Source organism: Mus caroli, unplaced genomic scaffold, assembly GCF_978045245.1.
Source record: "Mus caroli unplaced genomic scaffold, Mus_caroli_1 scaffold_5, whole genome shotgun sequence".
Classification (NCBI taxonomy): Eukaryota; Metazoa; Chordata; class Mammalia; order Rodentia; family Muridae; genus Mus; species Mus caroli.
The window spans coordinates 59,644,214-59,716,302 of record NW_028227260.1 but is presented as its reverse complement, the minus strand read 5'-3'; the positions used below and the strand labels follow the sequence as shown (position 1 = coordinate 59,716,302).

At 37.6% G+C, this 72,089-nt stretch overlaps 1 protein-coding gene, 2 non-coding genes and 1 pseudogene across 3 annotated transcripts; 1 reads left to right on the top strand and 3 right to left on the bottom strand.

The window, feature by feature from the left end:
• The first annotated feature begins 40,116 nt into the window (after positions 1–40,116).
• Positions 40,117–41,786, top strand: LOC110287488 (macrophage-capping protein pseudogene; annotated as a pseudogene).
• Positions 41,787–44,347: 2,561 nt separating this feature from the next.
• On the bottom strand, positions 44,348–49,904 carry Hmgn5 (high mobility group nucleosome binding domain 5). Its single transcript, XM_021152741.3, has 4 exons — positions 49,821–49,904; positions 49,518–49,571; positions 47,447–47,581; positions 44,348–45,393 (listed from the first exon to the last, which is right to left on the bottom strand). Exons 2-4 carry the CDS (start codon positions 49,569–49,571, stop codon positions 44,428–44,430), a joined length of 1,155 nt encoding a protein of 384 aa, XP_021008400.2. The 5' UTR covers positions 49,821–49,904; the 3' UTR covers positions 44,348–44,427.
• On the bottom strand, positions 48,646–48,812 carry LOC115030203 (U1 spliceosomal RNA). The gene has a single exon (XR_003835818.1). It is a non-coding gene; the product is annotated as a U1 spliceosomal RNA (small nuclear RNA).
• Positions 49,905–61,770: 11,866 nt separating the features above from the next.
• On the bottom strand, positions 61,771–61,877 carry LOC115030130 (U6 spliceosomal RNA). Its single transcript, XR_003835756.1, has one exon. It is a non-coding gene; the product is annotated as a U6 spliceosomal RNA (small nuclear RNA).
• Between the last annotated feature and the right edge of the window lie 10,212 nt (positions 61,878–72,089).

Sequence of the window (72,089 nt, the reverse complement as noted above, 5' to 3'; positions counted from 1 at the left end):
CTCAGATTTTCCTAAAGAGGGGGAGGAACAGGGTTGAGAGCAAGGCAAATTGTATCCTGTCCCTTACAAAGTTACTCATTTTTGTCATGACACCTCAAACACTATGACGTAATTTACCTTTCCAAAGGCCACTCCTTAGGTTAATATCATGGTGGGAGTTTGAACACACATTTTTTCAGTTTATAATAGGAACAAAGGGGGAACAAATACAACCAGGAATCTCATGTTGTCTACATGTCATGAATGTCAAAATCTGCTTCTTGTCTTCTACCAGTATTATGAAACTAATGTCAGTCTAACATGATAAAACTGGTTAAAACTCAGACCATTCATAATTCCTTACAAAAATGTACTAGCATATACCAATTGTATACTGTGATGGGATATGGTGTGTTATTTCTAGTCATACATGAAACATGAACTTTTCAAATATAATTTCATTTTTTACTAATTATTTTATTTATTTACATTTCAAATGTTACCCCCCTTCCTGGTCTCCCCTCCACAAACAGGAACAATTCTGGTAAAAATATTTGAGATAGGTGTTTGGCCCCATTCCTCAGCCAGGGGCCATGCCTAACCTCTGTATATGGTCTCTACAGGTTCTCTCTCCCATTTGTTAGATATTTCAGCTAATGTCATCCCCTTTGGGTCCTGGAAGCCTCTTGCTTTCCCGGCATCTGCGACTTTATAATAGCTACTCCCCCTGCCCCCACTGCTACACACCTCTGTTCAATTTCTTGACCCTCTGTGCATCTACCATCTCCTCCTACACCTGATCCTGCCCCCCTTTTCCCCTCCCCCTCATCTCTCCCTCCCAAGTCCCAAGCCCCCTCTACCTCCCGTGATTATTTTGTTCCCCCTTCTAAGTAGGACTGAAGCACACACACTTTGGTCTTCCTTCTTCGTTAGCTTCATTATTGTCTGTAAGTTGTATCATGGGTATTCCAAGCTTTTTTCCTAATATCCACTTATCAGTGAGTGCATACCATGTGTGTTCTTTTGTGACTGGGTTACCTCACTCAGGATGATATTTTCTAGTTCCATTCATTTGCCTAAGAATTTCATGAAGTCTGTTTTTTTTTTTTTTTAAATAGCTGAGTAGTACTCTGTTGAGTAGATATACCACATTTTTGTATCCATTCCTTTGTTGAAGGACATCTGGGTTCTTTCCAGCTCCTGGCTATTATAAATAAGGCATCTATGAAAGTAGTAGATCCTGTGTCCTTGTAGTATGGTGGAGCATCTTTTGGGTATATGCCCAGTAGTGGTATAGCTGGGTCTTGAGGCAGAACTATTTCCAATTTTATGAGGAACCGTCAGACTGATTTCCAGAGTGGTTGTACCAGTTTGCAATCCCACCAGCAATGGAGGAGTGCTCCTCTTTCTCCACATCCTAGCCAGCATCTGCTGTCACCTGATTTTTTTGATCTTAGCCATTCTGACTTGTGTGAGGTGGAATCTCAGGGTTGTTTGATTTGTGTTTCCCTGATGACTAAGGATGTTGACCATTTCACTAGGTGCTTCTCAGCCATTTGAGATTCCTCAGTTGAGAATTCTTTGTTTAGACACGAACCCCATTTTAATAGGGTTATTTGGATCTCTGAAGTCTAACTTCTTAAGTTCTTTGTATATATTGGATAGCCCTTTATCATGTTTTTCCACTTCCTTTGTGTATCATTCTCAGTCTCTAAAAAGCACTGTCTTAATTTCAAGTTGATTTTTTAGCCTTCAGAATATTAGAGACACCACATAATACTTGCCTTGCTATGTCTGACTTATTCTTACACTTAATGTCTTCCACTGCCATCTGTGTTTTTGCAAATGGCAGGATTGCATTCTTCTCTGCCGTCAAATAATAGTGCATATTGCACGCTACTTATAAGTAGGACTCCACATTCTGTTCATTCATTTATCTACTATTGGTAGCCTACACTGATTCCATATCTTAGCTTTGATGAATGTTGCTCTAAGTGTAGGCCTACATATATTTCTTTAGATGAGTATACAGAATCATCTAATTTTTTAAAGGAGATGTAAATTTGGATAGGGCTGGATCTGGTGTGAGTTGAAGGAAGGGTTGAAAATGATAAAGTGGATTGTATGAAATTCTCAAAGAATTAATACTGTGTTATTCTTAAAATGTTAGTGTAAAAAAAAAACCTAGTCAGTGAAATAATAGCAGAAAACTTTTCTATTTGTGGAAAAGACTTGATTCCCCATGTGCATGATGCTTATAGCCATACTATAAAAGATCTTCACCATACAGTATTATAGTTAAGCTGTCAAAGCTACAATATAAAGAAATCCTCTGAAATATGCAAGAGAAATTCACAGTCCACATTTTAAAAAAGAAATCATTAAGTCCAATTTGTGTTCTCCAAATACTCATGGGTGTACAGCTAAACTCTGGAATGTGGCTAACCTACCAGGAGTCACTGCCTTAGTAAAAGCTGACTATCCTTCTCCCAACAGTTATCACTTGCCATAGGCTCTCACATAGGACTGAGAATTTGTGTTCATCTACCTCCTTGCCCAGGCATTGTGTATGCTGTCACAACCACTGTGACTTCATATATGTAAATGTCCTATTGTATCCAGAAAATATCACTTTATAAAATTCATCCATGACCTCTGTCAATTACAATCTTTCCAACTCCTCTTCTGCATGATCCCTGAACCATAGAGTGACAGGTGTGATATAGACGTTCCATTTAGGATTGTACACTCTGTCATTTTTTACTCTCTACATATTGACCAGTTGATGGTCTCTGTATTTAATCACCACAATCTGCAAGAAGACACTTCTCTGATGATGAATTAATTTATTTGTTTATAAATAAGTCACTAGTAATCAGTTTAATGCTTAATGCTATGATTCTGTGTTCCAAGCTTCATCAGTACTGGCTAGCTTTCATAGTGCTAGAAAATATTGTGCACATGACAAGAAAAGAAACATAATTATCAATCTTATCCAGCTGTGAGCCCCACCAGTGACTGGCCTGCTAAGCTATGCTCACTGGCACGATTGGACAGGGTTTCTCTCTGTAGTCCAGTCTGACCTGGAACTCACTCTGTAAACTAGGCTGACCTTGAACTCACAGAGATCCACTTGCCTTTGCCTCAGGAGTGCTGGGATTAAAGGTGTGCACCACCACCATCAGGCATTCATACTGTTTTAAAACATCCATCTTCAAGTTCAGATCTTAATTCTTGCCATTGGTCTATGTTGTTGAATCTTTCAACTCTATTTTTATTTTACTTATTAATCTCTTCATTTCTGAGATTTGGGGGGGGGTTGCTGAGTTTTTTGTTTATATTTGTGTTGACTTCCAAATTTTATGTAGTTATGAATTAGTTTTTTAATAGCAATTCTTTCCAATTCTTTGGCATGCATGACATCCACATCAATTTCTTTGGGATCTATCACTAGTGGATTATGTTCCTTCGAAGACAGCCCATTAACTTGTGTAGTTTCTTTTTTTTTCTATTTCTTAGTCATCTACATTGACGTTTCTTCATTTAGTGAATAAGTTGTCATTACTACCTAAGTCTATAGAGTTGAGTTGTTAGTAATAGGCTTCCATTTAATATGTGTCTTGGGCTTTCATTGTATCATGCAAGTCTGTGTTTGCTTTCAGCTAAGCATCATATGTAGCCTCTCTATGCTTTTTGCCTGTGAAGGTGCCTTTGTTCATAATGAATATTGTAGCAAAATTGGAGGGGCCCATTATCTCTGTGGATTATGCAAGAGAGTTCATTGTAGAATTTCAGGTAAGTAGCAGTGATGTGGGCATTTTTAGAGTGGAGGTAGAGGACCCTACCAGGTAATTAGACATTCCTCAGGAGCTGCTTATACTATGCTATCAATGAGGTCCTCTCACACTGGCAACTCTTAAAGTGATAAAGAAACTGAAGTACTTGTCCTCAGTCAGTTAGGTTGATATGCAGCATTATAAAGGATCATTGTAATAATTGAAGCAACAAGTCTGTGCGGCTCACATCCTATCATAATGATAGTTCATAGGCTAGGAGTAGATGTGGGCATTCAGCACTATGAACACCATAGATGAGGTATTGTGGTGCTCCTCACTACCAATGGTAGTGCACTGCTGATGGTATTATATGACATCAAGAAGGTACTTTTGGCCTTCTTTGGCTATGTGTATCAGAGAACAGATAGGGGATTTTTCTCCCCTTCCCCATTTCTTTATCTCTAATATGTCATGGAGACTATATGACATCCAGAGGCATGAAGTTATGCAAGACCCTTCCATGCCACTGCAGTCCTAGCAGGAGCTTAGACTCATGATGCTTCCTCACTTCCTTGTTGGTTTCATGAGCTTGAGAATGGCAGAGGCAGGAAGAGTATTTTGACTCCTGAGTCTGGTGTCACTCAACATATGGTTGGTTGATCATGCCCTTGATTTGGGGGCTGGGGGACAAATACCCTTATATCTTTACTAGGCTTTATGACTACATTCATTTCCCTCCATGTGACAACACATACACCCTCTAGTACAAGACACCCAAAAAGCTTAGTTTACAGTCAGTCTCCCAAGCTGAGATTTCAAGGCACCCACCTGCTAAGCCAACAATGTGGAATGTCTATGATATTGCAGAGATGGGAAAAATTCAGGGTTTTCTTCCTCCCATTGCAAACCCAGACAATAGATAATATCTCAAGATGACTCCAAGTTCCAGAATTTGGGGGAGTTGTCTGAAGATAATGTGATATGCTTTTCCAAAGGAAGACTGCCATGCATATAACCAAGTTGCTTATCTAAGTGTGCTGCTAACCCCTAAGGATTGTGAAACTTTACATTAATTACAATTAACAGGGTTTGTACTAATACAGTTCGCTAGAATTCTGTATTCCACCCGTGGTGCTTTCAAAATAAAGACACACACTCCCCGTAGCTGTGCAATCATGGTGTCAAATAATGGGATACTCTGTGTCATTTTATGTTATTGTCCTTTATTTCTGAATCTTAAAAGCTTTCTTGGTGATATTGAGTGCAGCCCCCTGGTTATTCACATCAATATGCAGTTACTTACATCGTTGCTTTCTTTCTTTATGGAAGAAATGAAAGGCATCTTTACTCTGTTAGTGTAAAGAACGCCTCCCTATTCTTAATTCATGAGTGATTTCTGGACCATTCTGGATGGCTAGCACTTGGCTCAGGAAAATTCAGTCCCATGGATATTCAGCCTCTGGGTTCCTCCTATTTCTCTGTCTTCCTTCATGAAACTTTGGTTGCTTTTGCCTATGATGACAGATAAACGAATCAAGGTAAGGAAGAGGAGGTTGAGAAAGTAGGTTTAAGGTAGAGACATATAATAGATAATCTTTACGCACTTAGGAGGCAGAGGCAGGCAGATTTCTGAGTTCAAGGCCAGCCTGGTCTACAAAGTGAGTTCCAAGAGAGCCAGAGCTATACAGAGAAACCCTATCCTGAAAACAAACAAACAAACAAAAAAAGCAAATAATCTTTACTTTTTTGTTTAGATGATTCACATAAGCCCGCCAAAGTAACAAAGGAAGCTACAGTGAAAACACAATAGTGTTCATTTGCCTGCCATTTCTTCTGTAAGTTATCTTTTGGAAGCCTAGATACAATGAATAGACATATTAATCTTGGAAAGTCTAGAACTTTGCATTTCATTGTTTTCTACATTTTATTGTGAATGTTTTCAAATATCCAAAAATAGAACTAATTGCAGGGAAAAGCCATATAATCATCATTTAGAGTCCAGAAATTAGCATTTTAATATCTGTGCTTTATTAAATATGTACCTATTTTTCTTTTATACATCCACTAATTCAAATTGTTTTGATGAATTTCAAAGTTTCAAATATAAGTATACTATTTTCAAACATTCCAGTATACATAACTATAGTACAAATTTTCTTTAGTGTTCTTTTTCCTTTTGTCTGGTATTAGAGTTCTGTGGTCTACAAATAATACTAGCTCAAAGGTTATAAGAAACACTTAGTACATCATACCTGTAAGTCAAAAGCTCAGCACGGCATAGCTGGATTCTCAAATTAGTAACAGGCTTAAAGCAAGGGACCAAGTAGACTTGAGAATTTACTGGTCTGTTAATGGTATAGACTAAATTTAGTTCCTTGTTTCTATTGGCATAAGGTACCAGATTTCTTAGTACCTGTAAACCAAGGGCTATTTTCAGCTCCTAAAGACTACTCATATTACTTACCATGTGTCTCCATTCATACCTGAGGCTCACAAATTAATAATGAAGAATCTCTCTTATAGTGGATCTCTTGTGCTTTGAATTGTTGGATTTCTTATCCTCTGACATTTACCCCCAGGTTTAAAGGAATCACAAGAACAGACTGGCCTATATTATCAGTCTTTCTTAGAGGCAACTTCATGTAACAATACCTATTCAAAGAGGTTTTCTACTTCATTTTCCTTGAGATTACATCAGTCACATAATCTTAACTTCAAATTTATTCTGTGATTTGAGAGATAAATATGTTGGGTGCTACATTCCATAAGTTTCAACAAACACACTTTCCCCATGAAGCTACAGAGTAATAGAAAAAGCAATATATTTAATTTTGTAAGAAAACTGTCAAGATGTTTCTAAAAAATGGTTGTGTGAATTTATACTCCCACCATGAGACAGGGTTTGGGTAGCTTCAAGTCATCACTAACATTTTATGTGGTTGCATTTAATGTTAGCCATTCTAGCAAATTATAATCATCTGTTACTGTGCCTTTGTTTCTTAGTTCTTTGATGACTTTTTGCAAATGGTTTCACATGGTCATTGGTCACTTGTGTGTATTCCTTTGTGAAGTGTCAGTTCAAATATTTTACACATTTTAATATGGGCATTTTATGATTGAGTTTAAGAACTTATTTATATATTGTGCATCCCAGTCTTGATTCAATTACATGTCTTTGCAAATATTTTTTTCTATTTTGTGTTTGATTAGCAATTTCCTTAATGATGTGTTTTGATGAGCAGCTTTAAAATTAGATGAAGTCTAATTGACTTTTAAGCACAATGTCACTGTGGGTCATGAGGGAAAAGATGTCCATCAACAAAAACACAACATGTTACCCACAGGGACAGGAAGTAACTCCAGGGATGAGGCCTCTTAGTGGCTTTTTGTGGTGTATTACTGCTTAAAATTACCAGTTAAATATTTATTCATAAGTACAAAAATAATGTTATATTGGAGGAAGAATTATTGTAGAGATGCACATCTTTTTTTTAAATTCACATTTGCCTCTAGTTTATTTTAAAATTTGTTTTAAAACATGACACAGTGGGCTGGAGAGATGGCTCACCAGTTAAGAGCACAGACTGCTCTTCCAGAGGTCCTGAGTTCAAATCCCAGCAACCACATGGTGGCTCAGAACTATTTGTAAAGAGATCAGATGCCCTTTTCTGGTGTATCTGAAGACAGCTACAGTGTACTTACATACAATAAGTAAATAAATCTTTTTTTTTAATGTGACACAGTGAATGGATGATTTCCACATTGTTTTTTTTTTTTATTAATACACACACACACACACACACATAATGAACTGGTTAAAGACTTCGCCAAAATAGTTGCCAGAATGTTAATTCAGATGAAGTTTAAATACATAAGTTATTTGAAATGAGGTTTCTGTGGCTTAGCAATGACAGTATCAAGTGTTGGTAGCAATGCCAACTAAGAGGACTCTGCATATATTTCACCATGATGTCTTAACCAAAATTCTCAAAGTTTAATACATCTAGATTCTGTTGGTCAGCTTTAAAAAAAACCCTTAAGCAAAGATGTAATGGAATCCTAAATGACAATTATTTCTGTAACAGGGTATTCAGTCCTCTGGAGAGCAGTGCAAATCCTTCTTAGATGCCATTTCAGATACTGATTATGCTGAACAGAAAAGCAACCCCTATTTCTAATTCCACAGAGCAGGAAAGCCTTGTAAAACCCACTGAAGAAGTTTCAATAGCTAATGCTCAAGCACAGCAGCACTTTTATTAACAAGAACAGAGTAATCTGATCACAGGAAATATAGGTGTGAAATAAATGATCTCTCGGGTGACAGAAATGAATACTAAGCATGGGGAGGTACCCATATGTGTCTCACAACTGCTGAGTGTGAAAGTGGCCTGCTAGCAATGAAAGACGAGAGCAACATTTACATCACAAAATGACGGCAGACCATGTTACTTTGAAAAACGTAACCAAGGTCATGTCTCATAACCAGAAAGGGGAGCCATATGATTATTAATGGGGCCAAATGTTCTGGTGAATGTCAGTACCACCTGATACTGTTTCCTCTTTAAGATAAAGAGGTCAAAGTTTATGTTCTTGATAGTGGCCATTAAGTGTTCTGATTGAGAAGCCCAAACCCATTTGCCCTCAGAACACTGGGTCTAAGAGTCAACTACTTGGAACACTGATACATTGTTTGAGGTCCTCAGTGGAACTAAATCAGCATGTTAACATAATCTGAAAATGGAAACAACATAGGTACAAAGGACTCAGATGTGCACAAATATACACACATATGATAGAGTCCCAATTCCAGTATCACAGGAAAGAATTTATGGTTAAGATTATTTTAGATGGTGGAGACCCACATCTTTTAATAGTCACAAAGATAAACTTATTAATAATGTAGCCTTTTGGTTTGTGTAAATGTATGCTCTACATATGTGTTTGTATGAGTGTGGGCATGTAGGTATGCATGCATGTGCATGTGTGTGGAGGGCAGAAGTCAATGTTAGGTATTTTCCTCTGTCAGTGTTAAACTTATTCTTGATTATTCTATTTGCATAATTATGTTTATTATTTCATTAATATTTATAGAACTTAAAATAAAATATTGCTTTAACATTTTTTATATGACAAAAGACTTCATTTTCAATTTTTTGGACAGTCACATAACATTTGGATGCAATGCTTTACAGATGCCTGCTAAGTCCATTTGATCTATGATGTCATTTAAGTATTTTTTGTCAGGATGACGTGCCTATTGATAAGCATGATATTAAAGTTACCCATTATTATTGTGTTACTCTCTGTCTCATACTACTTGTTTTATAAAGCCAGGTGCATATCACATTCATGTTTAGAACTGTAGTGTCTTTGACAGATTGTTCCGTTAATCAGTAAAATGTGATCTTCTTTCTGCCTTCTGATACGTTTTGGTTTGAAGTCTGTTTTCTTAGCTAATAGAATAGATGCCCTCTTGAGTCCTACTTCCATCTGTTCCCATAAAATAATGTCTTTTATTTAAGGTACTCTTTGATGGTGAGGTGTGCTTCTTGGAGACAGCAGATAAATGGATCTCTTTTATTTTTGTCAACTCACTTTAGTCTTTCATACATGCATGTGTGTGTGTTTGATGTATGCATGTATGGGCATATATGTGCATATGTGTATATACTCATCTGTACATGCATGTGTGGAAGCCAGAAGATGACATTGAGTATCTACCTCTACTGTTTTCCACCATGTTTTTTGACAGAGTATCCTTGTTTTTGTTAGGGTTTTTATTCTTGAGATAAAATACATGGACCATAAGCAATGTGGGGAGTAAAGGGTTTATTTCATCTTGTAGATTACAGTCTATCATGGTAAGAAGTCAGAGAAGGAACATGGAGGCAGGAGCTAATGCAGAGGTTGTGGAGGGCTACTTACTGGCTTGCTCTTCATTTTCTACTCAGTCTGCCTTCTTATACCACCTAGAACCACATGCCCAGGAGTGGTTCCATCCACAGTGAACAGGGCCCTCCCACAACAGTCATCAATCCAGAAAATTCACCTAGCCAGGTGTGATGGTGCACACCATTGATCCCAGCAATTGAGAGGCAGGCAGATCTCTGAGTTCAAAACAAGCCTGGTCTACAGAGGGAATTCCAGGAAAGAAAGCCAGGACTTCACAGAGAAACCCTGTCTCAAAAAAAAAAAAAAAAAAAATCAATCAAACAAACAAACAAAAGCACCAGCGGCTTGCCACTAGCCAATGCAGTGGGGACATTTTTTTCAATTGAGGTTACCTCTTCCCAAAGGACTCTCTAGCTTGTGTCAAGTTGACATAAACTTAGCCTGCACAATCTTTCATCCAATATGGGGCTTGTCATTTCACTTAGACTTGCTGGTCAATGAGCCCCGGGAAGATCTATTTCTGCTCCTACCAAGTTGAGGCTTTACAGATGCTTGAGGTCACTCTAAACTTTTATATGAATGCTACTGTTACCAACCCAGGCTGCAACATTTTGCCCACTGATGCATTTCCCCAGGTCTTCCTTTTTAGATACAATGTGCTACTCTGTGTCTTTTTTCTCCTTGTTGTTACAGTTTTGTATTGAGGCAGGGTCTCTCTATTTATTCCAGGCTGTCCCAGCACTTGGTCTGTAGTCCCGGTGCATACTTTATAGAGTGTGATGTCTCCATAGCCCACCTAATTATTTCATCACATGTAAAATTTTTATCTTTTATATTTCTTAATGGTACATTAAGATTATCTACTTTTGAGCCAGGCGTGGTGGCACACACCTTTAATCCCAGCACTCGGGTGGCAGAGGCAGGTGGATTTCTGAGTTCGAGGCCAGCCTGGTCTACAAAGTGAGTTCCAGGACAGCCAGGGCTATACAGAGAAACCCTGTCTCGAACCCCCCCCCCCGAAAAAAAAAGGATTATCTACTTTTGCTTAATAACTTCAGAGTTAACTAGCTAATTATACATATTGCTTTATTTTTGTTCAGATATCTGTGTATCGTACATGTTAATATAAGTCTTGCTTGTCCCATTTTTCTAGTTGCTCTTTCTGCTTGTTGAATGAAAAGTTGAATCAAAAGGTATAGCTTTACCTGGTCAGGAAATACATAATTCTTCTATTTACTATGAGTTGATGTTACAGAACAGAAGCAAACTATTTTTTTTTAATTTTTTATTAGGTATTTTCCTCGTTTACATTTCCAATGCTATCCCAAAAGTCCCCCATACCCACCCACCCACTCCCCTACCCACCCACTCCCCCTTTTTGGCCCTGGCGTTCCCCGGTACTGGGGCGTATAAAGTTTGCAAGTCCAATTGGCCTCTCTTTCCAGTGATGGCCGACTAGGCCATCTTTTGATACATATGGAGCTAGAGACAAGAGCTCCAGGGTACTGGTTAGTTCATAATGTTGTTCCACCAATAGGGTTACAGTTCCCTTTAGCTCCTTGGGTACTTTCTCTAGCTCCTCCATTGGGGGCCCTGTGATCCATCCAATAGCTGACTGTGAGCATCCACTTCTGTGTTTGCTAGGCCCCAGCATAGCCTCACAAGAGACAGCTTTTTTAAAATTCCCTTTTTTTAAAACAAAAGTTGTGTGGATACTTTTACTATTTTTTACAGTATTGAAATCCAAAAACTCTGAAAATTACTGGATTAAATTATCCTATAAGACTTGTTCAAAGCCAGGCAATGGTGGTGCATGCCTTAAATCCCAGCACTCTGGGGGCAGTGACAGGCAGATAGCCTGGTCTTGAAAACAAATTCCAGTACAGCCAGGGCTACACAGAAAAACCCTGTCTCCATAAACCAAAACCAAACAAACAAAATGACTTGTTCAACTAAAAATGTTACAAGTTTCAGACTTGAATAGAATAAAACATAGTCCATAAATTTAATATTTTCCCGGTAAAATCTTTTGCTGCACAATCTACTGATTTTTAGATAGCTTAATAATACTATACAATGGACAAGACTTGATTTCATCTGTTGGATAGTGACTATACTGATAGTCTTCTTTTTTCATTTATTTATTTGTTTGTTTGTTTACATCTCAAACACTGCACCCGTCCTTATTGTCTCATTCCTCTGAGATGGTGCCCCCGTTATGGAAAGTCTGTCATTGTTAAAACCTAGTCAGAATTAACAGATTTATTATACATTCTCCAAGAAGAGAGAATTGCAGCCAGGTGTGGTGGTACATGTCTTTAATCCCAGCACTTTGGAGGCATCTATATGAGTCCAAGGTCAGCCTGGTCTACATTGCAAGTTCCAGGACAGCCAGGACTACAGAGAAAGACTGTCTTTTAAAAAAGAGCATTGTGTAAAAATTATCTAGTGGAATTTCCTTTATTATTATATGAATATTTATATCAAATATCCATAATTTTATGATTTAACAGATTAAATATTTTTATATTTATATGATTAACAGATTAAATACTTTTTTTGTTATCTGTGATTTTATGCATATTAAGTAGACACCACTATTGTCTACTTACCTATATTCAAGATTTTTAAAATATACTGAGTGTGGTAGTTTGAATATGCTTGGCTCATAGGGAGTGGGGCTGTTAGAAGGTGTGTTGGAGGAAATGTGTCACTGTGGGGTGAACTTTGAAGCCCAGTACTGAAAAGTCAGTTTTCTCCTGAGTGCCTTAGTAACAAGATGTAGAGCTCTCAGCTCACCAACACCATATCTGCCTGCCAGGACACTGCCATGCTTCCTTCCATGATCATAATGAACTGAACCTCAGAACCCATAACCCAGCCCCAATTAAATGTTTTCCTTTATAAGAGTTGCCTTGGTCATGGTGTCTTCTCACAGCAATAAAACCCTAAGTAAGACACTGAGATGTGTCTCTGCATACACAGTGTGTAACAAGACTAAATGTATATGGATGCATATAAATTCAGAGAAATAGTACTGTTGATTTATTCCAATATGTTGGCCTTCTCAGGTTTTATCTTATCCTCCAACATTGTTCCATCATATAAAATGGTAAATTGACTGAAGTCATAAACTTAGAACACTCAGACATGATCTCCACCTAGAGGTAGCACATTAAAATACTAACTTTAGTTAATTTATAAAAAGCACAAAATAATGAAATGTCTTTGGATATTATAATCCAATAAGTACATAAGGAGATTAAGAAAATAAATGAAAGTGGTATTTTATAGAATTGATATGCTATTGTTCTATAATAGAACCACCAGAAAAACAAATTATAAAAAAACAACCAATATAACGTTTAATTCATATGTGTATGTATTTTAAAACATCCACTTTCACTCTTAACACTTCCTAAATCAGGCATTGTTAATTACACTTTGTAATCTTGTAAATCCAATAAGATAATAGCCTGTCTTATCTCTATTATTTACCATTTAGGAGTCATCACATTAGAAAATGGCTATTCAAAGATGCCTGCTGTTGTTCATCAGGCAAGCATTTGTGTAATGAGACTATGGAGAGCACGATAAGCCAACTTCCCAGTGTATATCATATTTCATCGAAAACAAAACTGAAGGTAGAGGGAATGATTTGTTGAGAGAAGACTAGCTTCACCTTGGCAAAAACCTATTTCTTCAAGTTTTGGCACACCTTTCACCTATACCAAGCTTTAAGAAAGCTATGAAGAAGAGCTGATGAAATACCTCAGTGGCTAAGAACATATGCTTCAAGTTTCTTTCCCAGCACCTATGTCCAGCAGCTCACAATTACCTATAATTTCAGCTCAACCATCGGCCTCTAACCCCTGCAGACACACATGCACATAATTAAAAAGAATAAAAGGTCTTTAAAATTAAATCTTAAGAAATAAAAATATTAACTTGCGACTAGAAGAGTAATTATTAGGGGTACTGGATGCAAGGGAAAAAAAGAGTGGATTGGTATGAAAAATGAACTGTTGTACCCATGTATAGAAATATCCCAGTGTGAATCCAATTAACTTTTATAATTAATATGTATTAATAAAAACTATTAAGAAGCAGCAAGCATAGTAGCACCAAATCATTTATTTTTAACAATCAACATAATGTAACTTACAAATCTAAACCATAGTTTCTAAAGAACTGTCAAGGAATCAGCAAAGGAATAGGACTTGAGGAAATAAGATTATCAATATTTTAATAACACCAATTTGAAACATATTCCGTAAATTATATACATCTGACAAAAATCTGACAAATTTATGAAAAACTAAGCCATAGAGAGTTATGGAGCCTATGATTAAGTTTGAAAGTCACAAATTCCAGTTGCTATCTCTTGCTGTTTCCTTTGTCAAACAGTAGACATAGAAAGAAGCTTCATCAGGAATATAACCTCCAAATTCTAGACTAGTTCATCAAAAGTAATTACAATAGTTCATACAAATTTTCATGAAATGATGCATTCATAAATTGCAAAACTTTTCATTACAAGTGCCTGCTGGGATATTGTGAATACAATTGCAATTGAGAGTCCTGTGCATAGTGTCTAATTAGTAATTCTTTCTGTTTTAGGACTATTTAAGTGTGAAAGACAAAGCTGAAACTACCAGAATCTTTACTTGTAACCTGGGACACTGAAGCAGAGATATCTCACTACTCACATCAAAGGAACTTTATTTCATATGGAATGCTAGGAGAGTAGATGATGAATTTCTGATTAAAGCAACTCCTTTAATCACCACAGTGACCAAATAATTTACAAGAAGCAACTGAACTAAGGAGGGATTCATTGTGTCTCAAGGTTTAATGCAATGCATGCCAGCAGGTGACTCCATGTTGGTGGGAGCATCATCAGGTGGTTTGTTTGAACCTCAGTAACTAACCAAAAAGACAGAGGAAGGAGCAAAGCAGAGCTCAGTTGTGAATCTCAAGGATTGTTTCCCCATCCCACCTCAATAACCCATGATTTCAATGAGGCCTCACTTCCTACAAAGCTCTAAGTCATGATAACAAATTGGAGACCAAATATTCAAACTCATGGACCTATGGGGGACACTTTTCATTAGAACAATGACATTATATTCTGACAGTCCCCAGCCATGGCCACCTCATAAGTTAAAATACATCCAGTCCAAATTCAAAGTTCCCAATAGTTTTACTGTTCTGTGTTTAAAAGTCCAAAGTCTTCATCAGCTCTTGAGTGAAGCCACTCAAGTGACTTATGGTAGACTCCTATCTGCAACTATAGCAAAATATTAATAGTGTCAGGGTGGGATCTTGATTCACACTGCAACTGATAGAAAACGAGGCAGAGACCCAGAGCCAAACATTAGATAGAGCTTAGGGAATCTTGTGGAAGAGGGGGAGGAAAGATGGAAGAAGCCAGAGAGATCAAGGAGAACACAAGTAAACCTACAGAATCAACTAACTTGGGTCCATAGAGGCTCAAAGATACAAAAACATCAGTCAGAAAGCATGCATGAGATGGGCCTAAAACCTCTACACATATGTAATAGATGTGCAGCTTGGTCTTCAAGTGGGACCTCTAACAGCAGGAGCAGAGACTATCTCTGACTCTGTTGCCTGCCTTTGGATCCCCTTTCCTTTTTTTTTAATTGGATATTTTCTTTATTTACATTTCAAACGTTATCCCCATTCCTGGATGTCTGATCTAGTCTCAGTAGGAAAAAATGAAACCACTCCTACTGAAAATAGATATGCTAAGGCATATTGAGATCCATGGGAGGTTCCTCTGAGGAGAAAGTGAGGGGAGAATCGGGGGAGGGTAGGAGAGAGGGAGGTACTGGGAGGGGGTAGGGGAAGCTCTGAGCAGAATGTAAAGTAAATAAATTAATTAATTACTAAAAATAAAAGTTATAAAACCTAAGTTTAAAAAAAGTCCAAAGTGAAGATGCTTCAGTCCCACTTGGAAAAGAGAAGAACTTAATCACAAGTGGGTAGGGAGGGAGGAACTTGGGAGGGAAAGTGAATGGGATGGGGGACAGTGCAGGGTAGAAGGGAACTTGATCTGGTATTGCATGAGGGAAAAGGACTGAAGACCTGAGGGCCAGCAGAAAGAATGTAAACAGGCAACCTCAGGAAATAGGAGATTGGGGGGAAACCCCAGAATGCATCCAAGACCTGGGAGGTGAGAGAATCTCAGGACTCAAAGGAAGGGACCTTAGATGAAATGCCCAACAGTAGGGAGAGGGAAATTATAGAGCCCACCTCCAGGAAGACAGGACGTCAAGTGAGGGATGTGGTTGCCATCCCACAGTCACATCTCTGACCCTTAATTGTTTCTGTCTGAAAGAATTACAAGAATGGAAATGGAGAGGAGCCTGAGGAAAACAAGGTCCAGCAACAGGCCCAAAGTGGATCCAGCTCAAGGGGAGGTCCCAAGGCCTGACACTATTACTGAGGCTATGGAATGCTCACAAAAAGGATCTATCATGACTGCCCTCCAAAAGAGGGCAGATGTAGATATTTGCACTCACCCAATGGACAAAAGCAGCTAACCACTGTTGTTGAATTAGGAAAGGCTAAAAGAAGCTAAGGAGAAGGGTGATCCTGTAGGAGGACCAACAGTCTCAATCTGGACCCCTGAGATCTTTCAAACACTGGACCACCAAACAAACAGCATACACCAGCTGATATGAGGCCCCTAACACACATACAGTAGAGGACTTCCAGATCTGTGTTCATTCAGAGATGAAGCACCTAACCCTCAAGAGACTGGAGGCCCCAGGGAGTGTAGAGGTCAGGTGGGGTAGGGGGTGGGCACATCCAGGTGGAGATGGTGGCATCTACGTGGAGATGGGGTGGGGTGGGGAGGAAGTTTGGGATGTAGAGCGTTAGGATGATGAATGGGGAGGGGCGGGGAATGGAATTTGGAGTGTAAAAAATGAATTACAAATAAAATTAAATTTAAAAAAAAGTCCAAAGTATTTCCTGAGACTCAATGCAGTCTCTTACCTGTGAACTCCTTTAGTGCATTTATATAATGGCCCAGGGTAAACATGTTCTTTCTAAAAGAAAATATGAAACGTAAAATGGTATCAACATATCAGAGCACTCTTGAAAACTTAGAAGACAAACAGCAAAACTTGCAGCTCCTTGCCTAGAATCTAAGTTCTGTGATGGTATCATCTAGGCTTTGGGTAGCTCTACCATTCACGTCTTGTTGCCTGTGACAACTGTGGTCTCTCTTGGGCCAGCTCTACTCAGTGATTGCAGCATTTGGGGGCGGTGTGAATGCTCTCAGTTCTGTCACCTCCAAATGTCTTGAGGTGTCCACTGAAACTTAGACCTTTCTCCTCACAAGTTCATGCACACAATGGCTCAGGAGCTACAGGAAGGAAATTAGACCCTGCTATATGACAACTGACCACAGTGGTTTTCTGGATCCTCCATGCTAACTTCTTTTTCTTCCATCACCCTTGTATCCTACAAGCCTGTAAACTCAGCACTACAGGGACGGACCCAAGCTCTGTCATCTCTATATGCAGCCTGATGTTTATGGATCTCATCTGTGTGCTTTCGCAGCTCAACCTTGTAAAACATTCTGCTATGTGACAGGGGACCCTGGAGATTCTATCTTCTCAGGAAACATTTTCAGGGGTTTTCTTTTCAAATGAATACATGATTGTGTATTCCCAGGTCCTACAATAAATGGAAGCTTGCTCTCAAGACTTAATTTCTATTGTTATGGTGTAGAGTGCATGGTCTCTTCTCCCAACCCCACCTTTCTCTTGTGACAGGGTCTCACTATGTAGGTCTGGCTGCCCTGGAACTCACAGAGATCAGTGTGTCTCTGCCTCAGTCTAAGTACTCAGTCTAAGTACTGAGATTAAAGCCTTATACATAACACCATGACCTGCAGGTTTGTCCTTTGGATGATCCCAATCTCGTTTGTAATTATAGTGACTTTGTGGTGTACCTGCCTTTCTGCCACATTCACCACTTTTACCTATTTCATGTTCCTTCCCTTGACAAACTACACAGTTCTAACTGTTCTGTTTTTCTTTAAAAAAAAATAATAATTCTCACTATAAACATCACAAAGTGAATAAGCAAATCTATGCCCTATTGTCTGAATATAGCACTGTCTGAGTACTAGACTGTCTTAAAATGTCCCCTTCCAAACACTTTAGTCATTACTTTTAAATTCAATCTCACTCAAAGCTTCAGGATGTGAGTGAAATCCATCCAGATATTTTGTGCACATATAAGATAAGTGATGTCTACCTCAATCACTGTACACCCTTCTGTCAACTTTCTTTTCTGTGTGTCTACTACAAGCCTCAGCGAAACTCTGCCTACAGCATGCTAGGATTTCTTTACCTTTCAGCTTCAAACTCTTTGACATTCCTCCCATAAATTAGTTCCAAAGGCCCGTAAAACACATGGTCAGGTTTATCATTGCAATAGCTGTGCTTTTTAGACCCAATATTCTGTATTAGTTACCTTGGTCATCACTGTAACAAAACATCTAACAAGAAGCACTTTAAGGGAGTCTGGATTCATGCTGGCTGAAGGAAAAGAGTTCCTTATGCTAGGAAGACTATGACCATTGTCAGTTCTCTGGAGGCAGAGATACAAAGTGGCTTATAGCTGGGCAGTGGTGGCACACGCCTTTAATCCCAGCACTTGGACAGCAGAGCCAGGCGCCAGGCCGATTTCTGAATTTGAGGCCAGCCTGGTCTACAGAGTGAGTTCCAGGACAGCCAGGGCTATACAGAGAAACTCTGTCTCAAAAAAATAAAATAAAATAAAATAAAATAAAATAAAATAAAATAAAATAAAATAAAATAAAATAAAACAAAAGGAGGCTTATAAGTCAGTGGCCAACCAGGAAGGCCCAAATCATTTTTGTTAGAATATCTGTGTTATCATTCTTATTCCCACAGTGCATAAATGGTGATTATAGGTACTTTTTATGTTTTATGTAATTTAGTTCTCACACTAATGCTAAAAGATTTGTTTTCTGTTTATACAGTTGTTAGAGCTATGATTTAGAGTGAGTAAATGACTTCTCCAATGCCATTCAACCAGTAAGGGGCAAAATGGAATGCAGCAATTGCGTTTTACTAAAAGGAAAAGATTGTCTTCCTGTCAGTTAGAGTTAACTTTTTTATATGTTATCATTTGTATCAACGTGCACCTGCACTTATACATTCTCTGTCACATAAAAACTAGTGTTCATTGAATTAATAAATGAATCCATGATTATTTACTACTCTCCTTTTTTTCTTTTAGGAAATATTAAAATGACTTTACTCTATGAGCATAGTAGAGAAATGATGCCTAAAAATATATTCTGACAAAAAAAAATCCTGCTTGAAATTTCAGAATAGCATTAATGTTCAATTTAGTTTGCTCACTGAAGCTGGGAATTAGGAGAGTTAGCCTACAATTTCTTTTGCAGCAATTCTGTTTGCCTAATCATAATATAATTCTGCTTGGAAACAAACATAGCAACCATAATTAAGCTTTACTTCTAACTTCTAATTGACTGTAAACCAATAACAGCATGCTTTCACTGAACAAGTCCCTGAGAGCACACATAGCATTCCATAGAATTCCACCTGTGGCTCCCTCCTTGCTCTTACTGTGAAATCAATTTTATTCTAATGTGCCTTGTTTGCAGTTTCTCTTTCAGAATGACCTTTTCCCAAATCATATTCCTAAGACACTGCATGAATTTTGTTATTTACTTTCCCACCTGGCTTACCAGCCTTGAAATTATTACATGTATTCTGTTCCTTTTTTTTTTCCTTGCCCATGCAGGTGGTCACGGATTAAAAACAAATTGCCAGGGATTTAGCCATATGGGGGCTAATTGAACTGTGTCCATACACACTTTACTCAAAGCCTATCTATAGTTGGTTGAACAAACAGTAAGAATCATTAGGAGAGCAGTGAGTGGCAGTTCAAGAATGCTATATTTAGTACTAAAAACACTGGCTTCTACAGTATACTCAGAAATGTATTATTTCTGCTGTTAGACAACTCTCCTAAGATCAGTGAGCCTCAGTTTCCTTACATAAAAATGAGTAGGTGAAGTTTTGTAGACTTCATATCCCTCTGTGGATTTTTGGCACTAGTGGCAATGGAGACATTGAGAGTGATTTTGTTCGTGTGTGTGTGTGTGTGTGTGTGTGTGTGTGTGTGTGTATGTGTGTGTGTTGCATATACTAATATAGAATTATCATAATAGTTGTTTATTTCCTCCCCTAAACACCACTTAAGCCAGCACTTGTAACAAGTAGAGTTTTAAGTAATTGACATGTTTTTTTACATAATTAAAGCGATAATGAAAAGAAGAAAAATTAGATAAAATCTAAAATAAAGGTAAGAAATATTCTTGTGTTTTCTCTAATCCCAGAGGATGCAAAACCATAGTCAAATGCTATCAATCACATATTTTCTAGCAATACTGAGAAACATATGGCAAAGATACTGAGGCACTTTAAACACTCAGTAAAATAATCCTTGGGATTTTACAAATAGTGTTTTTTTTTTTTCATCAAAGTACCTTCGTTATTTTTGAAGACTTGTAAGGATAGAAATTTTAATTTCCTTCTCCATAAAGTTATTAAAAATCAGCAAAATCACACGGTTCTCAAATAACATGTTCCTTCATATTCAAGGATCACTCTTCTCTTCTTTCAAGCATGAAAGTTCTGTTTAAATTTGTTTGGTTAATGGATTTTTTTTTCAAAGCTGAAATCATTTCCTCTTCTTCATAAAGCATTATGTCACAGTGGCTACCCAGCATGATAACTAATTAAAAATTACTAAGGAAGTCTGTGAAGTGTCTTTATGGATAAATAAATCTATAACCCAATTTCAAACTCAGTAGTCACGTATAGGGCACATGATATAATTTGTAAATAGGAGGATGTACATTATATTATTATTGAAACAGATAATAGTCAACAGTGTGAAGACCTGCATATGTGACATGAAGGTAGAGCACTAAAGCAATTGGCCATTTGGAGTAATGCTAACTACAGTTATCTAGCCATTTCTGATAAAAGTATTTGCGTCTGAATTAGTGAAAAATTGCTTCGTTTATTCATTTTACATAGAAAGGAAAAAGCTACTGTCTCTGAAGTTTTAATTTACTTAAATATTTGGAGAATGATAAGTTAACATCTAATATTTTGTTTTATGAATATATTAAATTTCAGGATGATCACTCCAGTCTATCTGTCTGGCTATTGAGTCAAATGGACTGCGTGATGCATCTAATTGTGTGGGAAATTATAGTTTAGATGGATTGTTGTAAGATTGGTTTGATAACTTGATGAATCATTTATTCATTACAATTGTGGTTAACTGTGAGAAGGTGGACTGGGACTAAGATATTCTGAGTTAAAGTGCCCAGTTTTGCCACTGAAGAGCTATAGCATCGTAAATATTCTAAATGATCTCTGAGGACCCCCAGTCTTCTCACCTGTAAATAAGTGTATTGCACTAAATGCCTCTGCTTTCCTCTCAGTGCTCAAAGCACTTCCACATTTAAAATGTAATCAAGCGAATTTATTCCAGAACTCATGAAACTTTAAATACCTTTGTGGTGTGTATTCTCATACTCATTTTATTCCTCAAAGCTGTTTAAAAATAAGATGCCATAACCAATGAGTGAAAATTCACATATAGAATAAATATGTAAACATAAAGAGTTTAGTGGCTTTGGGGTATTTTAATATATGTAGTCAGTTTTTCCCTACTGTTTGGATACTTCAAAAAATAATTGTCAATCAAAGCTATTAATTTCAAATTTAGTCCTCAGTGAAAACAAACAAATAAGCCCACCCATAATTATTGCTTGTCAAACAAGTAACTGAAAATATTTTTAAATTAGTTACTGAACATGAATAGAACATTGATTTTTCTTTATGCACATTTAAGCAAATGTGTTGTATGCATAATTACCTGCGAAGAGGTAAAGCTATTTTAGAATGTTTAATTGTTAGCTTCTAGCTTATGAGAATATGAAGTTTCTGAATATGTCTTCAATTTTGACAGCAACAACCTTTTATTTCTTTTCCATTTTTGTCTGCATAAAGATTTTTGAAACATTCAAGTAAATGATATAATAAAGCAAAATGTTATAACTGTATATGTGCTGTCTGTGATGAATATATTCCTAAGATTAAAGTATAGATGACAGTAAGTGACTTTATATGATTCTATTGAAATTCCTTTATATTTTTCTAGCAGTTCATCTACATTATCAACAAATATACTGAAACTGAAATTTAAAACAATGTTATTTACATTCACTTCACTTAATTTCTAGTAAAAACTAGATACTAATCTAATGAAGCATACTGGTTGAAAATCCTAAAAATTACACATTTCTGATAAAAGGAAATAAATGAAGGATGTTAGCAAAATGTCAGTATAGGAATTCACCTGTATGTCACTCCCATAGTACCAATTTTAAAGTCTTTCACAGACAAAGGTCTCTTTGTTAGAACATTTGAATTCAGGTAGGAAGATGTGAAATTCCAGTGATACTCAAGCCTTAAGTGTATTGTTTTGGGACTGCAGATCAACATGAAGCCAGCAGATCCATCAGTTGTCTGCAGTTTCACATACAGAACTAGTCTGTTCCCAGAATGTCTGGGATATAGCCTTGCCTTAAAACCACTTGCCAAAAGTGCAGGAGAAATTACACATTTAATACTTGCTAAACAGACTTAACTGTCTGTGGTTATAAGTCTCAGAAATTGACACAAAAGTAAGTTTATAAACTTAACCCCCACTCTTTTAGTCATATTCTCAGTTTACTCATAGCACAAGGAATTGAGTAAACCACTGAACCAGCCTTCTTGGCCTTTTTCCTATAGCAAGATCATGAAAGTATACTGTTTTCTCCAGCCTATGATGAAAACATGTGGCTTTTATTCTATATACATCAAAACAAAACAAAGCAAAACAACAAAACATCTGCTAGGAGATTTGATCATTTTAGCCTCTGTAACAATCTGGGTATGGTGGTGCACACTTTTAATTCCAACACTCAGGAATCACAATGCAGATGTAACTCTGTGAGTTTGAGGCCAGCCTGGTCTCAGAATAAATTCCAGAACAGCCAGGGTTACATAGTGAAAAAAAATCTGTATCAAAAAGCAAAACAGCAGCAAAAATATCCTACCTTTGCATCCATGAGCCTCAGTAAGAGCCACAGTACACACCAAATGGCCCTGAGTCATAACTTCAATACCACTAGGATGCAACCAGGATGTAATCCTGATGAACTTTTCAAAGATGCATCAGTCAATGCTAACTCAACAGGTTTGCTGGCCTGTGTCTGATAGTGGTTTCCAATTTCATACATTTTGTAGTCAAAGCAAAAATAATAAAAGTTACAGAAGACTGGCCCATTATATATCAGTACAAATATGTAAGTCATAAAAAAGAAACACTATAGAGAAAAACAAAAGAACTGTGATACAGCCAATAAATCTTGAACCAAGTGCCAATGGCAAATACTTATCTATTAAGTATTACACATAATTGTACTGAGTGGATTAAAAACAAGATCAAACAACATGCTCCCTAAAAGTGACTTGCTTTAACCTTAAATATACAGAGACTTAAAATGACAGAAGAGAAAAAAATTATCCCAGGAAAAAAGTAATCATGAGATAACTGTGAAACCTTGAGGGAAGGGGGGAGGTTGAGGAGGGGAAGGAATAACAATAACAATAACAATAATAAACTTAAAGTAGAAGATATTCAGAGGTGAAGAGGTGGCTCATTGGTTAAAAACACTTGATGCTCTTGTAGAGGACCTGGGTTCAGCTACCAGCACCCACATGGTGGTTTATAGTCATTACTGATTTCAACTCCAGGTGATCTAACCCCATCTTCTGAACTCCTTTGGCACTAGGCATATACTTGGTATACATATATATGTGTAGGCAAAAACACTCATAAGTAAGTCTTTATAATTTAAAAAATAAAGAAGTAGAAGATATCTGTATAGGAAAGAAGGAAGTATTTCCTGATCATATGCTTTAATACATAAAAATTATAGCAAGATATATTTCAAGTTGAGCATCTTCAGTAAAGTTGAATCATGCAAAAAACATTATGCAAAATCAATAAAGTTTCTTTATCCTAATAATGGACTTTCTAAAACATGAGTTTAAAAGTTATATTTTTACAACTGCATTTGAAAATAAAATACTTAAAAGTAAATTTATATCAATACTACAGTGATAAAAATTACAGATTAACACTTATAAGTGGGAAGACATCTTACTTTTTTTAAATTTTCAGTTTTTTTTATTGTTATTATTTAAATTGTTTTATTTATTTACATCCCAAATGTCGCTCACCTTCCTGGACCCTCTCTGAGAATTCTCATTATGTTCATTGGTATTGGGCCTGAATGTAGGTCTAAATGAGGGAGTTGGATCCACTGTAACTTGAGGTACAGACAGTTGTGAGCTGCCAAGTGGGTATTGGGAATTGAACTCAGGTTCTCTGGAAGACCAGCCAGGGCTCTTAGCCATTGAGCCACTTCTCCAGACTAAAATTTGCTTATTTTGATACAAGATATCTCTGTTTAGCTCTGGCTGTTTTGGAATTCACTGTGTAAACCAGGCTAACTTCACTGTGTAAACCAGGCTAGCTTTAAATTCAGAGATCCATCGCTTCTCGGCCTTTTGGCTAAGATCAAGTGTAAATTCAGAGATCCACCTCTCTTTAGTTTCCAATGCTGAGATTAAAGGTGTAAGCCACCCACCAGTAAACATCTCAAATTCTTTTATTAGAAAACTTAGTAGTATTAAAATGTTGTTACTATTTGCCTGCAAATTTTGCCTGCAAAATTCATGATGTCCTTGGTTTTTAATATCTAAATAGTTTTGGCTAAGATCAAGTGTAAATTCAGAGATCCACCTCTCTTTAGTTTCCAATGCTGAGATTAAAGGTGTAAGCCACCCACCAGTAAACATCTCAAATTCTTTTATTAGAAAACTTAGTAGTATTAAAATGTTGTTACTATTTGCCTGCAAATTTTGCCTGCAAAATTCATGATGTCCTTGGTTTTTAATATCTAAATAGTTTTCCACTCCAGGGAGGGGGGGATGCCAGGGAGACACCCTCTCAGAGGCAAAGTGAAGGGGGTATGGGTGGGAAGAATTCTGCAAGGGGGGGCCAGAAGGGGGGGCAACATTTGGGATGTAAATAAATAAAATAGTTAATTAATAGTAAAAAGTATTACTACTCCTTTAAAGATCTACAGATTCAGTGTAATCTTTATGAACAATCAAATACCATAATCATGGTGATAGAAAATAATTCTAAAATATGTATAGAACTACAAATCAAAAGCAAAACGATTGATACATTATATGAAATGACTAAAAAAATGGACTTAAAAGATGAAGTAATAAGCCAGATATCCTCATACATGCTTTAAATCCCAACACTCAAGAAGTAAAGTCAGGAGAGGCATGAATTCAAATATAGCCTAACTAACATGCCCATTGTGTCAAATGGGGAGTGGGCCTGGACACCAAAATATAAATGTACTGACACCAAACCAGACATATTGTCCAATGTGGTGGCATATACCTGTAATTCCAGTATGTGGTGGGTAGAGGCAGAAGGATATAAAAGGATATGTAGAACAGAGTGAGACCCTTTCTAAACAGCATCCATTTCTGATAAATGATTTTAAAGACTGAAAAGTTGCTAGAGAACAGACCAATTGGAATAAAGAATGTAGAAAGCATATATATACTGAATGCCTTCAGTTGATTGGGGAATTTGTTTCATTAATTCTTAGTGAACAAAAAGCATTTAATCCCAGCAATTGGGAGGCAGAGACAGACAGATTTCTGAGTTCGAGGCCAGCCTGGTCTACAGAGTGAGTTCCAGGACAGCCAGGGCTACACGGAGAAACCCTGTCTCAAAAAAAAGCAACTTTATTAATAAAATATTAAAATAATTAATGGAGCCCTTAGTGCACAATCTACTCAAAGTGGATTTATGACATAAATGCATGTCTCTAAAATACTACACTACAAGAATATGTTTCCTTATACACTGTTGGTAGAAATGGAAAGTGATACAGCCTGTATGGAAGAAATGTGAGGTTCCTAAAAAAATCTTAAAATAGAAATATGATATGACATGATTCAGCTATAGTATCCCTTGGTGTATACTCAAAGGATTCTAACTCAGCCTATTCCAGCAATACTTGCATATTTAAATTTACTGTTGCACTAGTCACAATAGCTAATATTTTGAATCAGCCTAAATAGCAATCAATGACAAATGAGAAAGAAAATGGAAAGATGCATGATAGAATTTCATGTAGCCATAAGCAAAACATAAAATTAGCATATTTTTGGGAAATTTTATTGACCATGTTATCAATACCCTAGTGGATGGCCCCACACCCAAGAACTTATGGGAAGTTCTAATTGAACTCATAGGGTTATTAATAACAAAGAAGTAGGACATGAATTTGGGGAGGTGACAAGATGGGGGATACAAGTTGGGAGAAATTCATGGTAGACAGGTATGACCAAATACATTGTATAAGTATGTTAAATATTTAAGAATACATTTAAAATCTTTCTTCCATATAAAGAATCTAGACTTAAATTTATGAAGACATGCGTGCATATATTATGCATGTAAGACACAAAAGTAGAAAAGGGACAACCACTCTGGAAATCAGTCTGGCAGTTCCTTGGAAAACTGGACATAGTACTAATGAAAGATCCAGCAATTCCTCTCCTGGGCATATACCCAGAAGAAGTTACAACTGATAATAAGGACTCATACTCCAATATGTTCATAGCAGCCTTATTTATAATAGCCAGAAGCTGGAAAGAATCCAGATGTCCCTCAACAGAGGAATGGATACAGAAAATGTACTACATTTACACAATGTAGTACTACTCAGCTATTAAAAACAAGGAATTTGTGAAATTCTTGGGCAAATCACAAAAGAAGTCACTTGGTATGCACCCACTGATAAGTGGATATTAGCCCAGAAACTTAGAATACCCAAGATACAATTTGCAAAACACAAGAAAATCAAAAATAAGGAAGACTAACACGTGGATACTTCATTCCTCCTTAGAAGAGAGAACAAAATACCCATGGAAGGAGTTACAGAAGAAGGAATTTTAAACAGGGGCATAACGATGTATCATAGCACATTATGTGCAGCATAAAAGTAAACATGGTACTTTGTATAATAAAACAGTAATTTTAAAATTACAAGAGAGTCAAGTGTAGTGGTGCAAGCATTTAATCCCAGCACACAGAAGGCAGATACAGGAGGATCTTTGTGGGTTTGAGGCCAACCTGGTCCATACTGAGAGTTCTAGGACATCCAAGACTACATAATGAGACCCTGTCTCAAAGAAATTATCATAAGAGATATGATCATCACATAATTATGAGTGAAATTATAAAATTATAATATTTTTAAAAACAAGATGCTTTGTTGAAGATACAGAAAAAGAGAACACTTACGTAATAGTGATAGGATTTTAAATTAATACTACCTAATACAGAAAACAAAAACTAGAATATTTTGAGAAAATTTAAAAAGACTTACCATGCAATCTAGTAAGGCTATTTCTAGGTGTACATCCAAATGTATTGAAATAAGTATCCTAAGAAGCTGTACAATGTGCATTGGAGAAGTAATCATCGTGGTAAAGATATGTAAGCAATGTATGTATCATCAGTTGAATGCCTAGAGAATGCTTATATTATATCATACTATATATTACTATCAAAATATCATTCAGCTTTAATGAGAGAAGAAATGTGTCTTTACAGCAGCATGGATGAACTTGGGGGACGTTATATTGAATGAATTAAAATAGGCACTGAATATGTAATCTAAAAAATAGTTGAACTTGAGATCGAAAATAGAAAGATGATGATCAGAGGATGGGAAATAGATTAATTGGGGAAAAATACTGCCCTCATCTTCTCTGCTGAAGTCCTTATGTCTTGAATATATTAAGAAATCTGCACATGCCTTTAATCCTCCTAATCAGGAGGCAGAGGCAGGTGAATCTCTGAGTTGATGACCAGCCTGGTCTACATAGCAAGTTCCATGATGGCCAGGGTAATACAGAGAACTCTGCCTCAAAAAATTAAATAAAAAACAAACAAATAAAAGGATTCTGTAAAATGTAAAAACCAAAATAAAGAAGAATTTCAAATATACAGTTTAATTGAAAATAGACAAAGACACAGAGACTTTCACTAAACATCATATTCATTACTAGAAGGGAAACATAAAACAACAAAATCATGTGATCATTATACACTTAACAGCTTAGTTAAGTTAAATAATAAAATAATTAAATAAAAATTAATTAGTTAAATAAAATAATAAAAGCAATTGATATGATAATAAATCGTTGAAAAGATGCACACAACCTGGGTAATTTATACTGTATTTGTATAAAGTTCCTAAGAATTTTCCCACACATTTGAATACTTATGTTCATTCTAAACTAAGTACATCATTTTTCACAAAAGCTCTATTAAGAGCAGAACATATCTGGAAGCAACCCAGAGTTTGTTCACTAGAAACATTTTTGCTATGGAGTACTAGTTAGCAATAAATAAATAAAAAAAAAGCATGAACAACTAATTCAAGCAGTAGCTTGAATTATGATGATTTATTTTATAACACCAAATCAAAATTTCTGCTTACTATATAATTTAATTTATGTAACATTCTTCAAATGACAACGTTATAGAAATGGGTAACAGATTATGGCTAGTCGAAGATTAAAGAGGATGTACAGTTGGAAGAGAAATGGGTACAACTTCAGAAGAACAGCATGAATGTCTTCTTCACTTAAACTTGTCTATTGCCTTTATTGGATCAAGAAATGCCTCAGAGATTAATAGCTCCCACCTCTGCATGTGCCTGTTCTGACATTTCTACAGATGATTATGTTATGAAGGCTCTGATGTAATGACTATACTGATTTCTGATAGACTCATGATATAGTTGGGAGATAGTGAAGAGAAGGAGGCATTTAGGTCATGAGGAGTATGTTTTGAAGGCTGTATCTCAAGTTGAGCACTACCATGTACATTTATTTTTTGATTCTTATATGCTGTAACATGAAGAGCATGTCTCTGCCATACACTTCCATGGTGCTCTATCCAAAAACATAGGTATTTCTTAGTCATTGTTTATTGCAGTGATGAGACACCATGACCAAGGAAACTCTTATGAAAGAAAAGATTTAAGTAGTAACTTGCTTTCAGTTTCAGAGGGTTAGTTCATTATCATCACGGTGGGGAATGTGGCAGGAGTATGGTGACACACATGGCAGATCAGTAGCTGAGAGCTATATCCTGGTTCATTGATGGGGGCGGTGAGGGGGGATGGAAAGAGACTGAGACAGACCGGGAGACAGAAACAGAGAGAGACAGACACTGGGCTTGGCTTGGGGTTTTGAAACATCAAATCCCACCTCCAGTGACACACTTCCTCCAACAAGGCCACATATTCTAACCATTCTAATACTATCAAAGGGTTCTACTAACTCTAACCTTTCACACATATGAGCCTGTAGGGGCCATTCTCATTTAAACCACAGTGGGGTCAAAGGGCCCTTGACTGAATCCTCTGAAACTGTGAGTCAATATAATTACTACGCTAAGTTGTCCTCTTGGTATTGTTGTTGCAGCTTCACAACAATAACTAATTTAACAAGGGGTCTACAAGTGATGGAAGTATTTTGTAGTTTAAATTTACCAATTTAAATGTACTAGTTATTACATTGTATTGTGCTTTTCCAAGATGTTGTCACAAAGAAAAACTGAATAAATTTAGTTGCTTAAAATAATAATTTATTCTTTTTATAATCACAGATTCTTTCTGGAAAAAGCATTGTCAAGGAAAATCAATTGCTTCCTTCTGAAAGTTCTGAGTGCAGAAAGTATTTCTTGCCAGTTTGTGTGTGAATATGATGCTGGGATGGATCACGGGACCTCCTAACATGCTAGACAGGTGCTCTTCCACTAAGCTACACCCATATCCCTGTTATCCATGTCCCTACTCTTTTTGGCTGTACTGGCTATCTGTATTCCTTGGTTAGTACATTATTCCTTCACCATCAAAACAAACCACTCACTCTGTTTCCATTATCTTTTAATCTTGTTTTTTCTAATCCTATTTTTCTCTACCCCCTTTGTGTAAGGATATTTTGTGTCTAGGCACATAAAGATACTCCAAGATATCATGGTCCTTTAGTGTTATATTTATGAAACTTCCTATTACCACGTAAGGTAATATTACTAGGTTCTAGGAGTTAGTACTTGGATATCTGGAGCATGTGGAGAACTTTCCTACATTGGTTATAATTAATATGGGAGTATCTATAGTTATCTGAAAATAACAATTTAATCAACTAAAATATATTAGAAATTGTTTAATCCTATAATTTCTTACATAGGTCACTTATTAAAAGCAGAAACAAAATAATTGTATACTCCCTCAGTTTTAGAATAAATTATTTATGGTTATCCACTTTAAATATTAAAATAGCAGGGACTTGAGAGATCACTCTGGTTTTGAGCACTTGCTGTTCTTGTAAAGGATTTGGGCTGGGTTTCCAGCACCCACATGAGAGCTGACAAATGTCTTTAACTATAGGTGCAAGGGGTCTGCTGCCATCTGGCCTTTATAGACACTACATGTAGTGCACAGACATACTTACAGGCAGACACTCATATACATAAAGTAAAAATAAATCTTAAAATGAATGTAACTTTCTTAAGTATATGACTCATTCAATCAAATCAAATCAAAATATGAAGTCAAAAATTTATACAATAGAATTCAAATTATAAATCTTCTTATTGTGATGTTCATTTGCTTAAAAGTAACACCATAATGATTACTTTTTTATTCACTCTATTTTAGAGTGTTGATTATACTCAATTACAAGAAAGTACTTGTAATTGTTTGGTGAAAGAAAGAAGTTTGTAGAGAATAGTGGTATATCTCCTCCAACCAGCTCAAGCCTGCAATGGGATGCTAGTTAGTTGAATTTCTTTCTTTTTTTTTTTTTTTTTAAAGATTTATTTATTTATTACATGTAAGTACACTGTAGCTGTCTTCAGACGCACCAGAAGAGGGCACCAGATCTCATTGCGGATGGTTGTGAGCCACCATGTGGTTGCTGGGATTTGAACTCTGGACCTTCGGAAGAGCAGTCGGGTGCTCTTACCCACTGAGCCAACTCACCAGCCCCGTTAGTTGAATTTCTAATCAGCTATACTCTCTTCCTCTCCCTCTCCCACCTTTTCTCCCTCTTCCTCCCCAACCCCCTCACTCTCTCCCTTCCTCCCTTTTCTCTTACTGTCATCCTATTTACAAGAATGTAGAATAAGTATATATTCTAGAAATGTGATATTTATTGATTTTGTATTTATTATTGTATTTCCTTTGAAATGTTAATGGTTGATTTTATATTGATGATATAAATGTATGAATAGTGTTTATTTTAGGATGTTAGAATATTATGCTTTATGCAAGATGCTTTTTGTGTCTTCATAATAATAATAAGAAGAATAACAACAGTTATTAGAATACATTGTCCAGAATTTAATACATGGTGCTCCTAACTGCAAAACAACTTGAGATTATTACTGTTCTGTCTTTCTAACTTCTATATTAGTGTTAAGAAAAGAATGATAGGGTTCAAATGAGTGTTGAGTTTCTCAAATGGCAGTATCTTGTTATAACTTTTATTTCTTTCTAGAATAATACTTTTCATTGAGATTTTTATGTTTATTAACTCAGTACATAGCAATTCAATTTGGTTCGCCTCTCATACACTGTGCTACTGGAAGTGCAAATTGGCAAAGCCTCTTTAGAAAATTAGTTGGCAGGATTTATACATGACCCACACCCCAGCAATTCTACTCCTAGCTGTATATACTCAACAGAAATGCGTGCATGTGGTCACCAAAAACATGCACAAAAATATTCATAGAGGCTTTATTCATATGAACTCCAAGCTATAAACTACAGAGACTATGAACAATTTAATGAATAAATTAGGTAGGTTCACACAACAGAATTTTATATGTTCTCATACTGGCCAAAGTACCACTTCACAGGAAAATATGATTGAACCTCATAAACCTGATGCAAAATGAAAAAAAATCAGATACCAAAGTGGCCATGCATTATGATAATATGCATTTAGAAATGGAAAATTAGATAAAATTAAATTGTGCTGTGAAAAGTCAGAATTGAAGTTCCCTTTGTTAGGGAGTGGATAATGACAAAGACAGATCCTAAAAGGAGCTTTTTGGATGCTTATAATAGTGTTTCTTGATTTGGATGTGTTCAGTATGGGGAAATTGAATTTCAATTACAACTCCTGTACATTTATATGTATAAATTGTAAAATCAAAGTAAACAACTGAAACCAAATCATCAAAAACTATATCAAGAAATCATGTGTTTCTGCTTTAGTAATTACTCACATGATGTAATTTGTGAAGGCTTATGGTTTGCATTTTATTTTTATATTTTGATTCTCCATGTGATCAGTGAACAATTCACTATGTTTGTGTCCAAATAGTTCCTTCTATTGTTTGTGTCTGATTAAATTTAGCCATTAAAATTTGAATTTGTTTCAGTATTAACTGTTTGTGGGGAGTGTTCTATAAAATGATTTGTCTTCCATTCTGAGTAGTATAACTAGTTCATACTGGAATTCTGAAACATTTATCAAAGAAACCCTACAACCTGAAAGTTTCCATTGATCACTTAGATTCTTCTTCCAGTTTAATCCTTAGCACACACACAAACAAGTATCGGGCGTAAAATGGCTATCTTGGAATGAGAACAGTTAACTGGATACTTCATTTTTTTCTGATAATAAAAACACAGTGTAATTTCTGTTATCATAAACATGAAGTGACTGTAAGTAGACTTCTTCTAGATCATCCATTACTTTCTGCTAATCTTTTGCTGTTTTCTCTCTCCTGTCCTATCTTTCAGTAGATTGTTGAAGTTTGCATCTTTGTCTACTACTCTGTTAAAGGTGAAGTAACTTCAGTCTCATGTAAAGACTCAAATATTTTATATTCGCAAGCCCTCTTCACTATGCTTTCTCAGGTAATCAGTGTTAATCTGACATTGCAGACAATCCAGATGCAGATGTAAAACTGTTTCCACGTCTAATTTCTTTTTTTTTTCCTTTTTTTTTTTTTGGTTTTTCGAGACAGGGTTTCTCTGTATAGCCCTGGCTGTCCTGGAACTCACTTTGTAGACCAGGCTGGCCTCGAACTCAGAAATCCACCTGCCTCTGCCTCCCGAGTGCTGGGATTAAAGGCGTGCGCCACCACGCCCAGCGTCTAATTTCATAAACACTTTATTTAGGACTATTTTTTTCTAAGTGTTGACTTCACTCTTATCTACAGACTGGATTTTTGAAAAACACTTGTATAGGGAAATTTGTTTGTTATATATTTGTAATGGCAAAATGGAATATGAAAATGTATACAGAAATATTTTCATCTGATCTTAAAGCATAGGTAAGAGAATAATATCAGAATCCATGATCACAGGCAATCCAACCTAAGACATTTTACAACTTCCAACTTAGAAACTACTCTCAAATGTTTCACTTGTCACATAACTCATTAAAACTTATCCTAAAAAGAGGCACTATACTATGATTCCAGCAGATACAAAGTAAAACTTCATAATCTTTACAAAACCCTTTTTACACTTGCATAGTGAAATAGCTTTTTCTTTGTTACCTTTCTGGCAAAGTAGATAGGAAATACAATTTTTGAGACTGCATGTGTATAAAAATGTTCTAATTGCACTTGATGAATACACAGAATTCGAGGCTTGAAGCACATGTTATCATAATTTGAAAAGTATGATCCTTTACTATGAAGCTTCTGCTTTGTTATTAGGATGTCTTTTCCTACTAAGGTTCATTTGCTGTGCATGTGTGTGCATGTGCATGTATGAGACAGAGCATGAATATGTCACTTTTCAATACCATGCTCTACAATACTAACATTTCTGCATAATATGACCTGTCATATTGTCATATTCATGTTTTCAGCTTACATTGTGCTGAGTTACTTGACATATCTTTTAAATCCAAAATTTCAGATGACCTAGACCTAAAAATGTTCTTGCATTTCTTTGCAAATTTCTATCTCATCTTCTTGTAACTTGTAACTATCTATTCCAAAATTTAATGACTTAAAATAGAGACATTATGATGTCTCAAGATTGAATAAGTATTCAGGAATATATTAAGGTGGCATCCATTGGAAAGCTCCCATGTTATTATCATGACAAGAAGTAGTGATATGGCCACCTGATCACACTACTGGCTAACTGACTCTTTAAAAATGCCATCTTCACTGACATGTCTATCACATCATGTAGACTGATTGGCATCCCTGAAGATCAGCCAGGCACTTATCTCCATGTGTGAACTTACCTATAGTGTGATTATCTCAGAGCTGTTTAACTTGCCCCATGGAAATTGGATTTCTTTTAGAGCACACATAGTCATTGTTCAAAAAAAATAGGAAGTAAAAATCACCAGTTCTGTGGTGTTTGCTGGACATACTATTAAATCGGCCTAAATTGAATAAAAACAAAATGAGAGGGAATTCAGGTTTTATATGTATGATCAAATATCTTAGGTCTCAATTTGCCACTTTTTCAATTCAAACTGCACCAATAGCTCTTCTGAATCTTGGTGCATATTTGAACTTGGTTGTCTCTATAATAGATGAGCCAATTCCTTTTATTACTTGTTTGTGTACACACATTATGTTGCAGGATAATTCATGAAAAACACTAAGTAATGCAGAAACCCTTTACCCCACAACCTTTTTTCAGAATACAGATATGTTAGACCAATTAACTGCTCATATGACTGTTGTGACGTATGATTGTATCACATAATGGCATCACAGTCATTGTAGTTTCTATAATTATACTATGTGTTATGCTCACTAAGTGCTTAAGGAAAAATATTTCTCATAAATTATCTTCTGTCATGAATAGTTGACTGTGTCCAGGCCTACATATCTAGGCAGAAGTTTAGATGATTCTTCTTTAGAGAAACTCAGTAGATAAAGAGAAAAGGTTGGCCTGGAGAGATGGCTCAGCAGTTGAGAGTACCCAGGTTGAATTTCTAGCACCCACATAGCAACTCACAACTGTCTGTATTTCCAGTTCCAAGGGATCTGATACTGCCCTTTTATGGCTTCCTTGAGGGCTGCTTTTAAGTGGTACACAGATAGACATGTAACATACACATACAAAATTGTAAAATAATTTTTAAAGATACATGCAGAGATGCATGATAGCCAGACAGACTGATGATAGATAGAGGGTCCATAGAGTATAGTATTGGTCATTTATTGTTGTTCATGAATTGTTCAATTTCCTACAAAATATCCCATGCCACTAAGCTGGAAACTCCACTCACTCTGTCTTAGTATCTGGTCTTAAGTCATAGGCTCTTGTGGCTGAGGAGATGGGTCAGTTGTTAAGAGAGTTGTTTTTGTTTTTCTAGAGGATCCAGGCTTCATTACCAGTACACATTTGGTTACAACCATCTTCAGTTCCAGTTCCAGAGGGATCTAATTTCATTTTCTGGCTTCTGCTAGCACCAAGAACATAAGTGATACACAGCTGTACATACAGGTGAAATACACATACACACTAGAGTAAGTTAAATTTATGTTTAAAACCACAGTGCATTCATGGACATGATATTACTATTAAAGCCAGAGGCCAAAGAAGCAGTAGAAACATGTTGTAAACTTTGAAGGAAAGGGGATAAGAATGTATCCATGATCAGGAGCGGAATGATGAGGAAAAGAGAAAACACAGAATAAGAAAAAGAAATATATATATATATATATATATATTAATGAGTTTGATATACCCAAAAGATGCCCCACCATGCCACAGGGTCATGTGTTCCACTATATTAATTGTGACCTTATTTGTGATAGCCAAAAGCTGGAAACAACCCAGATGTCCCACAATGGAATATTGCTCAGCTCTTAAGAATGAGGACATCCTGAGTTTTGCAAGCAAATGGCTGGAACTAGAAAATATCATTCTGAGTGAGGTAACTCAGACCAAAAAGGACATGGTATTTACTCACTAATAAGTGGATAATAGCCCAAAAAGTACATAATACCCAAGATACAATCCACATAACTCAAGAAGGTTAGAAAGCTGAAGGGCCCAAGTGAGTATGCCTCAATCCCACTTGGGAGGGAGAAGAAAGCAATCACAGGAGGCAGGGGAGGGAGGGACCTGGGTGTAAAGTGGACAGGGAGAGCAAGAGAGGAACATGATCAGGTATTGGTGGGGGCGGGGAGGGGGGAGATTGAAGCCCTGAGGGCCAGCAGAAAGAATGGAAATATAAAACCTCAGGAGGTAGGAGATGGGAGGACACTCTAGAAAGTACCAGAAATCTGGAAGGTGAGAGACTCTCAGGACTCAAAGGGAGGGACCCTAGATGAAGTGCCCTACAGTGGGAAGAAGGAACTTATAGAATCCACCTCCAGCAGAAAGACAGGGCAGCAAGTGAGTGACAGGATTTCCATCCCACAGTCACATCTCTGACCCAGTGTTGTTCCTGTCTGAAAGAACTGCAGAGACAAAAATGGAGGAAAAGGAGGTCCAGTGACAGGCCCAGATTGGAATCCAGCTTAAGGAGAGGCCCCAAGGCCTGACACTATTACTGATGCTATGGTGTGCTTACGAACAGGGGCCTATCATGACTGCCCTCTGAAAGACCCAACAAGCAGCTGAAGCAGATATTTACACCCAACCAATGGACAGAAGCTGCAGACACTTGTGGTTATGTTAGGGAAAAGCTAGAAGAAGCTGAGGAGGAGGGCAACCTCATAGGAAGACCAGCAGTCTCAAGTAACCTGGACCCCTGAGATCCCTTAGACACCAACCAGGCAGCCTACACCAGCTGATATGAAGCCCCCAGCACATATACAGCAGAGGACTACTGGGTCTGGCTCAGTCAGAGAAGAGCCACCTAACCCTCAAGAGACTGGAGGACCCAGGGAGTGGGGAGGCCTAGTGAGGTGGAGGGGGGGGGGCTACATCCTCTTAGAGATGGGGGTGGGGGGATAAAGTCTGGACTATAAAAAAATTAAAGATAAATAAAAAATAAAATAAAATAAATTATTAATAACAAGGTTGGAAGGGGCAAGTAATCCAATGGATAGCATATATCACTACAGATTAGAAGATTACAGCTTAGATACTTGGGTAGACTAAAGTGATGGTTCAATTGTCAAGATTGTTTTCTATTCCCCAAGAGGACCCAAGTTTGATTCACAGCACTCACATAGTGGCTAACAAATATTTGTAACTCAGTCTTAATGTTTCTAAATTCCTCTTCTGGTCTCCTCATGCACTATATGCAGGTAGGATACATACATACATGTAGTCAAAACATTTATGTCCATCTTTAAAAATGAAAAAAAAATGTCATTGAAAGAAGAATAACAGAGTGAACTGTGATAGCTAACACTCATCAATAACTTCTCAATGAATCATGGCTTCATATTCCTGTTTACAACTTTCTTATATTTGAATTCAGACCAAATTGAGCAAGGACAATTTGGAAAACTATTTTACTCTGTAAAATTGGGCTTTTGCCTTGTAATGGCTATTAATGGTTGTCAACTTGACTATATTTGGAATGAGTTATAGTCCAGAATTGGAGTGCTAACCTGTGATCCAGATTTTGGCACTGGAAGACACAAGTTTCTGACATGGATATTGGCATGAAGATCTTGAGAAATAGTGACCATGAAAAGCTTAGGCCCAGGCAAAGTTGTACAAACCTTAATCCCAGGAGTCTAATGCAAGGAGATCTCTGAGTTCAAGGTCAGCCTGGGACAAAACAAATCCCAGATCCAGGCTTGGTGGCACACACCTTTAATCTGGCCACACCTTCTTCTGGAGACCTACATAATGCCATTGGAAGAAGAAAGATTAGCTCTTCTTTGCCTTCTTGCATTTTTTGCCAGCACATCAGTTGGTATCTACTCCTACAGAAGACCAGCTAAAACAACTAGCCTCATGGGACTGAGAAATTACTAGATCCTTGAACTTCCAGTTCACAGGTGACCATTGTTGGGGAGTTAGACTACTGACTATAAGTCATCATTATGAATTCCCTCAATATAGAAAGACATTCCAAAATAAATAAATTAATTAATTAATTAAAAAAAGAAAGACATTCCATATGTTCTGTGACTCTAGAGAACCCTGCCCAATAAACACCTACTTACTATTTTTTTCTAAAAGAAATCAATATACTTTTGAATACTATCATTTTTATGAAATAAAGATAATTAATATCATTTTACTGTAATATTTATTAATGATTTGAGAGTATTATACAATGTGCTTCAATCAGATTGATATGCCCTCTTCTCACCCTAACTCTTCCAAGGTCCACTCTAACTTCCCTAACCCCAGTAGATGAATTATTTATTAAGGATAGGTGATAGGATTAAAACCTTTTCAAACATTCAATTTTGTTTTTTTAGTATTTATCCTTTGATAATTTCATACACGCATTTAAGGTATATTTAACACATGTATTTCTCCACTTCTCTCTCATCCTCCTTTCTATCTTGCTGAACTTCTTTCCACTAAGGTCACCTCTATCTCTTTGGTCCTCCCCCTGCTCCCACCTTTTTGTGACTCACTGAGTTTAATTACACTTGTTCAAATGAACACAAGTGGGGGATTATTTACTAAGTCAGGGGCAATTTACCAGTGGCTACAGCACTGAATAAAATGTCTGGTCCTCTTCCAGTAGCCATTAACTGCTAATGGCTCTTCAGGGAAGGGTGGGGGCCTCAAGAACCTCTCCTCTATCCTTGATGGAATATGAAAGGCCCATTTTGTGTATTTGTGTAGTTCTTATACAGGTGACCACATCCGCTTTTTATGATAAGAATTAATTGTATCCATCATGTAAATATCATAATAAGAAACCTCTATATTCTAAAAATGCAATTCAAATAAGCCATTTACTTGCCATTACAAGCCATTACAGATTTGATGTAATTTAATTTTTAACACAGGTGTGGCTAAGCCACAGCAGATTTGGTGAGCTTTTTCTCCACTTACGATGTTAAACAATATGTTTTAAAGGGACTTTTTTTTTTTAATTTTCTAAAAGTGCTTCATTAACATCTTCAAAATTTTAACTCTTTTTTTCTATTCGTTTTTTTAAATTATCTTTATAATCTATTTTTACAGACCAGCTGTTATCCCCCTCCGGGTCTGCTTGACAACAGTTCCTCATCCCATTCCTCCTCCCCTAGTCTCCAAAAGGATGTCGCCAACCCCCTTCCACCCCACTAGGCCTTCCCACTCCCTGGGGCCTTAAGTCTCTTGAGGGTTAGATGCTCCTTCTCTGATTAAGTCCAGACCCAGCAGTCCTCTGTTGTATATGTGTTGGGGGCCTCGTATCAGCTGGTGTATGCTGCCTGGTTGGTGATCCAGTGCCTGAGAGATCTCAGGGATCCAGGTTAGTTGAGACTGCTGGTCTTCCTATGGGGTTGCCCTCCTCCTCAGCTTCTTCTAGCTTTTCCCCAATACAACCACAGGGTTCCCTGACTTCAGTCCAATAGTTGAGTGTAAGTATCTGTGTCTGTTTCAGTCAGCTGCTTGTTGGGCCTCTCAAAGAACAGCCATGCTAGGCTCCTGCCTGTAAGCACACCATAGCATCAGTAATAGTGTCATGCCTTGGAGCCTCCCCTTGAGCTGTATCCCAAGTTGTGCCAGTCACCAGACCTCCTTTCCTCAGGCTCTTCTCCATTTTTGTCCCTGCAGTTTTTTAAGAGAGGAACAATTCTGGGTCAGAGTTTCTGGCTGTGGGATGGCAACCCCATCCCTCCTCTTGTGGTCCACTATGTTCATAGCATCCTTATTTGTGATAGCCAGAATCTTAAAACAACCTAGATGTCCCACAACAGAAGAATGGATACAGAAAATATGGTTTATTTACACAATGGAATACTGTTCAGCTATTAAGAGCTAGGACCTCATGAGTTTGCAGGCAAATGGATGGAACTAGAAAATATCATCCCGAGTGAGGTAACTCAGACCCAAAGGGATGTGCATGGTATGTACTCAGTAATAAGTGGCTATTAGCCAAAAAAGTACTGAATACCCAGGACAGCGTCCACAGAGCTTAAGAATGTTAATAAGCAGAAGGGCCCAAGTGAGGATGCCTCAATCCCACTTGGGAGGGAGAAGATAACAATCAAGGGGTCCAGAAAGAAAGGACCTGGGTGGGAGTGGGGATAGGGAGGGGAAAGGGGGAACATGATCAGGTATTGGGGTGCTGAAGAGTAGCACTGAGGGCCTGCAGAAAAAAATGGAAATGTAAAACCTCGGGAGGTAGGAGGTTGGGGCGACTCTCCAGAATGCACCAGAGACCTGGGAGGTGAGAGACTCTCAGGGCTCAAAGGGAGGGACCTTAGATCAAATGCCCAACAGTGGGGAGAGGGAACTTGTAGAGTCCACCTCCAGTAGAAAGACAGGGCATCAAATTTCTTCTAAGACAAAAATATTAGTGTTTGAGGATTATAAAAACCTGGTTTTTTATTTTTTTTTCAAATTTATCTTTGTTGTCCCAGAAAGTCATCAATAATATTCATTATATTATAGTTGATGATATTAGACCCCAGGTAAGACATACATTATTGGTCTCCTGTTTATGTCTTCCTAACTGGTGTTTTAAATAGGATGGATAATTTATCTATTGATGCTGAGCTCCCCACATCCATTGATCTTTAAGGCATTGTGTCTAGCATGGTTCTCTGTAATAGTATGTTTTTGATAACTGGTTACCCAATACTATGTGTTCAGTTCTGAAACCATATGTATACGAACAACAAAAAAATAAACCTCGAAAGACAACTTTGTTCAGAGCCAGGAACCCTCTCGAGCAACTTACAGATTGGACACCAGGAGGCTCCAAGGAGTTAAATAGCTGACCTGAGAAAGCACAGCTGGTCTGAGAACAGCCTGTACACACCCATCCCTAAGAGAGATTCTCCGCGGTTCCCAGCCTGAGTCCCAGACACAGGCCTTCACATATGGCGTGTGGAGAAGCTGAAGCCAGTGCCCATAGCCAGAATGAACCATGGCATCTTTTTCTCTGGGTACTCCTACCTAGTGTGTCACAAGGCCCAGAAGAGGCCTCCCATCTGCACCTGTGGATAGGCCAGCAGTCATCCTGAAAGGAGCAGGGGGCCTGTGCTGTGCTGGCTGAGAACCTCAACACCCTGCTGGGGGAGCAGCCTGTGCAGCGCCCTGTGCAGCGCCCTGTGCAGCGCCCTGAGGGTCAAGGGAATAAATCTGACCTCTTCATGAATTACTTCCCATGAGGCCTCAAGTACTGGGAAGGTGGCATGGAGTTGGCATTTCACCAGACAACCTCGAGCGCCACCCCAGCAGCCATCAGGAAGCTCTACCAGGTTAAGGGTAAGAACATCCGTGCGACCGAGAGGGCTCTGAGCTGGGACAGCTTCAACACTGGGGACTGCTTCATCCTGGACCTGGGTCTGAACATCTTTGCCTGGTGTGGTAGAAAGTCGGATATCCTGGAGCGCAACAAGGCGAGGGACCTGGCACTGGCCATCAGGGACAGCGATTGTCAGGGCAAGGCCCAGGTGGAAATCATTACTGATGGAGAGGAGCCAGCTGAGATGATTCTAGGCCCCAAGCCTGCTCCAAAGGACAGTAACCCTGAGGAAGACATTACAGCTGATCAGACCAAGGCTCAGGCGGCAGCCGTGTATAAGGTCTCTGATGCCACTGAACAGATGGATATGACCTAGGTGGCTGACCCTCATTCCCATACCCGACTGGGGTGGTCCGTGGCAAGGGTGGGTGTCCCCATCTTTGCTCTCCTGCTTCCCACCACTTGCCTGATTGTTTCCCCTCTGGCTGCTGAGTCAGCACTGAGGTGCCCTCTGGATGCTCAATAAAGGACACATTTCACCACCACCCCAAACAAAATAAACCTCAGTAGGTTGTATTTATATATTTAGAAAAACAAATATACCTTATATAAGGCACCTTATATAAGGCACACTCCTAAAATTCATATTTAATTGTTCTTTTTAAAATTTATTTCCACAAACTGAATTATAAATTACTGTTGTGGTTTTAATGAAAAATGTCCCTAGACGATTTCTGAGTTTATTTGACACTGAGATAATTGTTTTGTTCGTTGAGGCTGTAGAACCTTTAGGAGGTGGAGCCTAGTTAAGGAAGTAGGTTATGGAAGGCAGGCCCCGAGGGCTATAACCCTGGCCCATTGGATCTGACCTTTCTGCTTACTGCAAGGTATCATGTGAGCAAGCTGAGCAGCAAGCTCCCAGGGACAAAAACAACTCCATTTTAGTCTCAATGACTTCCCCACCCTGATGGACTACCTTCTTTGAATTGTGGGCCAAAGAAATCCTTTCTCCACTAACTTGTTTGTTTTAGGTATTCAGCCATAGGGAGATATGGTAAACTTAATACCTCTAGTTTCAAGGTACAGGGCAATTTTGGTAAATTTATTTTGTTTTACATACATATACAATATTTGTTATTTGAGTCATTCATGGATGCATACAATGTATTTTGATCACATGTACCCTCATGCTCCCTCCAACTCCTGCCTGGTTCCCCCAATACTTTCTTCCTCCCAACTTTATGTGTGTCCTCTTTATAAATGATCCACTGGTTCAAATTAGTACTGCCCATATGGCCATGGTGTAGGGCCATCCACTGGAGCATGGGCAGTATAATTTTAATTTGTTTATTCATCTAAGAAAAATTCATTCCTCTAAGAAAACTTTGATTATGGTATGTATTCCCTTTTTATCCTATATCATACTTACTAATAGGGAAAACTTTGAAGTCACACTGCAAAATTTTATATGACATTTCAGCACTATATAGTACCAAATCACTTAGTCTACTCTATCAGTATATTACCAAAGCCTTGTACTTCTGGTGACATAAACAAAGGTGTCTCCTATTACTAAGGTAATGTTAAGTGGATGTCATGGATAATTGTTTTCTATATCGAGCCCTATAGAGTACCTTTTTATACCCTGGCTATTTCTCCACATCTTTAGATAAGACCACTTCACTATAGACTGGTACATTTTTACATTCACCACCAAGGAGACCTTGCCTGTGAATTAGCTAGTGCTCCTTCTACTCTAACTTTTCCATTTTGATAGTATTGAGACTCAGAAAAAAATTATATGAAATAATTTTCTTGTGGTGTGGAGAATATTAGATCCATAAATGAAAGAAGACCTATGGAAGAAAGTTTACAACTCTTCTGTTGCATTCCCTGTTCTTGTTATGTAAATGTGTTACACACTTAATACGGTGAAGCTGGCTTCTCTGCATAGAGGACAGGATTTCACATAAAAAGAAAGCTTATGTATGTATAGAGAGAAAACTGGTAGTGTTACTCTGACCATTGACAACAGAAGAGATTTAAGACAACAAATTCATGTGGGATGTTTTGGCAGTGTTTTCTGTTCTTCTGTAATAATGATGTCCATTGAACTCTTTATCCTCTGCCTCTACCTCTAACTCTTACATCTTAGAAAAGCATGGCATTTTTGTAATGTGCTTTGGCATGTACATTACAAAAAAATCACATGGACTGATCATTATCAATTAAAAAAAAACTACTACATGTCAAAATACACCACTGTTCATACAGTAACACAAAAACTAGTGAGTGTTCACTGCAGATTTGTAACTGATACCGTTAGAAACAATATGAATATTCATGAAAAATAAAATGGGCTTTGACTGAATAGAATAAATATCCTTGTTATAAAAATGAATGGTTTAATGAATGTACCTAAACCAATACATTGCATATTTTTAAATTAAAATATTGAATTTTATGCTTTATAATTTTTTTCAATGAAAAAAAAAATCCTCAAATGCCTTCCTGAACACCAAATGGGAGAAAAAAAATCAAGGATATTAATATTTCTTTAAACTAGTTTTTGAAATATTACAAACCATAATCATCTTTGTGGAACTCTTTTATTATGATAAATCCAGCAAAACTTTGTGCATACACATATAATCAAAACTGCCCTCCTGAAATAAACATTCAAATTTCTTCAAAAATGAAATTAAAATTTTATATTCTTTCCAAGCTACTAATACAGTTGTATTTGGTAATGTCAATTCCAACTCTTAGCATTACCTGAAAATAGTTGACCTTCTTTATAAAAGCAACCTAGTGAACTACATCAAAGTTGTGCCAAACTCTTTCTTTTGGAATTCTCCTACTCTGCAAAATTACCACGTATAAGAATAAAATTGAAACTCAAAGATTTCATACATAACTTACACACGATGAAATTCACAAAGTTGCAAGTATACATTTTATATTTTGCACTACTATAATCACAAAATGTATAAAGGTGTCATGTTAGGCATTTTGCAACTAATAACCTGTATGATGATGATGATCTAAGATTGAATGATGCTAAAGAAAAGCACTGTTTATAAAATATCTGATAAAAATATTTATCTCTATTAACATTACAACAGGAAGGTACGTGTTACCGAATTATGATCTCACAGAGGGCAGTTTTAGACAATACTCAGAGGCTCCTCTTTCTCTCCATCTTGTTTGAAGTCTTTGTTTTCAGCTCCTTCTTCTTCTGCCTCCACCTTGTTTTCATCACTCCCTTCATCTACAGCAACCTCTTGCTCTCCTTCTTCCTTTCTATCCTCTTTTCCACCATCTTTCTCCTTTCCATCTTCCTCATGCAGATCTTCCTTTCCACCTTCCTCATGATGACCTTCCTTCCCATCTTCCTTACACTGACCTTCTTCTCCATCTTCCTCAGGCTTACTTTCCTCTCCATCTTCCTCAGGCTGACCGTCCTTTCCATCTTCCTCATGCAGATCTTCCTTTCCATCTTCCTCATGCAGATCTTCCTTTCCATCTTCCTCAGGCTGACCTTCCTTTCCATCTTCCTCATGATGACTTTCCTTCTCATCTTCCTCAGGCTGACCTTCCTTTCCATCTTTCTCATGCAGATCCTCCTTTCCACCTTCCTCATGCATATCTTCCTTTCCATCTTCCTCAGGCTGACCTTCCTTTCCAACTTCCTTGTTTTCCTCCTCTTTGCATTTCCCATCATCCTCCTCGGCTTCCTTGTTTTGTTCTTTTACTTCTTTCTCTGTTCCAGTGTCCCCCTCTTTGTCATCTTTCTCTTCTTCCTTCTTCTCATCACCTTCTTCTTTGCCATCTTCTCCTTTTTCATTGTCTCCTTTCTCTTCTTCATCTTTGGACACCTCTGCATCTTCACTTTTGGCTGTACCTGGTTTCTCGTTTAGGCCTTCTTCTTCTATTTTTCCATCTTCCACCTCCTCACCTGTATCTTTTCGCTCTTTTCCATCTTCATCTTTCTCCACATCTTGAATGTTTGCTTCTAGCTCATCATCTTTGGCTTCTGCTGCCACTGCTTCTTTCTTTTCTCCTCCATCTTCTTCAGTATCTTCACTTATCTGTTCTTTTACTTCCTCAGCTTCCATTTTAGGAATGGGTGCCTAGATATAATGAGAAGAAAAAGATTGTAAATTCAGAGCTGTTTTCTCTCTCGAATGTTTAGTTTAGATTGATTATACTTGTTTCATGAAAAGCCTACTTATATTTTGTTTGCCAGAAAGTAGTTTTGCTATATAAGGAAAATATTCCAAATATATAGTATCTTGATACAAAGCACCACAAATAGATGTCTGCAGCCATAACTTCAGTAAAGCTTGTCTCTATAAATGCTTTTAATTACAAATATGATAAAACAAAGTAAATAAACAAAGATTGTTTATTTATTCTGTGTCATAAATTCTCAGTAAGTAAACATGTGGAGATAGTCTTTGGGAAAATAATGCTGGTTTTGATCTGTTCTTTTGAAACAAGATCTTGCCCAGGTTGGCCTTAAACTCACAGTGATTATCTGGCTTCCATCTACCAAATATTGTCTGTGTTGGTTTGAGTATAAATGGCCATGGTAGACTCATATATTTGAATGTTTAATCATCATGGAGTGGGCACTACTTGAAAAGAATTAGGTGTGGCCTTGTTGAAGGAAGTATGGCCTTGTGGTGGCCACTAGGAGTGGGCTTTGAGGTTTAAGAAGCCCAAGCCAGGCCTAGTGTCAGTCTCTCTGCTCCCTGCAAATCCAGATGTAGAACTCTCAGTTCCTACTACAGCACCACATCTGCCTGCATGCTACCATGCTCCTGCCATGATAATGGACTAGACCTCTGAAACTCTAAGCCAGCCCCAATTAAATGCTTTCCTTTATATGAGGTGCTATGATCCTGGTGTCTCTTCACAGAAAATGAAACCCTAAGACATTGGGGTAGCAGGCATGTACCACTAAGCACAATTTAGATTTGTTTGTTTGTTTGTTTGTTTTGGGTGTTTCTTCGAGACATGTTTTCATTTTGTAGCTCTGGCTGTCCTGGAACCCACCAGGTTGACGAGGCCTTAACTTCACAGAGATCTACCTACCTCTGCCTTCCAACACATTTGTGCTTTCTTTTTTCCTTTTTAATTCTTTAATCCTTTTTTACAGTCCAGTCTTTATGTCCCTCCAGGTCTACCCTCTGGCTGTTCCTCCTCATCCCATACCTCCTCCCTCCTACGACAGCCTGTCTCCAAGAAGATGTCCCCACATCTACTCCCACCCCAACAGACTTCCCCACTCCCTGGGGTCTCCAGTCTCTCAAGGGTCAGGTGCATCTTCTCTCACTGAGACCAGACTTGGCAGTCTTCTGCTGTATATGTGTTCGGTGCCTTATATCTGCTGGTGTATGCTGTGTGGTTGGTGGCTCAGTGTCTGAGAGATCATGGGTGTCAAAAATTACTTGAAAATCCTTAATGATTACTTAGATATTACATACCTGCACATATTTGATTTGATAGCTCACTTTAGGTACTTTACTAGAATACCTAAAAATGTAGTATAAATTAAATATGTAGCATTCATTAAAAACATGATACATGTCTGGCCACGTCATTCAGTTGATAGACTGCTTGAGTATATGAAGCTCTAAGTTGGGTCACGAGCCTTGCATAAATTAGGTGTGTGTGGTGGTGCAGGTCTGTAATCATAGCGCTTAGTACGTGGAGGTAAGGAGGACCAGAAGAGGAAGTAGAGACAAGGAGGACCAGAAGTTCCAGGTCATTCTTGACTCTATAATGAGTTTGAGGCTGTCCTTGGCTACAGGAGACCTTGTCTGGAACAAAAAGTTCTATGACAGTTTATAGAAGAAATAAAATGTCATTTTTCTGAGAAAAGAAGTTACAAATAGTCTACGCATTGAGAAAAAGAATTAAAGTTTGGCTTAAATTTAATAAGAGAATTATATTTGTTGTAAGTCATTCTTACTGGCATTGTTAAATCAATATTAATGCTAACCAACTGCTTGTGCTACAACTACCTGCAAAGCTCATATTTTCCATTCATTTTCTATTTAGATACCATTTTACCACAGAACCACTATTCATTTTCTAGTTCTGCTTTTAAAGTAAAAGGCAAATATGATTATTTTCACTTGCATTGTTAAGTTTTCAAGAAGATATATTTCCAGGTACCTCCATAATCTTGGCTTCTCCATTTTCAGCATTTTCCATGTTGCATTCGTCTTTAACATCTTCTGGCTTGGTTTCAGGAATTGGTATGGTACTTGCATCTTTGTTTTCTTCCACGACATTTGTGGTCTTGGTTTTCTGCCCAGCAACATGAAAATAAAAAATACGGAGTTTAGCTGCTAGGTTGATTCAATAGCTAAAGATCTATTAGCAGCTGATAAAATAATTTAGGGAGAGCATTAACATACTACACATAAATCTGACAGCAATAAAAATAACATAATTCTTTCAGTGATACTTCTAAACCAATATTAAAAATGCATTGTTATACTGATATAAATTAAAGAAATATGTTTTTATGATGAGTGTAATGATAAGTACTAAGTTAGTGTTGACTAGTGCCCACCAAGGTACAATTCCCAGCTTCAGGTTAGATAAATTGAATATCTCTTACCTAAATTCAGTTTATTACTGTCTAGTCTAATCGTTAACAAGAAGGTTGTGTTAGTTATAAAGTCTCCATCGGTAGTAATTAAGAGAAATGTCATGTTAGAACATCAATTTAGACACATCTAGAAGAGATCACTATAGGATGCAGCTGTTTAAATCTTTATATGTATAAACCTTTTCTTTCTTTTTTTTTTTTTTTTTTTTTTTTTTTTGGTTTGCTATAAGAAAGTACATTGCTTAAGTGTATATGTAGTGGGAAGATTTCAGATGCCAGAAAAAAAAAATGCTTAAACCCTAGATCTTTCACTTATATAGAGAGATGTTGAGAAATGGTATAAATCTCTCAGATTGTGTTTTCATATATAAAATGATAATACCACGAACATTGTTGGGAAATTGAGAAAATGCAAAGGGAATTATGTTAGAAATTATATACTGCAATGTACATAAAAGCTATTATTCTGTTAACAAATAAGTAACAGATCTGAGAAAGATACTCTTTACAGGGCATGATTATATAACACCCCTCATGGTTTACTCCTATACTTTTCCCACCTTCCTGCTCTCAGTGCAACTTGCAGAACAGTTCAATGGCTAGTGCTCCATCAATATATAAATTGACTGATTGAGATAATTAAACAAGGGCTTTGTAAATAAAAAATATCAAAGCAGCTTACAAGAATGACAATAGTTTGCTGTGTCTTCAGTCACAAAATGATGAGATTAGATGATGTCAAAAATTATTTCTCCCACAGGGGAAAGCACTAATGCAGTCCCCCACTACCTTCAATTGTACAGTCAAGTTCCCTATAGCTTGGGAAATCACAGGGGTCAGCACATCTGGAGTGCAATGGATAATAAGCCTCTCCGTGGGAAAACCACCTCTGTGATCATGGTGTGTCCCCTGCTAGGTAAGTATTCAGAATTATTGTGGAGGTCTTTTTGGAGGGAGGAAGGAATTATTTATAGTCTACCATCTAGGGAAGTCAGGGCAGGAATCTGGAGGCAGGTATGAAGCAGAAGCCACAGAGGAACACTGCTTGCTGGCTTCCCCTCATCAAATATTTTTATAACTTTAATCTTTTCTGATTCTTGTAATTGTTAGAAAAAATGTTTATAAAGCAATTAACAGTGAACTTAGTATTAATTTTACTTCTCTTTGAGCCTGTCATTAGCTCTAACATATAAGCACTGAAGTCTATATAAAATCAGTTGATTCCATTTAAAGCAACAAACATGATAGCACTTCCTGAAGCGTTATCAAATATTAGTTACTGCTATTACTATAATACACTATTGAGTTATTGCAGTTTATGGCCTTCGTTTTCCCAGGAATATTGGTAAATCTCAAAGGCATATTCATTTAATGGTTCTACCCATCAACATTTTTATTATACATTTACAATATTGTATTGAAACTACCAAATAAAAATGCTAAGACACAGCTACCAATCAGAAAACATATACAAATATTCACCACCCAGCAGATCTATATGTCTTGTATTATACATTAGATTTCTGTCTAAGCAAGCTACAAAGAAAACAAAAGGATCAGCTGTGTGCACTTTCACAATTTATATCTAAACAAATTATTTTCCGCAGCCTTGTTAATTTGAATATTTACCCTTGAAGTTGATGCTCTTTTAGGTTTCAACTCCGGTGTAAAGGGCACAGGCATCTGCATCAGAAAATGTCATTATATAAGAAACGAGGTAGAAATCATATTTGAAGAAAGAGCACTAACAATGAAATCCATAAGTATGATTTAAACCAAGCACTAGGAAAAGAACCCTTTCCTTAATGTGTAAAGTTCCTCCCATAAACCTTCCAAATAACCCCTGTATTAAACATAATATTATGCAGGCTTTCCCAAATCTAAAAACTCGATTCCATGATACATGGGCAGCATTTTATAAACATCACTTACAGCAGACAGTCGGGCTGATCTTCTCTTTGGCTGGAAATGAAAAAAAAAATAGCCAAAAGAATTATAATTATACAATCTAGAATTATTTTTATGAGAAAATATTTGGTGAGGCACTATGTAAATGTTGCTATTAAGGAAATGATTATAAATTTTGTTAAGAAATGTCATAGACACATCTGATCCAACCCCTAAACCTTTCACATGTTAAAGGGAATAAAATCTCATGGCAAGCTTCTTTCACTGTGATAAATCAGCAAAATGGCTATTTCCAAGGAGCACATTTTAAAATGAAAATATACCTTTTTGCTCACCAACTGACTGACAAAACAGAATTTGAGCCTAAGAAGGTGCTCTCTGGACCTTATGACAAGCACAGTAGGGTCCGAAATGCCAAAACATCTGTCATTTTTTTTATTAGTGTACTTTGACACAGCACCAGACACAACATTAGTGCTCATGTGGTACAAATATAACTACCAGCATTTTTACCTAGTTATGTGTCTTTAGTTTCTAAAATGGGTACATCCCCCCCCCCCCCCAGAGAAACTCACAAACTAAAGACACTCACCTCCTGGCTCACATCACCTGCAGCCTATGTAGAGGGAGAAAATACAAAAAAGAAATAGGATCATCAATATAAACATGTAGAGCAGAAAATGTCGCCAACTTTAGACACTTGTGACTTTTTCCCTGGGCCCCTGCTCCAGCAGCCACGTGCTGCTTCTAGCCCCTCTTCAACACCTACTGTTTTAGTAATATGAAATGTGGACCAAGATGCAAAGTCATGCTTAAGACCTGTTTACAAAGGGTCAGTGTAACATTTTTTAATAAATAAGGTGTCTTAAGAACACACCATTTTCATTTTGAAATCCACCTGCTCTAATGTTAAAGCCAAAACAAGTGTTGGGCGGGACGAAGGAAGGCGGAGCTTCTTGCAGTTTCCCTTTCTTGCCTTATGTTTGCTATGCAATTGTATCTATCTGACCAGCTCTACTGATTATGGACTATTCTCCTCCTCAAGTTCTGCATACAAAACAACAATCCCACCATACTTTCAAGGAAGGAGGTCTTTGTTCTAACGTCAACGTTTTGTTCAGAGAAGCAGGAGGCGGATTTTAAAACTTCCCGCCACTACCTGCTACAAGGTTGCTGTCAGCTCTGCAAAATAGCAAGATCCATTGCACAAGACGAAAAGAGCCTGGCGGCTGGAGCCTCGGGAAGGGGGGTGGTGATTAGAAACAATTGCTTTCGGTATCTGAGTAGCCCTTTACCCTGGGAATTACCAGGCTATTATTTCAATGATACAGCCCCAGAGCACTGAGGAATTTCAGCCTCATTTCTATGTTCTAGGAATACGGAAGGCGGACGGATTCACAAGAATATATAAACAATCATAAGGCTTTTACATTAACACAGAATTTCATTTTATGATTTCACCAAGCAATGAAATAGCATTCCATTTTAGTTGTAAGATACTCGGGGGAGGGGGAGGGGAGGAACACACAAACACTGAGTTTCAACTTATATGTGCGCGGAGACAGGAATTTTGAAGTGAAGGGTTACAGAAGACCTGTAGCCCTTGGTAGCTCGGATCAACTCCCCATGTCTAAAGTGAACTAATCTCACGCCACCCCACCATCCAACGCTGTTAGTAGTTTCTCGGACGCGGCTCTCTAATCACCTTTCCACCTTTAACTAGAGAGTTCCGAGAGTGCCAAATCTCTCAGATCTAAAGTTTCTAATTACAGCGGTGAATCTCTCCCTTCTCTAGGACAGTTTGAAGTCTGCGCCGCCTAATGGCACAGGATTACCATTGCATAGCCATCTGGCATGACAAGAAGTGGAGGAGGGAAGAGGGGGGAAAAAGGAAAAAAGAAAACGGAAAGAACAAAGGCAAAAAACAAGAGAAAGCCAGGGCTTTCGTTCCCCCAAACGGGACGGTTCTCTGAGAAAAACGGGAGGTAGAGGAGGAAGCTGGCGCTGGAAGTGTGGTTGGGAGAAGAGTTCTCCAATAGGGTAAGCGGAGGAAGGGGGGTGGGGTAGGAAGCGACAGCACAGCGCTATGGCTGTTTGTAATTCAGCATGGAGACACCTCTCAAACGATTCTCTCGCTTAAACAAAACAAGCCAAAAGTGAACTACCAGTTGCATACGAGACCTTCTGAAACCAAACACAGACGGATCGCTACCTTTCCCTCGCCTTCCATTCAGGACATCATAAAATCAAACTAGAAGCCAAAATGATCTTTCAAAAAGATACAAATCTCTGCGGTAGGAAATATGTATTTCGGCAGCTAATATCCCGTCTATCTTCCCATTTCACTTACCTTTCTTTTGGGCATTGTTGCAGCTCTCCGTAGGAGATCCTTAGGCAGGAGGGAAAAAAGCCGAGAGGAGTCTCTGCCTGACCGCTCCGCGAGCGACTGAGTTTTCAATGAACTAATTGCAGCACGATATGTACTCGCGTCCCCCCTCCCCCTAAAAAAAATCTCTCGTTATTGGCAACATTAAACACGCCAAGACGCAACCAAACTACGTGAATGGTTACCCGAAGTGGGAGCCAGGTTGGAGTGACAGGCTGTCAGGCCAATGAGGGGAGGTGGCCGGTTCGGAAGGCGTGGCCCGCGAACTTGCCCGAAGCCCTCGTATGCTGCCGGCTTTGACTGCCTCTAGGGTGCCGGAGTCCACGCACTTAGCAGACGCCTAGTGCTCCAACGTGACCAGCAGGAAATCCAGTTTTCTTGCCTTTTTACCCTTTTTTAAGTTAGAACGACAAGCGAAAGCTCAAACAGTTGGTTTTTCCCCCCCATGATCTCCACCCCCCTTCCTTCTTCGCGCGGGGTGGCGGGCCCTTTTGAGACCGGATTGAGCCAGAAGCTCCAGTCTTTCCCAGTTAGCAAAAGGGCGAGGTTGGAGTGACAGGATCTCCCGTTTAGAGACCAGAAAAAGAGTAGGGAACGTTTCTGGTCGTGAGAACTTCCCGCCAATGCTGAACTGTAGTCCTGGCTTTAGAAGGGTGCCAGAACTGCGCGCCTCCCTCAGGTGGAGAGTAGCAATAAATCTGGGACCTGGAAGAGCAGGACTCCACTGCAGGCCGCCTACCTTCTAAAAGAGCTAGTACTCCGCCTGGAGGGAATCGAGCAAGAATTAAAAGGGGCCACGCGGGAAGTCAGTAATAACAGAGGTCTACCCAGAGGAAAAACAGTGACTTTAATGGATTTGTAATTTAAATATGATATTTAGGACTACATAGAAAACCAAACCATTCGTTATCTTTATTACTGAAACTTGAGGTGTCTTCTTATTTTTTTTATTTTTATTTTTTATTTTTTTTATTTTTTGGCCCACGGAAGTGCCCCCTGAACCTATTCTAGTCTCAGACAGTGTTTACGTAGCAGCTTTCTGTTCTGAGAATCTTCCATTTGCCTTCTAGTGTCAGAGTCTGAGACCTAAACGTTTGGTGAAAAGAAAAGAATAAGATGCTTAGAAAAAAATTCCGGTTAAAACAGAGCGCTGAGGGCTGCTAATTGTTACTGGAACTAGGCAAGCTGGGTCCCTGCAGCCTTTTTTGAGATGTGCTTTGCTTCAGTTGTTGAAAAAGCTAATTGTATTTAAAAGTGCTTCAACAACAGTCTCCATTCCCTAAGCTGAAAGTCTAATCAGAAAAGGAAATTAACCTTTTAAACAGTTAACTTAGAAATTTAGGCCCCGGCCTAGTGGTGTATGGCTTTGATCCCAGCACTTGGGAGGCAGAAGCAGGAAGATCACTGTGAGATCAAGACTAGCCTGGTCTACATATGACAAGCAAGCCAGAGTTACCTAGTAAACCCTGCTTTACTGTGTCCCCTCCCCCAACTCTTTTTCTGTTCCTGTAGCTTAAAGAAAAAGCAGACCGTCCATTTCAAAGAGTACTAGCCCGGATTGGCGGTGGCAAGGTAGCAGTGAGATGCTGAGATTCAAGTCATTCTAGGCTAAATAGACATCCTGCCACAAACAAACAAACAAACAAACCAAACATGACTACCTATGTGATTTACAGATTACCAAACCATCTGTCCAATCTAAAACGCACCCTGACAGAGCCTATCCTTTTGAGTTTTGTCCCATCTTCCCTAGCGTTTAGCCTGGGGAGTTAAACAAACCACTTACCCTAAGACCTACTGAACCTACTCCAGTAACTTCACATTGCATTCTTATGCAAGTAGACAACTGAAAGGCGCATTTACATTTGCTTCCTTGGCCTGCAGTTATGTGTCATCTGACCAGGCTCCAGATGTGCCTTTTAGTTACCTTTAAGTGAAAGCATAGTTGGAAGAACCTAGGTATATTTCAGTAATTTGATTTTCTGAGAGAAAATTGGTTTCAATATAAGAATTGTCTCATAGGATAAGGGAAAAATGAAGAGAATGAAAATGTGTTAGCGATCGAATGTATCCATTCAACGTATTCTTATTTACCATTATTTTGTGGGTTAGATTTTTGTTTTTGTAGACTGGCTTATAAAAATGCAACCCCCTGTGGCATGCAAAGTGGCAGTACACAGTTTCTGCCCTTTAGGATTTTTGTAGCTCTGTAGGATTGAGAAAACAGATGCATATGTATTTACAAATCAAAGTTGCATATATTATATGAATTGTGAAGTTTATAGTTAATAATGCCGTGGGGGTGAGGTGGGAAGGCTCCTTTTCAAAAGCGTTTGAAGAAGGCTTTTGGTATCTGGCCCTGAACATTTGTGGAGATAGTTACTCTATAACACTGCAGAGGCAAAGTTTGGACTTGTTAAGGGAACAGACTGCCCAGTCCGAGTAAATTGAAACAAATGATGAAGATGAACTCAGGGAAGTAAATCTCAAGTTGAAGGCAACTTTAAATATGCTGTCAGAGTGAGTGAGCTCTGGCACCTCTCAGGTTTGTCAGCTATTTTCTGCTTTGGTCAGTCTTTCCTCCCTGGAGCTCAACCTGTCCAAATTGTGATTTCTGCTTTTCAGATTGCCTAAATGTGAAACTTTTATCTAGCTCTTCACTCCACCCCCATAATTCTTTTGAGTAGTAAACAAGATGGGTGTCTTTTGTGCCAGTCAACTTCCTTTAGTTCTTGGCCTTTGTGACCTGTGTCTGAAGCTCCATTACTTACAGTGTCACCTACAAAATATACCAATGGATGCAGTCCTAGTCTAGTATGACTACTACTTCTTCTTCTTCTTCTTCTTCTTCTTCTTCTTCTTCTTCTTCTTCTTCTTCTTCTTCTTCTTCTTCTTCTTCTTCTTCTTCTTCTTCCTCTTCTTCTTCGATTTATTCATTTATTTTATGTATACGAGTACACCATTGCTCTCTTCAGACATACCAGAAGAGGGCATTAGATCCCATTAGAGATGGTTGTGAGCCATCCTGTGGTTACTGGGAATCAAACTCAGGTCCTCTGGAAGAGCAGTAGGTGCTCTTAAGCATTGAGCCATCTCTCCAGCCCCCTAGTATTACTTTTTTATCAAAGCTTTTGCTAATCATTTCAGCACACCAAAGCCCATATTATATAATTTAGATTAAATCACCAAGTTCCACAAGCAAGGTCTATGTACCCTGGCTGACCTGAAACTCTACTTACATGAAGCTGGCTTGTCACTCACAGAGATCCATCTGCCTCTGTCCCCAAGTGTTCCTATGAAATGCATGTAACAGCACATCTAGTCATGCCCAACTTTGACTGGAAATTGACTCAAACTTGTTTTTCTTTCCTGGATATTTTTCATCACATCAGATGCCAGGTTTCTCCTGCAAAGTTTACCATAGTTACAAATTATTTTTCCAAAATTTATAAATTATTACACAGTCTGAATTTTATTTCATGCAATGGTCAATGTGAGACTTTTTAATGGATCACTTATTTGTAAAATTACACTAGTTTGTTTCTCTTTTTTTATTAAAAGCTATGAATACTGATTGCCTGGCAATTATCCACAGGATAATTTCCCTTAGCTATTAAGTATGCCTACTATGACTGTCACAATTTAGAGTAACTGTAGCATGTCCATTCAGTAACCAGTGGGAAATGGGTTAGGAAGATGTAAAATTTACAGATTAAATATATCAACATTAAGAATGTTTGCCACAGAGAATCTAAAATAAAATATTAACATTATGTGCTTATGAGAAAAGGGATGGGAGGGAGTTAAGAGGAAAAAACGATCTTCAGATGTTCTGCACATTCACTTCATATATATATATATATATATATATATATATATATATATGAATAATAAAAATATTCTCGATGCACTATTTTACATACAAGGGAATCACAAAGGTACTGAATGGTAATAAATATCATCTTTTCCATGTTAAAGTACCTCTGGCTTTGGTTACACTTGGTTATCATTAGCATTCCTGCTATATGCTAAAACGTGAAAAAACATCTGAAAATTGCTTAATATTATTTGCCTATAATAAAACAAATCTTACTATAACAAAAATCATATTTTGAATATACTAGTTGGGTTTTTTTGTGTGTGTGTGTGGTAAACGTTATGCCCCAAATGAATCCAATGCATCAATCAGAGCACTCATTTTTTTTTTAAGATTTATTTATTTATTATATGTAAGTACGCTGTAGCTGTCTTCAGACACTCCAGAAGAGGGCATCAGATCTCGTTACGGATGGTTGTGGGCCACCATGTGGTTGCTGAGATTTGAACTCAGGACCTCCAGAAGAGCAGTTGGTGCTCTTACCTGCTGAGCCATCTCATCAGCCCTGAGCACTCATTTTTGATATGAGTTAGTTTACTGGTAGCCCTTTCCTGAGACTGCATCTTGAAACATTGTGAAACTGAGAATCTAAGACTTTCTTTCTCCAGGTTTAAGACTAACAAGACACTGAATTCTGAGGAGCCTCTGATAGGGTGCCTTTTGAAGGTGTGCTTCTAGTGGAAGAAAAAAATTAAAAAAACAAAACAGTAAATTTTTATTTTAATATTTAAATCAATTACATTTTAAACTTTCAGACATTAAAACTTAGAAGAAACTAAATGGAGATTTTCTAGTTAAGTACTCTTGTAATGCAGATCAGCACACTCAAGTACAGACAGCTTAAATGCATTGCCTGTGGCCATCTATCAGAGGTGGTGCAGGGTTTTGTTTGTTTTGTTTTTAATATTTTGTTCTGAAAATTCAAAGCTGGTTTCAAATATAGGAGGGCACCTACTATAACTTTTCATTTTTTAAAAAAAACATTTCTTAATTCAGCTTTAAAGTCTTCTACTTTCCTTAAATTCATTTAATAGTTTACTTAAGTATGCCACTATTTAAAATGTTGAAAATAATTTTATTTATTTAAAGTGTACACATTTTATTGGATATTTTATTTATTTACATTTCAAATGTTATCCCTGTTCTCCTCCTGAAACCCCTAGCCCTACCCCCTACCCCTGCTCACCAACACACCAACTCCCACTTCCTGGCCCTGGCATTTCCCTCCACTGGGGCATAGAGCCTTCACAGGACCAAGGGCCTCTCCTCCCATTGTCTGACTAGGCCATCCTCTGCTATATATGCAGCTGAAGCCATGAGTCCCACCATGTGTAAAGCGTACACATTTATACACATGTACACACACAGGGATAATTATTTTAGTCAAGAAAAGTAACACATCTGTTAACTCATTTCTGTGGGGAAAAACACCTAAAATCTCATATCTTAGCAATTTTCCTGAAAAATTACTGAACTTTCCTAATAAACTTTATGTTCATTTTGGTATGGATAACATCTATGTTTTCTTGAATAAAATATAAGATCTTTTAAATCTTAATTTTGAAATGTTTTACTTTCTGTCTTAATGCACAACTAATAAATACTAAGATACTGATTGAAGCACTTCTATATTCTGTGGAACTTTCACTGAGGTAAGTCTGTCTTTAAAGAAATTATATTTTGGGGCTGAAGAGATGGCTCAGCAGTTAAGAGCACTGACAGCTCTTCCAGAGGTCCTCAATTCAATTCCCAGCAATCACATGGTTGCTCACAAACATTTGTAATAGGATCTGAAAAAGCAAGAGTGTACTCACATATATAAAATAAATAAATATTTTTTAAAAAAGGAATTCTATTTTATATTTTCTTTGACCAATGTGTTAATATGTTCTATGATATCATCTATGCCTGAGATTCTCTCTTCTATCTCTTGTATTTTGTTGGTGATACTTGCATCTGTAGCTCTTGATCTCCTTCTTAGGTTTTTCATCTCCAGGGTTGCCTCCACTTGTGATTTCTTTATTGTTTCTATTTACATTTTTCTGTCTTCTGCCATTTTGTTCAATTCCTTCACCTACTTGATTGTATTTTCCTGTATTACTTTAAGGGATTTATTTGTTTCCTCTTTAATGGCTTCTACCTGTTCGCCTGTGTTTTCCTGAATTTCTTTTTCTTTTCTTTTCTTTTCAATTATTTTATTACATTACAGTCCTTGCTTCCTTCCTTGTCTCCCCTCCCACAGTTCCGCATTCCATTTCTCCTCCCCCTTGCCTCTTAAAGTGTGCTCCTCCCAACTAGGGCTCCCCCTTCTCTGGGCCTCAAATGTCTCAAGTATTAAGCATATCTTCTCCCACTGAGGCCAGACCAGACAGACCTCTGCTATCTATGTGCCAGGGGCCTCAGACAAGCCAGTGCAGGCTCCTGCTTTGGTAGCTTAGTCTCTAGAAAATCCCAGGGCTCTGGGTTAATTGAGATTGCTGGTCTTCATATGGGATTGCTATCCCCTTCAGCTTTTTCAATCCTTCCCCTAATTCAATCATAGTGGTCCCCGACTTCAGTTCAATGGTTGGGTGTAAGTATTTGCATCTGTCTCAGTCAACTTCTGGTAGGACCTCTCAGATGACAGCCATGCCAAGCTCCTGCCTGTAAGCATGTTATAGCATCAGTAATAGTGTCAGGCCTTGGTGTCCTGTTCCCCACCACCACCCCACCCCACCCCACCCACACACACAATAAGGTAGATCCCAAGCTGGGCCCATCATTGGACCGCCTTTCCTTCAGTCTCTTCTCCATTTTTGTCCCTGCAGTTCTTTCAGACAGGAACAACTCTGGGTCAGAAATGTTGACTGTGGGTTAGTAACCCAGATCCTCCACTTGAGGCCCTGTCTATCTACTGGAGGTGGACTCTTTGAGTTCCTTTTCCCCAGTGTTGAGCATTTTGGTTAAGGTCACTCCCATTAAGTCCTGAGAGTTTCTCTCCTCCAGGGTCTCTGGTACTTTCTAGAGGGCCCCTCAGCTCCCATCCCCTGAGGCAGTTTATTTGCATTCATTCTCTTGTTCTCTCCTGTTCCCCTCCCCATTACATGATCCTAGTCTCCTTTTCCCCCTCCTTTCTCTCACCATGGTCCCTCCCTCCCTCCCTCCCTCTGCTTTCCACAATTATTTTCTCCCCCCTTCTAAGTGGTATGGGAAACATCCTTACTTGGGCCTTTCTGCTTGTTAAACTTCTTAGGGTCTATGAGTTTTATCCTAGGTATTCTGTACATTCTGACTAATATCCACTTATCAGTGACTACATACCATGCATGTCCTTTTGGATCCAAGTTACCTCACTGAGGATGATATTTTCTAGTTCCATCCATTTGCCTACAAAATTCATGATGTCTTTGTTTTTAATAGCTGAATAGTATTTCCATTGTGTAAATGAACCACATTTTCTGTATTTATTCTTCAGTTGAGAGACATCTGGTTTGTTTCCAGCTTCTTGCTATCACAAATAAGGCTGCTTTCAGGCAACCACGTGAGGTCTTGGGAGGAGCTAGGGCCTGTGGCAATTACTTTAGGCAGGTGGTCAAGGATGTTTGTCAAGAGCTAGATAGGCCTAGCTTCTGAAATTTAGGGCAGGTGGGAGAGACAGAGATAAGAAATTTATAAGGGCTTCTTTTCCAGTCAGGAGATAGCAGCACCCAGCAATTGTGCCAGAAGGCAAGTTTAAATTAGACAACTGTGTGTCTGTATCTTTTAACAGTGGATTCAAGGGAAGCTGGGAGGAGGCTGGTAGCATGGTTACCTCCCAGAGTAAAGGCTGGTAGAGCATAAAACTACAAGCTCAGTTTTCCTGGATTTGGTTTTTGAGAATTATATTGATTATTCTTGCATCACTATTTATAAGCAAAGTTGGTCTGACATTCTCTTTTTTTGTTGGGTCTTTGTGTGGTTTATGTATCAGAGTAACAGTGGTTTCATAGAGTGAATTAGGTAGTGTTCCTTCTGTTTCTATTTTGTTGAATAATTTGAGGAGTAGTATTATTAGCTCTTCTTTGAAGATGTGGTAGGATTTTGACTAAAAACATCTGTTCCTGGGATTTCTTTTTTTTTTTTTTTTTTGGTTAGGAGGTTTTGAATAGCTATTTCTAATTCCTTATGGGTTATGGGAGTGTTTAAATAGTTTACCTGATCTTGATTTAACTTTTCAGATGTGGTATCAATCCAGGAAATCATCCATTTCATCTAGATTTCCCAGTTTTATATAATATAGGTTTTTGTAGTGGGTTCTGATGATTTTTTGAATTTCCTCAGTTTCTGTTGTTATCTCTCCCTTTTGATTTCTGTTTTTGTTAATTTGAATATTGTCTCTGTGCCCTTTAGTTAGTTTGGCTAAGGGTTTATTTATCTGGTTGATTTTCTCAAAGAAGCTGCTCTTGGTTTTGTTATATAGTTCTCTTTGTTTCTACTTGGTTGGTTTCAGCCCTGAGTTTGATTTTTTCCTGCATTCTACTCCTCTTGGGTGTGTTTGCTTCTTTCATTTCTAGAACTTTCGGGTGTAATGTTAAGTTGCTTGTATGGGATCTCTCCAATTTCTTTATGAAGTCACCTAGTGCTATGAATTTTCCTCTTAACACTGTTTTCATTGTGTCCCATAAATTTGTGTATGTGTCTTCACTTTTATTGAATACTATATCTTTCTTTTTTTTTCCTTGACAAACTTATCATTGAGCAGAGAGTTGTTCAGTTTCCATGGATATGTGGACTTTCTGTTGTTTTTGTTGTTATTGAAATCTAGCCTTAGTCCATGGTGATCAGATAGAATGCATGGGATTATTTCAAGCTTCTTGTATCTGTTGAGGCTTGTTTTGTGTCCAGTATAGGGTCAGTTTTAGAGAAGGTTCCATGAGATGATGAGAGGAAAATATATTCTCTTATTTGGGTGTGAAATTCTCTGAATATATCTATTAAATCTATTTGGTTCATAACTTCTGTTAGTTTCACTGTGTCTCTGTTTAGTTTCCATTTCAATGACCTGTTCTTTGGTGAGAGTGGGGTGTTGAAATCTCCCACCATTATTGTGTGAGGTTCAACATGTATTTTGAGCATTAGTAAAATTTCTTTTACTAATGTGGGTGCCCTTGCATTTGGGGCATTGAAACTTCCTCTTGGTGGATTTTTCTTTTGATCAATATAATGTGTCCTTCCCCATCTCATTTGATAACTTTTGGTTGAAAGGCTCTTTTATTGGATATTAGAATGGCAACTCAAGCTTGTTTCTTGGAAACATTTGCTTGGAAAATGTTCTTCCAGTCTTTTACGCTGAGGTAGTATCTGTCTTTGTTACTGAGGTGTGTTTCTTGTGTGCAGTAAAATGCTGGGTCCTGTTTATGTATCCAGTCTGTTAGCCTATATCTTTTTATTATTATTATTATTTTATTATCTTGAGATATATTAAAGACAGATGACTGTTAGTTCCTGTTATTTTTGTTGCTGGAGGTGGTATTATGTGCATGTGATTCTCTTTTTAGTTTGTTGTGAATTGTTTAATTTTTTGTGTTTTCTTGGGTGTAGTTACCCTCCTCATGTTGGGGAATCTCTGTATGGCTGGATTAGTAGAAAGATACTGTTTAAATTTGGTTTTGTTATGGAATATCTTGGTTTCTCCATCTTTGGTGATTGAGAGTTTTGCTGGGTATAGTAGCCTGGACTGGCATTTGTGTTCTAAAAATATGGAGTACTTCACGAACTTGTATGTTATACCTGCGTGGAGGCCATGCTAATCTTCTCTGCATCACTCCAATTTTAGTATCTGTACTGCTGAAGCAAGCACTTCCTGTATTTCTTTAAGGGAGTTATTTTTGTTCTCCTTAAAGATCTTTATCATCATCATGAGAAGGGATTTTTATGTCAGAATCTTGCTTTTTGGGAGTGTTAGAGTATCCAGGGCTAGCTGTGGCAGAAGAACTGGGTTCTGATGGTGCCAAATTACATTGGGTTCTGTCCCTTATGTTCTTGGGATTACCTCTTGCCATCTGGCTATCTCTGGTGTTAACTGGTCTGGGTGTCTCTGACAGAAGCCAGCCTCCTTGGAGTCAGGTAACTGGGTTAGAGTCAGTCTGGGAGGAAGTAGTGCTGTCTCTGGTTTAAGGGTGCCTCCTGTGCCTTTGGTTAGAGCAGGTCTCCTGCATCCCTGGTTAGGGCAGACCTCCTATATTCCTGCTTCAGGTTTCTTCTGGCTCCTTAGAAGCCTCACCTATGCAGACTACTCTTATAAAAGAAAGCACACAGCAATTGACAAATGCCCTTGGCTTCCTGTTTGAATATTTGAAAGGAGAGCTTATTTCCAAGGAAGCATCTGTTTCTCAGAGCCTCAGACACCAGTGAGACCTGATTAGAAGCAATCTCTTTCCACTGAGAAAACAGTAGCCTGTAGAATAGATTGTGTGTGTGAAATCAATGCCTTCTCTAAGAATAAATATTCAATCAAGTAACCTGATGCCATTTTAACTAGAGGCTAAAGTTGTTAAATGCTGCTTTTAAAAGACATTCATAGTAATAGATTTTCTAACTTTGTAACATGTGAGTTTTTTTTTTCTCCTTTTCTAGTTTCTGGCCTTGCAACTACTGACTTAACAGGTCATTTTATATTAAGTCCTGTGTAACCCTATTTACTGCTTAATTTTCTTCTGAATTATTAAAATCTCAAGAGGGTTTTTTGCAGGTTTTTTCAGTTTACATATACATAGAATGGAGATGAAGGTAAATCTGAGATTTAAAAAGTCGGCAATGCGTAAAGATAAACACTAATATCATAGAATGTAAGTAGATTTTTTTTTAATTTGGGGGGAATTAGAAGTCTATGGCACTTATAATACTGTGTATTATTTGATAAGTTGACCATGCACTGGTGGAAGGCCACACATATCCAACAATATTTAGGCAGTACAAATTTGCCTTGATAGTGATAAAAAGGACACAAGGTTGAGAACAAATGAAAAGGGGGTTTATCTGTGAAGAGTTAGTAAAGAGAGGGTGAATACAGTGATTTAATTGTATGACCTCAAAAAACTTTATATATATATATATATATATATATATATATATATATATATATATATTATATGTAAACAAGTACTCCAGAGTTTACAATCAAAGGCAGAGGGCAGCAAAAGAGAAAATGATATCCATCAGGGAATAATCACCATAAAATTACTTCCTAAGGGAAATTTGGGAAGAGCAAACATGAGTCAGTTAGTATAAAATTGCTGCTTTTAAAACCATGGGGACTTGAATTCAGTTCCCCAGTACCCATTTAAAATCCAGGTACATTAGTACTCACTTGTAACCAAAACTCATGGCAGGGGTTTGGAGAGATAGATCCCTGAAACTCATTGTTCAGTCACCAGTGGGGACCTGAGTTCCTTTCCTTACTTCTCTCAATGGTGGGCTGTTAACTTATAATTGGAAATCAACACTTTGCTCCCCTAAAAATGTGTGTGAGTGCATGCGTGCACACACACACACACACACACACACACACACACACACACACACGCACGCACAACAGGGGAGAGGTAGGGAGAGAGGCAGAGAAAAATAGAGACAGAAAGAGAGGAGTGAACCAAATATTTTGAGTGGGTGATAGTAACATCTTTGTGTTCTTAAAATATTAAACCACCCTGGAAAGCAGTGGGATATGTTAATTCACCATTTATTTATTTTTCAAGAAAACTTTTTTTTTGATTGGTTTTTTTTAAATTTTTTTTATTACGTATTTTCCTCAATTACATTTCCAATGCTATACCAAAAGTCCCCCATACCCTCCCGCCCCCACTCCCCTACCCACCCACTCCCACTTTTTGGCCCTGGCGTTCCCCTGTACTGGGGCATATAAAGTTTGCATGTCCAATGGGCCTCTCTTTCCAGTGATGGCCGACTAGGCCATCTTTTGATACATATGCAGCTAGAGTCAAGAGCTCCGGGGTACTGGTTAGTTCATAATGTTGTTGCACCTACAGGGTTGCAGATCTCTTTAGCTCCTTGGATACTTTCTCTAGCTCCTCCATTGGGGGCCCTGTGATCCATCCAATAGCTGACTGTGAGCATCCACTTATGTGTTTGCTAGGCCCCGGGCCTAGTCTCACAAGAGACAGCGATATCAGGGTCCTTTCAGCAAATTCTTGCTAGTGTATGCAATGGTGTCATCGTTTGGAGGCTGATTATGGGATGGATCCCTGGATATGTCTAGTCTCTAGATGGTCCATCCTTTTGTCTCAGCTCCAAACTTTGTCTCTTAGATTGGTTGGTTTTATATATGATTTTTTTTTTTTTTTGGTTTTGGTTTTGGTTTTTCCAGACAGGGTTTCTCTGTGTAGCTCTGGCTGTCCTGGAAGACCAAGCTGACCTCGAACTTATAAAGTAACAATAGGTAACATTTTTATTATTAGTTTTTTGTGAGAGTCTGCCTCTGTCTCCCGCCCCATTCCCCCCCTGTGTGTGTGTATGTGTGTTTAAGATTGCCAACAATGAGCATGTGAAGATCAGAGGGCAACTCCGGAGTCAGGTGCTGTCTACTTCCTCTGTTGCTTCTGGGGATTGAACTCAGGTCATCAGGCTTTCACTGCAAATGAGTTTTACCCGGTAAGTCATCTCCCTGTTTGTTTGTTTTAGCTTGTTTTTATAAAGCTGGTTCATACTTGCTTCCTTTGTTAAAAAAATTACATTTCCTTTTCTCAATTACTAAAAAGGTTAGAAATTATATTTTATATTGAAATATCCAGCTGCCCAAGCAAATACTTGTCTTCAATTCCCACATATTATAATGGCAATATTATCAATCTAAAATTATGTGTTTTCATTATTTCAGGGAAACTAAATATATCCTTAGGACTCTTTATTTTCAGAGTTAAATTGACTAAGTGGAAATAAGATGTTTTTAAGATATATTCATTAAATATTCTACTTGTTGGATTACATACTGTTTAGTATTCTTCATAATGCAGGTAAGTTTCTACTTCAGATTAAAGGGAAAATATAATGATTCCCTTGGTCCTTTCTGCATTATTTTCTAGTTCAGATGACCTCCTTTTCAGGGCTTAATTTTTCCAGTTTAAGGCCCTTGCTGGAGACTTCTTTAAAATGATGAAATGTGTTTTGATTGTGAGGGTTTTGCTTTATGAAAATTTATGAACAATTGTTTAAATATTAAAGCTGAAGCCATTGTTTTGTGAGTTTAGGCTAAGTTTTGCCCATAAAATGTATAAACTTATTGATTTTGTCAGCTCAACTTTATCTGTAACATGACAGGAAACTGTTCTTAAATTATGACTTTTGCTTTGTTTCCATTTCAAGAACTTATCTAAGTCCTCACATCTGTTCCTCTCAAGCAGTTGTTCATACAAATTGTTAGATCTTGTGTGTGAAACAAAGGAATTCCAAGGAGAAGAAAGGAAATGAGCCAAACTAAAAGACTGAAACAAACAGAAGATGACTGGGGGCGGGGGGGGGTGAGATACTCTTACCAGTATAGGAATATGCCCACTTCTCTTACCATGACCAGCATTTAATATGTTTAAAAGGATTCTGCTTTGTGACTTGGTGAGGTGATCCTCTCCTTTTGATTTGCAAGCCATTGTGTGAAACTGAATATCTTTTTATGTCCTATGGCCATTTGTATTTATTTTGTGTGGGTTGTTTTACCACATTCTTTATTCTTCCATTGTACTTATTTCTTTTTTTCTAAGCTATTTCACATTTTCATTGATTAATTTATTAATTCACTTTTTATCCCTATTGCATAACCCCTCCTCTTTTCCCAGTGCCACTCTTGCAAATTCATCCCCTGTTACCCCCTCGCCTTCTCCTTGGAGAAGGGGAAGTCCTCTTGGGTGCCATTCCAACCTGGAACATCACGTTGCAGCAGGACTAAGCACATTTTCTCCCATTGAGGCCCAATCAGGCAGTCTAGATAGGGAAGGGGATCCAATGCCAGGCAAACATAGTCAGAGAAAGACCCCTGCTTCACCTGTTTAGAGACCCATATGAAGACCAAGTTGTACATCAGCTACAAATCTGTAAGGGGTGCTAAGTCCAGCCCATGCATGCTCTTTGGTTAGTGGTTCAGTCTCTTTGAGGTCCCATGGGCCCAGGTTAGTTGACTCTGTAGGTCTTCTTATATTGTCCTTGATTCCCTCTATCCTATCCCCCACTCTTTCACAAGAACCATTGAGCCCTATCTGATGTTTGGCTGTGGGTCTCTGCATTTGTTTCCATTTGTTGTTAGATGAAGCCTCTCACATTTTTTATTCATATCTCATCATTGTAAGCATTTATAGGGTTCATCATGACAATTCAAAACATAAACATAATGTGTAATGATAAAATCAAGTTAGTTGCTATCTTTGTCTTCAAACATTTGTGTGTATGTGTGTGTGTGTGTGTGTGTTTCATTAGGATACTGAGGACATGTTGATGGCTGTGGTTCAGGCTGGGGTCCATGGTCCTATGGCAACCAAGAGCCCTGTTGAGGAGGAGCCCCATGTTTCCACTGAAGGCCAGGTATATATATATGGTCTGTACTGCCACTCGAGGCCATGTTGATGTTCATGGGCTGGGCACCACAAGGATCATACTGGTCTCTGTGTTCCATGTTACTCCAGAGGCCTTCTTAATGTGCATGGCCTGTGTGTGTAGCCATTGAGAAATATGATGGTGTTCATTGCCTGTGTTGTGTCAGAGGGCCATGTTGAAGCCCATGATTTGTACATTCACCAGAGACCATGCTGAAGTCCACAGCATTTGCTGACACCAGCAGTCCTGTGGATGTCCATGTCTGTGTTGTCACTAGAAACCATGTGAAAGTCCCTGATCTATACTCCCACTGACTGTAAAGAGTAAAGAAGTGACTTTGGTGGTGATACTCATATGCTAATTCATAGTTGATAAAGAGAGACATAGAAGGCTTCTATGATAATCCCCCATCCCCCAAAAATAACAGCCTAAGATAGGAAGTCATTGAAGAGAACTCTTAAAAATTGTGATAAGGATACTGAAGTGTGGCCATCAGCAATTGATGGTTTCTGGTGGAGATGAGGGTAGGGTGTTTTTGTTTTGTTTTGTTTTTTTTTTCGAGGCAAGACATCTCTGACTGTCACATGCTGGCCTGTAACTCATGGTCCTCCTTCCCCAGCCCCAAGTTCTGGAATTACAGATGTGCATCCACATAGCCTAGCTAGTTCCACTTTTTATAGGGAAATGTTTATTCATTTCTCTGAACACCTACCCTGTTTACATTAATATGTAGAATATAGTTTTACTTTTCTAAAATGTGAACCAGCGTCTTAGCTTAGAATTTATCATCCACATATAGGAAGCTGATGTGCATAATGATGAACTCACTTGAGATTTCCACTTGTATTATTTGCAAAGTTAAGTTGTGAAACTGGGTCTCCTACTTCAACTTTTGGTCTATATATTTTTTCCCAATGAAGTACACTGACTCATTGTCACCTCATGTGCTTAATTAAGTACTTTCCTGGCTTGACAGCATTGTGATTTACTCTAACTCTGTAGAAATTGGATGAAAAAGCTTTTTAATTATAAACAATTATCTGCTTGCCTGCAAGAAAGTGTGAATTAGAAAATGATGTATTTCCTTGTATTAGGAAGATCTATACCAGGAACTTAAAAGAAAGGGGGAGGGAAAGGAAGAGGGAGCAAAAGAGGAAGGGAGAGGGAGAGGAAGCACACTCAGTTGTGCTTTAGACTGGTTCTTGGTGTATGTTGTTCAGGTAATAATCACAGTGCTATCATGAAGAAGATTGGAATGTAAGAACAGGAGAACAGAAAATTCTACTTCTTAGGTCACATATCATAGAGTCACTCCTAGAAGAGTATTAAAAATGTACTTCCCAAATTTATTTATATTAAAAAAAATGATAACAATAGTTTCAATTTGTAAGGTGCTACCATATGTTAATTATGGTTATAATTTACATGAATTACCTCTGATTCTCAATTTACAAATACTTCAGTTAGTAAGAGAAGAAAATAGAATTCTAACTAAAATCAGTTTGACCAGAACCTCAATTCTTCCTACCACGTTTCAGTTCTTTTAACATTTCTTGTTTGTTTGGAAGTTCTGCTTTTGGATATTGCTTCAGAAATCTATTGTTATAAGAAAATTCAGTCTATAAAATTTTGCTAATGTAATTAATTTGATAGTAAATTAATTATGATTAACTTATTGTCTGGAAGTTTTAAATTTTCAGTTCTCCCTGGGATATAGTACCATCTTGCCTCTAATTGAGAAATAGAAGATCAATGCTGATAGAATATCCTTACCACTGCTGTAATTCATGCCTATTTTTTCCACAAGTAGTCCCTTAGCAATTATCAAAGTCTAACAGCTTTATTAAGCAATAAGAATATGAATACTTGACTCTGATCTTTAAGAACTTAAGAGTTCTTGATTTGGTAGAGATCAGTGTGTTTACAAACATTACAAAGTATAATATACTGTGATGTTTGATATTATGTGTGTGTGCAAAACAATATGGCAATAAGAATAAAAAAACAAGTAGTACTGTCTAGTAGTAGTATTAGGAAAGGACTTTTAGGGAGAAAGAGGCAAAATAAAAGGAAAGGTCATTCCAAATAAATGAATAGCCTGGAATACTTTTTACTCATTATAGTAAGGTAATATCTGTTAAAACATTTTAATATAATTATTTATTTTTCATGATATACATGAAAACAAGTATATAGCTTTTTGCCAATATCTTCTCTCAAATTTACTTGTAGGCCACCAGTGTTGACATAGCCACGTTCTGACTGGTATTGCTGTAGTCAAGTCACCAATATTGCTTCGTAGATTCAATGCAACTTTGTATGATTTTTCTATAACTGGACAATTCTAGTATAAATTTGGGATATGAATTTCTCAGTCACTGCTAACTGGATGTCTTTTTTTTTTTTTCATTCTTCTGAACAGAGATGCAAAAAAAAAAATTGCCTTGATTGCTGTCAGGTTCATCCTTGCACAGGAACTGGTTTGGGTTTAAAAGTAATTTATGAGTGCCCAGGAAGAACAGAAAATGTTTCCCTGACAGCTACCATGTTAGGCAAGTAAAGACAGGTATGGATCAGCCAGCTGATGTGTGGAATAATTCAGCCTCTTTATATAAGATGTTGACTAGCCAAAACAGGCAAAAGTGTTATGTGTCATACATGCTTTATATGTATGACACATAATTTCAATGCTATGAAAAATTCAAACCAGCATCTTTGTAACCTAACAGTGTTTTTGTTGTTGTTGTTTCTGTTGCCAATTCACTTCAATGTTTCAATTAAAAATTTAAATATCAAAAGATCTGGTATTAAAAATAATCTGGAATTTTAGTAAACTGGATTTCCATTATACTTTTTATTACAAGGGACATGAATATACAGTGGTTTTTCAATGAACAGCAAACATGTATGAATATATTGACAATGACTCTAAAAATAGGTTTATATTCAACAAAGAGTAAAATCAAAAACTAGTGTTTATGCATATTTCATAGAAATTGACTAAATAATGAACTTTAATATACTAGAAATTATGCTATGTTGTGCTTCCATTTCTCAAGTGTGTTACTATGCTCTTTAGTTGTAAGAATTTATTATAACCAGCTTCAGATCTGCATGAGTTTGAACATTATATTTGATTTCAGAGTGAACTTGAATGTTACAAGTGAGTTTTAGACTTAATTTCTTTTGATTTCTTTGATGATTTGATTACTTTAAATTTGTGGTAACATTATTTTAAATTTACTAAGTAGGTGTATTTTATTTCATTAAGCATCACAGATGCAGGCAGATCTCTGTGACTTTGATGCCAGCCTGATCTACATAGTGAGTTCCATGGTCCATTTACAACTGGTAGTGCTATTAGACAAAAAATCAACAAGAATAGCCAGACATAATGGTGCATGCCTTTAGTCCCCAAACTCAAAAAGTAGTAGTATGTGGATCATTGTGAGTTCAAGGTCATCTTTACCCACATAGTGAGGTTCATGACAGCCAGTTACATGATGAGATGTTGTCTCAAAGACAAAACAAAACAAAAAACCCAGTCAATAATTATATATATAAAAAAAACTAATTGGTTTGGTCATCTCCCTTACCCAATTTTATTCTTTATGATTTCAGTTTTTGTGATCATTAAAGGTTCAGAAATATTAAACGGTTATTTTCAGAACTAAATGCATTGTTCTGTTTTTGAGTTTGGGTCACAAATTAGTGATTTTTCTAACGCTGTTCCTGTGTGCTTGGGTTAGAAGCTTGCAACAACAAACTTCACACCAAAACAAGCAAACTTAAAATTTTAAATTATATACCACTGTGAGTTATAAAGTGATGCCATGTGCTTGTGCTGTCACTAAATCATCACATCTAGGCATGTATCAAAACATATTCATGAGTGACTCTCCAAAAACAAGAAAGAGAGAGAGAGAGAGAGAGAGAGAGAGAGAGAGAGAGAGAGAGAGAGAGAGAGAGAGAGAGAGAGAGAGAGAGAGAGAGAGAGAGAGAGAGAGAGAGAGAGAGAGAGAGAGGAGAGAGAGAGAGAAACACAGAGACAGAAACATAGAGACAGAGAGACAGAGAAACAGAGGGGGGGGGGACAGATAGATAAGGACCGAGAGACTCATTTTTCTACATTTTCCAATAGATAGGGTATATAAAATGTTCTGCTATTGTTAGATGTGTTAGGTGAACATCCCAATACTTACAAAATGTGGACAGGGGTATCAGAATTCAAGATCAGGCTTTACTACATAGCAAGTTTGGGACTATCCCAGGCTACATACGATCATGTCTTAAATGTGAGGCCTGCATCTCTATGGGAATATATAAAGAGTTTATTAACTAACTCATGTAAAATATTCTTAAGAGGCATTCACTCACTGGACAAATATGCAAAAATAGCACTACTAGATAATATAGTAGTATGATGGATTTTTAAATCATTTCCTTCTAAAAAATAGTTAATTATTTTTCTGGTACTGTTTTTTTGTTTGGGTATCCCAGGAACTGAATCTGTATCCATGCATGCTAATCTTGCTCCAGTTCCAATACTGAGCTCCATGCACCCCAGGTCCCCTCTAGTGATGTCTTAATGAAACAACTAAAGTATTGCTTCTAAATATGTCATGTTTGTGTATTCAGTTCCTGTGGAATTATAGGTTGCAGAACATGCTATTCATGTTCTATGATTTTTGACTGTGGAGAGTTAAATAAGAGATCCACATAGAGGGTCTCAGTCTGCGATAGGATGAAGCAGAATTCATGTGGTAGCTCAATAAGTAAGCAAAGACTGTAGGATAATTTTACCTCTCCTGGGTACTATTATGAGTATTTCTTCTCTCTCTCTCTCTCTCTCTCTCTCTCTCTCTCTCTCTCTCTCTCTCTCTCTCTGTATGTGTAACTGCAAGTGCATGTTGAGCATGGGGGACAACCTCAGGTACTTGTGCTCAGTTAGCTTTCACTGTTTTGTTTAGGGAAAGGGTATCACAGTGGCCTGTAATGTCACAAAGTGTTCCAGGCTAACTGGCTCGGGAGTTTCCAAAGAGTTTTTGTCTCCAGCTGTCATCTTGCCATCATTGGGACTGCAGGCAGACACCAATATGCCAGTATTTTATGAGGGTGCTAATGACCTGACATCAGAGTTTCATATTTGTAAGGCAAATACTCTATCAACTGAGCTATCATTCCAGACATGATTTTTTTAATAGTAAAAAAAAAAAATCTTTATAATAGGGCCATTGCTTTATGGCAGAGTAGTTGCCTAGAATATATGAGGCCCTCAATCCAATACCCTTCATCAAATAGTAAATATATTTATGATGACATCACATATTTAAAATCATATGGGTATAAGTGTTTTGCCTGCATGCATGTCTGTGTGCCACATATGTGTATGTCAGGTGCCTACAAGATCAGTAAAGGACACCAAATACCTTGAGTTACAGATAGTTGAAAGCTATGTGTGGGTGCTAAGAAT

Excerpts from the sequence above, each read along its gene's own strand:
- Hmgn5 (XM_021152741.3), bottom strand. The coding sequence starts at position 49,571 with ATGCCTGTGCCCTTTACACCGGAGTTGAAACCTAAAAGAGCATCAACT. Across the intron at positions 47,582-49,517 it reads AAAGAGCATCAACTTCAAGG|AAAACCAAGACCACAAATGT; the intron begins GTAAATATTCAA and ends GTTGCTGGGCAG. Across the intron at positions 45,394-47,446 it reads GAGAAGCCAAGATTATGGAG|GCACCCATTCCTAAAATGGA; the intron begins GTACCTGGAAAT and ends CATTATATCTAG.